Raw genomic sequence first — 72,089 nt, 5'->3', positions numbered from 1 at the left:
CCAGCGACGGCACCATCTACAATGAGCCCTTCCCCCTTTGGTCAATAATTGATAAAATACCTTACAGATGGATTGTGGGAAGCCATCCTGAGCTATTCGGACTTACGCTTGCTTACTCATGGCCCTAAGGTGGTGGCTGCTAAAATATGAGAACAATTAACTAGAGCCTTCCCCATGAGCTATCGGTGTGAGAAGATTCCCGAGAATACCACAAGATGTTCCTGCCCTAACCGCGGAATGTACCTGCTGGCGTTAACTCTGGGTGTCCTCTCCAGATGACCAGATGACCTCCTCGCTTGCTTCCTGCTTCGACTCCTAGGGGTGTCTCTGCCCTTCCCTCCTTTGTCTGGTGTGAAGGTTATTTCCTTCTCTGTAAGCCTTAAAACCCACTTACCTCCCCAACATTAAATGAAGCCATGACACAACCCAGACTGACTCTGACTTTGTTAGCGTGCTTGGCTTCCTTTCTCTCTTCCCCCCATTTTTGACCCTCAGTTAGTACCCCTTCGGGACCCGGGAATAACTGGACCTGCTGGACGGGTCATAGTGGCGGACAAAGATGGAGCAGAGTCTGAGGGAATGGCCAACCAATAAGACCCAACTTGAGACCCATGCCACGGGCAAGAACCTTGAGAATTTATGATACTCTGTTAAGCTTGCAGACAAGAGCCTGGCATGACTGTCCTCCGAGAGGCTCCACCTAGCAGCTGACCAAACAGATTTAGAGACTCATAGCCAAACATTAGACAGAGCTTGGGAAATCTTGTGGAAGAGTTGAGGGAAAGATTGAGGGACCCGGAAGGGATAGGGACTTCAGAAGAACAAGAGAGTCAACTAACCTGGACTCTAGAGAGATTCCAGAGCCAACCAAAAGAGCAAGCATGGGCTAGACCTAGGCTCCCTTCATATATGTAGCAGATATGCAGCTTGGTCTTCATGAGAGTCTCCCAACAACTGGAACAGGGACTGGCCTTGACTCTGATGTCTGCCTGTGGATCCTGTTCCTCTGACTCGACTGTCTTGTCTGGCCTCAGTGGAAAAGGATGTGCCTAGTCCTGCAGTGACTTGATGTGCCAGAGTGGATTGGTACCCAGGGGGGACCTCCCTCTTCTCAGAGGAGAAGGGGAGGGGGAGGGGGAAGGGACAATGTGAGAGGGGTACTGAGAAGAGAGGAGGGGTGCGAATTGGATGTAAAGTGAATAAATTAATTAATTAACGGAAAAAGTAGCAGGTGCTATGAGGGAACCATCGACATTATGTTTTCTGGAATTATAACAAAGTATTTGAGGCTAAGTACAAGAAAGACATAGAGTTATTTTTATTATAGTTAGGGAGATGAAAGTCCAAATAACAATAGTATTATCTGTGATAAGGACTGTTGTAGGTGACATTGTGATAGAAATTTGTGGAAAGAAATTTCCAGCGGCAGGGTAAGGAAGTCAGGGTCAGACCTATATGTGGACAGTAATGACCCTCTTATTTATATTTACCTCTTAAAGATTAAGGATCCCATTTTTTTAAAAAAAAACATTGTTGCCCCAGGACTGGGCTCCTGATACATGCACTCAGGGAGACACATTCAAATCAGTCCTATACGCAGTACCATTCTTTGGCCAGGATACTGGTAAAACCATCCAAATGTTAGAGCAGAGTAGCCGACAGTTCTGGCATCTGTATACAGCTGTGCCAGCCTAGAGTGTCCTACTGCCTTGAAGATGCCCTGTGATTTAATCGAAAATTCTTTCCAGATTGGTAACCTTTCAGCCCGGTCCTCTGTGCCTTATAGATCATAAGAACTATAGCATACAAAATTAACAACTCGCTTCTTGTTAGAGAGGCTGGGCTTATACGTAAGAAAGCCGCCAAGCACATCAGCCCACCGGAGCCTGGGATAAAGTGCACCCTAGCAGTTCCTTAGAGTTTCTGGCATAATTAATTATAGTTTTCCTGTGGATCCACGCGGAAGCCCGGGAAGCTATGTGTTTCTCCCCAGATCTCATAGCCTGCTCATGTCACTTCACTCTGGTGGGTTGCACAGCTCTGGGGAAGACTCCACTTCTCTGCCTCAGCAACACAGGCTCACGAACACCTGGCTTTGAGTCGTGAAGCTGACCGGAAGTGACGTGTAGAGCTGTCAGAAAGGAGTTCGAAGAACCATCATGCGACCATCCATGCCCTTTCCCCTTGGTTTTCTCGGTGATCAGGACAGAACCACAGGCCATTTGTTTTCATGGTGGAACTGAATCTGTCCTAAGAGCAACACTTCTTTTTATGAAGATAAGAAGTAACTGAGGCAGGTTTTCAATCCAGACGTGGGTATTGTAGGGTCTGCTATTTGCTAGCTTCACCCAGCTTAATCAAGAAGAGAAAACAACTGCCCAAGCTTGTTGGGGCATACATGTAAGCCCAGCACTTGGGAGGCGGAGGCAGGAGGATAAGGAGTTGAAGGTCAGTCTTAGGTGCATTTGTGTGTGTGCGTGTTAAAGACAAATAGAGAGGGGGAAGGGGGAGGGGACAGAGAGAGAGAGAGAGCATGCGCGCGCGCGCACACACACACACACACACACACACACGCGCGCACGCACGCGCGCACGCACGCACGCACGCACGGTCAGACTCCCCTGGGACCAGGCTCCCTCCTATCGCAAACACTGACAATTCTGAGGCTTTGCAAATTGTTTCAGAGGCCTGGGAAAGATAGGAAAGCTTCCTGCTTATTTTTAGAAAGCCAATGTAACATTGTACCAAAATCTTATAAAGATAGCATTGAAAACGAGAAAACCAACATCCGATCTCATTGAAGGAGTAGCAAATCCTAAATTATTAAAAATAACGGAATTCTGCAAAACATTAAAATACAGCCAAGTGAAATCTCCTTTTGACAAGCAACGACAGTGCCTCACCCCACACACATTGTGACTGTGTGCCACATTAAAACGAGACAAAGGGGAAAAGAGTGCATTTGCCTCAGAAAATGACCCAGCAACATGTATGTGCTGGTTATTTATTTATCTTCTTGCCTTGACAGAAACTAGCTAGCATCATTTGGAAGCAGGGAACCATGTCTGTCGAGAACTGAGAACGTGTCTCTATCAGACTGACCTGTCACAAGCTAAGTCTGTGAAGGCATTGTCTTGGTTTAATAATTGATGTGGTAGGTCCAGCCCGCTGTAGGTGGTACCACCCACCGACTCAGGGTGTGGTCCTGGGTCGCAGGGTTAAGGAACCTGAACACCAGCTTGGAGATCCAGCCAGGAAGCGGCACTCCTCCGTGGCCTCGGCTCCACTTCCTGCTTTGAGTTTCTAGCCTGAATTGTCTTCATAAAAAATTATTTGCTGTAAGGTAAAGAAACAAAAACCCCAAACACCCAAACACCCTTTCCTCCTCGCTTTTAGTCATGGTGTTTATCACAGGAGTCGAAAGCCACCTAGGAGTGGAGCTCAGCCACTAGTGTGACATAACACAGTCTGACGCTTAATAGACGACTACTTTGTTTGCCAAAGAACAACGAATACTGTATTTCAAACTCTGAGCCGGGGTGTGCTTGGAGTAAAAAGAACCTAGAAGTCAAGGTTCCCCAGGCTCGGTGCTGCTCTCATACACGGTGCCAGGCACAGCTGCAGACAGCACCAAAGTGTGACTAATAGAAGTCAAGGTCCCCAGGCTCCGCACTGCCCTGATACACGAGTGCCAAGCACAGCTGCGGACAGCGCGAAAGTATGACTTAAAAGATACATGCTTTAAGGACGAAAACTGAGAAAATAAATCATTAAAGTATTAAGATAGCAAGAAATCTCACGTATGTATCAAGGTTCAGAAACAAGGGACAGACACACAGACACACAGACACAGAGACAGGATTAGACATTAAACACTGAATTTGTTCCTCTTGCTGAAACACTATGTAGTCTCACGGTGTAGCCCAGGCTGTCTGTCGTTCAACTCGTGCTACACCTGACTCAGTTTCCCAAGTGCTGGGGTTTCGGGCACACTGCCACCTTGTCCCGCTGGAATAGTAGTTCCTGAGACAGTCGGTCGTTATTTAGTGAAGGACAGTGAGACTCCAGCGATGGCGATGAGGTGAGAGTGGCTCTCCTTCAGTCAGCTCCCAGCCTATGGCTCAGTATTATGCTGTGGAAAGTCTCTGGCTGGCTCTCGTGTTTGGTCTCCAGTTGGAGGCATGTGCAAGGCCTGGAATTCAGCTCTCATTACTACAGTAGAAATTATAATGATAATAATAACAATAGATATCCTTGTTAGTGGATTTATCCACTTAAATGTATTAGACAAAGTCTGACTGTTTTTTTAATTATTATTCTTTTAAGCATAGAGTTAATGATCCCCATTCCTATACTTTCCTATGGCTAAGGAAAAAATTTAAAATGGGAAAATTCACAATGTGAAATATATACGCAAAGATCTTAAAACCACTAGTCAGTGAGGAAACCAGTTTTAGGGACAGAGGAATAGGCACTAAATAAGAGAAAACCACATTTGTTAATAGATGGTCACTGCAGTCACAGGGAGACTGAATCAGCACTCAGCACAATTCCTTTACATATTTACAGAGGACACTCATTCATTTCTGTTATTACTGGGTATCTGCAACTTCCCAGGGCACACGCTGCTAAGAGCAGCCAATTAGTCTTAAATCTCAATTTATTGAAAAAAACCCCGATAGTATTGATGTTTGTCCTCAGAGCAACTCAGTGTTAGTGAGAGTATAGTTAAAGGAAAGAAAAACAGAGGTGTCTAAGCTTAGGCATAGACACTAGCTCTTTTTTTAAAAGTGTATGTGTGTGTGTGTGTGTGTGTGTCTGTGTGTGTGTGTCTGTGTATCTCTGTGTGTGTATCTCTCTCTGTGCATCTCTCTTTCTCTTTCACCCTGTGTGTGTGTGTGTGTGTCTATATGCATATGTGGGCATGCACATGCCATGCCACATATGTGGAAATCAGAGGACAACATGCAGGAGTTAGTTCTGTTCTTGAACCATGTGGGGTTCTGAGAATTCGAGTCAAGCCATTAGGCTTGGTGTCAAGTGCCTTTGCCCATGGAGCTATTTTAGCTGGTTCTTCTACCACAAACATTTACAAGATACAAAAGCTAAGGACACTGCTTAGCACATTTAAAATGATATAGAGCCCCAAACTTGGCTCACTGTGGGATTTTCTTCTACCACCTTATCCCTTTCATCTGGCCTTTGGGATCCTTTTCTGAAGATGTGAGGTTGGTAGACAAGCCTCCTGTGTGGACAGGAATGTCTTTTAAATGTGTCACCACCATTCTTGAGTAGTAGTGATTGAGAACAAAGGAAATTGTCGTAAGGTGTGGAGTTATTTGATAAGCTTTGGTTGTAACAAAGCACCAAAACTGGGCCTGGGAGACAGCTTATCAGGGAAAGCACTTGGTGTATCCTCCTGAGAGCTGGATCTCTGGAGTCCACAGAAAAAGCTGGATGCAGAAAGCCAGATGCAGTGACAGCAATCTGTAACTTGGGCATTCCTGGGTGAAATGGGAGAAGATAGAAGAATGGCCTGAAGCTTGGGGACTAGCTATGGGGTATGTGACACAGCAACAGAAACCAGGGAGACTGCCTCAAAGTGGGGTGGGAACTGAGCTACTCACGTGTTTGAGCAAGTACCACACACACACACACACACACACACACACAATTAAAGCTGATAACAGTTATTAGACTAAGTAGAAGGAAAAAGAGATGACTATAGTTAATAAAATCCAATGTCCAGTTTACTACCTAAATTCCCAATCTGCAGTGTGCTAACTTTAAGAGGGAAGAACGTCCTCCACCCAGAGTGTAAATAAAACATGTGTCTCTTCCTCCCAATAGTGGCTTCCTAAAAGGAACTAGACTTAAAAGATATTCTGTTTTCCTCCTCTGAAGTATTCATAAGACTACCTTTTACGTTATGTTTTAAGACTGGGTTTCATGTTTGAAACCTCCCAAATTGACCTCAAACTTCAGACCCTCGCTTCCTCTACTTCCTGGGTGCTACGGTGACAGATCTGCACTACCATGTCTGGTTTATATGGTGTTGGGGACAGAACCCAGGATTTTGTGATACTTAGCAAGTGTTCTACCAACTGAGGCCTATCCCCAGCCCCTCAGATAACAAGAGCTGTGCTACTCTTCCTTCTACTAAAGAGAGTTTATAGTGTAGAGTTCCAGATCAAGCTAAAAAAAAAGGGTTCTGGGAAGATGTCCCTTTGCTTCCTAGTGTGGATGTACATGTTGTAGGATGATAGGATGTAGTCAGAGGAAGGGACTCACCTTCTCTGAAGGGTTCACTATACATCAAACTCGCTGCTATGCTTCTTACCCTGTGGCATAAGGACATCCCATGCTGTCCAATTTTGCAAGCAAGACCCCAAGTTCTTGTAATGAGACTGTGCATGGCAACTAGCAGTTGACTCCTGAGTTGCTCTGGTTTTGTTACAGCTGAACTGCTTCTCATCTGTGAAACCCCCTTGTAAAAATGTATTTATTTATTTTATATGAGTACACTGTAGTTATCTTTAATACACCAGAAGAGGGCATCAGATCCCATTACTGATGGCTGTGAGCACCATGTGCTGCTGGGAATTCAACTCAGGACTTGTAGAAGAGCAGCCAGTGATCTTAACTGTTGAGGCACCTCTCCAGCCCTCTGTCAAACCCTTTGGCATCTATCTTTTTGTCTTCTAGTCTTGTGGTCCACATGCCCTAGCAAGCCACTTTTGGAGTTCTTTCTTAGCCCAATTCCCACACTCTTGCTTTGGGTTATCTTCGACATTCATTGCCCTCTGGGGGCAGCTGTGAACCTCCTTAAAAATTTTCCTCTCTAGTCTGATCTCCAATGATGTGTAGTCAGACTTACTAACCATCAGGGATTCTTGTCTTGCTCTCTTTCATGCAGTTCAATTCAAATTTAGCATCCTAAGTAAGTGACTACAGGGACGGGTTGTGAGCCCCTTTGGAAGTCTCTGCTGCAAGCAGAGATCTTGCAGAGCAGGTATTTAATCAACTCGTGTTAAATCCATGCATGAATGAAACTCTTCCCAAGTGTTTCCCAATCTTCTCTCTACACCATTGAAAGGGAAGTAACAGAATTTAAATTCTTCACAATTTCCTGCAAAGGGGGACTTCTACTAAATACGAAATTTCCAAGGCTTGAATTTGTAATCAATGTCTGATGTAACCCAACATTCCCAGAATCACCACTTGGGTTTTCCACAGGGGTATGAATTCCTCTTTTATACAAATGTATGGATGCAAGGGGTGGGGGGTGGGGTGGGAGGGTGGGAGGTTTACGGAATAGGCAGAGATGCAATGTATTTGTTAATTTTCTGTTACTGTGATGAAACACCATGATCAAGGCAACTGATTAGAGGAAAAGTTTATGTGGGATTATGATGACCAAGGATTGGCGTCCACAGTTTGGAATGGAGGTTACGGGCAACCAGAGCAGAAACAGAGGACTCACATCTCCATTTGCAAGCAGGAAACAGAGAAAGCATGTGGAGCGGTGTCAGGCATTAAACCTCAAAGGCCATCCCCCAAGCCACACCTCCCATAACTCCCCAAACAGCGCCACCTGCTGGGGACCAAAGACCTGAGTCTGCAGAGGACATACTCATTCAAACCACCATAGAGAACTAGTTTATTCTGTACGCTGTTCTTATGGGAGAGGCTGACGAGTACCACTGTTTTCACACAGTAGGGCTGCCACGAACAATATGCTCATACTCACTACCTGCTTTCCCCATTTGTGTCCTTTCCACACCTCATAGAACTTTCTTCTTCCTGCCTCCATATTTCACTGCTGTCCCTCGCTGTGGAGCGGAGCTCTGTGGGGCTGGATGTGTGTGAAGGTCTCACTGTGAAACAGGCTCAGTGCTGCGTGTCTCATCCTGAGTTACAGAGATCCTTTCTGGTCCCACTCTCCATCGGGAGTCACTGTATTGAGCTCAATCTGCTAACTCTGGTTTCTTCTTTCCAGAATATTCTGAGTCGTGCAACCTCAAGCTGCCTTTGCCTTTCCCCTACATGCCTATGATGACGAGTGCCTGGCTGCAGACGCTCCGGGTGTTTTCCCACACCAGTTTCTCCTGCAGTGACTCCATCAAACCCCGGTCAGCTTTGTAATTGAGACGATCCACTGTAATTAACTGTAACGAGGCTCCCATCATTTCCAATAAATTTCTTTCCAAAACACTACTTGAGAGGCACACAGCTTCCTATCAGCTAAAAACTTTTTTTTTTCCTATTTAGTTCCAGGAACTGAATTTACGCAGAGACGTCATTGCCCAACCTCATGTCTAAATGTTTTAAACTAAATATTTCAGTCTGGTGGGCTGCAGAACCCAGCCCCAGTTTCCCTTGTAGAGAACAGAAGGTGCCCAGACAAACAGCTTGTCTGGGCTCTACCAGAGTTACAAGAATTAGTGGCTGGATCTCATGGCTTCTTTTTCTGGGATCATCCCCTCCTCCCCCAACAGTTTTGTTCGTTAGACTGAACAACTTGCTCTTGAAGATCTCAAACCATTCATCGAAGCACGCCATCTTCTCTTTTTTAAAAACTCGCAAAGCTGCTCGAATAATTTGTCACTGAGACGATCTTTAGCTCTCTGACTTATAGAAGATGAAAAAGAAAACCACAAGTTTCTCATTGACCTTTTGGGGAGGATACATCTTTAAGAAATTATGAAAGAGGAAAGTTTCATTTAAGAAAGGAATTTAAGTGTTTTTTTCCCCTCTCAGACATGTCATGGTTTAATATCAGTTATCCAATTTTCTTTGTGCTACTCTCAGAATTCTTCCTGAGAAGTTAGCTTTAATCTTCTGCTTTGTTTCAAAGCCTGCACTAGATTAAACCTCTTCCTCTCTCTCTCTCTCCTCTCTCTTGTTTCATTCAGAAATGACTAATTAGCCAGCAGAAATTAAGTTTGCAAATTAAACCTCTCTGCATAGATTTTTCTCAAGACCCCAAACCTGTGGGTAATATCCATGGACTCTCCTACAAAGCCTTTGCCTCCCAGTGGCTTGTGTAGAGGGGTGAAATGTTCTTGACGCCACATCAACTTGAAGAGCAAGTTGGCGGACCTTAGAGGTTGTTCTTTGGTCTCTTCAGGGAAAACTGTAGTGTTCCGAAGTTCAGGGTCTTGGAAGGAGGGTGAGGAATGTTCCCAGCCAGAAAAGAAAGTGATGTGAGAGAGAGAAAGAACTGCTGAGAACGTTAGAGCTCAAGCCTCCACAACTCCAATTACATGCCCGAATGCCTTCTTTTCATTTTTGTTTATTATTTTTGTGTGTGTTTGTGTGGTGTATATAGAGTATGTGCATTTATGTGTGTGAGCATACACTTATGCATATAAATTCAAGTGCTCGTGTTTTACTCCACATATAAAGAGGTCAAAGGACAGCCTTGGGTATGGTTCATTGCCTTTCTCTCTCTCTCTCTTTCTCTCTCTCTCTCTCTCTCTCTCTCTCTCTCTCTCTCTCTCTCTTTCTTACACCACACTTGTTAGCTCAGGACCTTCTGGACATTCTCTTGTTCCTGCCTGCCCTATCATTGTAGGAGACTGGCAACACAAATACTCTATGACTGGCTTTGCAGGGATGTGAACCCAGGTCCAGATGTCTATGCAACAAGTGCTTTACCTACTTAACTATGACCCCAGCCAATTCACCTTACAAGTCTGATTCTGCTCCTCTGCTCTATTTTACCACGTGCCCTCCTCTTGATGTAATGTGTGACTAGGGGCTGTACAGTTTGTTCTACATGTCAGCTCATGGCCCCTTAGGAAGTATTCCGAGCCAATGTCTCTCAATGCAATGGTTCATTGTTTTCTGGCTTCCTTCCTTCTGGCTTTGTTTTCTGGCTTTCTGTTTCCTTCCTTCCTTTCTTCCTTCCTTCCTTCCTTCCTTCCTTCCTTCCTTCCTTTTTCTTTCTGACATCTTTTATGTATTCAAAATGTTGGGGTTTTGCTATGTGGGGATTAAGCACTTGCAGGATTTTTTCCCAACTCTTCTCTCTGGAGTTTATTCTTCAGATCTTTGCATTAAGTTAGGAAAGCTTCTTTAGGGATGAAGACCTACATCTTCTGAAAGGGAAGGCTGCAGTCTCATTAAAAGATGGTTAGTGAACATTCAAAGTTAGTGTTTCTCATTGTTTTCAGCTGCAAATCTTCAGAGAATCTTAGAAGAAGGCAGCCAAGACCATTGAATCCATCTGACCTAGGAAACCTGGAGTAAACTGGGCTTATTAGAATTTGAACCGAAGGCCTCAGAAGTCAGGGAATTGCTTTTGGAGATGACCTAGCCTCAGTTCCTGGCACCCACATAGGGCAGATCACAAGTGCAGATGTTTCAGGGGATCTGTCACTTTTTTCTGGCCCCCCCAGGTTGCTGCATGCACATTGTGCACATACAGACAAGTGCACACACACACACACACACAAATAAAAATGAATTAAAATTCTAGATGATTGCCGGGTGGTGGTGGCGCACGCCTGTAATCCCAGCACTCTGGGAGGCACAGGCAGGCGGATTTCTGAGTTCAAGGCCAGTCTGGTCTACAGAGTGAGTTCCAGGACAGCCAGGGCTATACAGAGAAACCCTGTCTCAAAAAAAAAAAAAAAAAAAAAAAAAAAAAAAAAAAAAAAAAAAACAAATCCAAAAAAAAAAAAGAGAGAGAGAGAGAGAGAAAATTCTAGATGATCATGTCCATTGGCTTTCCTCTTTGGACATTTTCTCTGTCACCTTTAACTCCATATGCTCACAAATATCCTTACCCCTCTATTATTTCCTATATGAATGTGTATAGGCCTCTTCCCTTGTTTGAGGAGAGCATGTCTGTGACTATCCCCAGTATTCTGCTTCCTTGCTGTAGATCTTCCTTCATTCTTTGATCTGCCTGTTGTGCTCACTGGTTTTTTATTTGCCAAGAGATCTGCCATTCAGGTACAGAGTCACCCACATCTTTCAGGGTCGGCCTGCTGTCTCTCTCAGTTATTCGTCTAAGAAAGCAAGGCCTTCCCACCCTTTTGATCAGCAGATATGAGTAAAAGAAATAAAAGTTGATGCTCTATGTTCTCTAGGGATTCAGATAAAATGGTTGCCTTACGCATCGAATATTTTTAAGAAGTAGGTTGGTTCTGCCCCCTAAAGCAAGGTTTATCTAAGAAGAATGTTTTTAAGGATGATCTCGATGCAGGCAGTACCTCACGTTCTTACTGTTCTTTCTGGCAAAGTCCTTTAACTTTTTCATCTCACTTTGCCATCTGGAAGACAAGTTAGCTCAATGTTATGTTTGCCATTTATATGTGAGTGAAGGCTCAGGTAAGACTATCGATATGCACAAGGATGCAATACCAGGAAAGGAGATGAAATCAGTACCCAAACTTTTCTTTCAGAATTCTGAGCCCTGGCCTCTATTGTCTAGAACACAGTTCAATCATAATCTGAGTCAAAACATCTCCCACTGCCTGGCAATAGAAGGCAATTAACCTATCACAAGGCCATGGGGTAAAGACACTATGGCAAAGGTCTGGGATAAACAAACATGGACAGGTTGATAGAGCGTGGGAATCAATCTCTAAAGGAGGTGCTGTAATCTCTCCTGAGTGGAAGGTTTACCTGAAGGAACAGGTTTGAAGTTATTCCTGAAAGCATACTAAAACCAGAAGGCAGTTTGGCAATCCGGATCAAAGACTTTAGCAAGACATGAGCCACAGTAATTTCCAGCAAAGCACTCAGTGGCTCTAAAGTTATTTTCCTCGTCTGTAAATAATAGGGTCCAGGGGAGGATTGAATGGTGCTTTGTAAAGTGCCAGGCACAGGGCACATTCAGTAAATATTACCAGTGGTTTCAGAAAAATGGTGATAATATTTTCCTTGTAAGAGGAAATAATGAGCACATAGATTTAGCAACAAAGATACCTTTTGTTGTGCTTTTAAAAGTCATAGTGAAAAGTTGGGACCAACTTGATGCCCAACAAGAGGGAATTGCAGAAGAGAGTTTCCTGGTATTGCTAGGTGCTAGATCATTAGATAGCCACATAAAAGAATAAAAGGAAATAAATGTTATTGCCCAGCAAGATGATTATGGATTTGTTGCTGTTGTCATTGTTAAGACAAGGTTTCTCAGCCAGGCAGTGGTGGTGCACGCCTGTAATCCCAGCACTCTGGGAGGCAGAGGCAGGCGGATTTCTGAGTTCGAGGCCAGCCTGGTCTACAGAGTGAGTTCCAGGACAGTCAGGGCTATACAGAGAAACCCTGTCTTGAAAAAAACAAATCCAAAAAAAAAAAAAAAAAAAAAAGACAAGGTTTCTCAAAGATTCATCTGCCTCTGTCTCCTGAGTGCTGGGATTAAAGGCTTCCACCATCACTGCCTGGCTATAAATTTTTAAATATATTTTCTATTAATTCTTCACAAATTCCATACATGTGTACAGTGTATTTTGACCATATTCTCTCCTTCTCCTCTTCCCAACCTCTTTCAGATCCTCTGTCACCATATTTCTATCCCTCGCCAATTTTGTGTGCTATTTAATTCATATATATGTATGATATATATAATGTGCTGAGTCCAGTTTGTACTGTCCATGTTCAGGTGTAAAGTCATATTTTGGAGACTGGTTGCCTTGCCAGGTGCCACTCTTAAGCGAAATGGCTTCTCCCTGATCCTGGACTGTTAACAGCTCCTCAGCTAGGGCTGGAGACTGGGGAGCCCTGTGCACCTCCAAGCTGGGGTGATGACTTGGTCTTGGGCAGCTGCTGTGAGCTCCTGAGTCAGTGTTGGGGGAGGGGTGTGATACAGAGTCCCCGTTGTGGCTGAGGGTTCCACAAGTGCCCATTCTCTGCACTTGGCCATAAGTTTGCGCTTTTTCATTGCTGTTAAATACAGACATCAGATGTACAGATATAGGATGCCTTTAAAATCCTGGAGATGAATTTGCAGCCCTGTGCCAGCACAACTGGCCTTTCAGAATTGGGAATGCTTTTTTTTTTTTTAAAAAAAAAATTATTTTCATTCTTTTCATTTAAACTATTCCAATATCAAAGGCGAGCATGGTGTAAAATAAAAGTGTGCTTTGTTTGTTTGTTTTTATTTATTTTTAAGTTTCTGGCTCTCTTGTCTCCTATCCTTTCCTTCGGTTTGTCAGCTCTGTGCTACAGGGCGCCATAAGCAGACACAATCCATTAAATAGCTGACGAGCAGCATTTGTTTGGGCGTTGACTGTGGCCAAGGCCCGGGTTCTATGCACTTGATGTACAGTTAAGCCCAGCGAACAACAATGCCCTTCAAAAGCTTGCATGTGGGGGCTGGAGAAATGACTTGGTTGTTAAGAGCACTGGCTGGTTCGACTCCCAGCACTCACATGGCAGCTTATAGCCATCTCTAGCTCCGGTCCTGGGAGGTCTGTCACCCTCATCTGGCCTCTGTAGGCATCAGGCACACATGTGGTATATATACATATATGCAAGCAAGACGTGTACACATAAAAGGTAGTCATTTTTTAAAGCTTAAGTTTGAATCTAGGCTTAGTGGTCTTGGGATTCCAGTGTCTGAAGCAGGAGGAAGATGAGATTGAGTTAGCCTGGGTTACGGAACAGGACTCTTTTTAAACAAAATTATTCGTTTAGTGCTGTGAACAGCACAACCACTGGTGAAGGACAGTAGACCCAGATTTCTAGAGGAACTACTCCCTCCTAATAGCATTCAGTTCCTCTTCTGAGAATCCCTGCTGACCGGCCTTCAGCGGCACCAATTTCCATAGAGGCTGCACAGCTGGCAAAGTTCACAGTCTGCTCAGAGATAACCTGCTGTGTCAATATTGGCAATTTGCGCGCTTCACGATGAGTCACTTCCACAGAGCGCCCTCGAAGAGAAAAGGGCTGGGAGTGAAAAAGCTGAAGAGGGCACAAGAGGAGGCATCAGGTTCCAACAGCTTCCTGCCTCCACAAAAGAAAGGGCAGGAATGTGTGCTGGCGTAGGCTGGAGCCCAGAACAACCTAGAACTCTCGAGTAGAAGGTAAACAGAAAGTGGCCTCAGCCTTCTCCTGTTTTTCCAGGTGGTTCTAGCTCATTCTTCTAGGTCTGGAAACAAGTGTTACCTTCCTTCCTCTCCATTTTCTCTCCTCCCCTGGCTTCCATTTCTATAGCTCAGAAGCAAACCCATCTTTTAAGAGTTTTTTCATGTGATCTCTGTCTAAAGCTGGATCCTTCCCACACCACACCCCACTTCACCCCTACCCCCAATCCCCGCTGCCAATTGGGGAAGTTCTCTGAATTCTGACACCTCCATAGCATGTGACGTTTCCCTATGTTATTCTTATGCAACGATTCATTTTTAAATTGTGCCGGAGAACCCCATCTGTCTTACAAGAGTAGGTGATCATTAAGGGCCTTGATATGGCTTAAAAACATGAAGAAGATATAAAAAAAAATCACTCTTTGGCTGGGGAGATTGTTCATCATTATGAACACTAACTGTTCTTCCAGAGGATTCTATCCTGGGTCCACACCTACAAGGCAGCTAATGATTGTCTATAACTCCATTTCCAGGTGATCCGCTGACATGTTCTGGCCTCTGTGAGCACTGAACACGTGCAGAACACAGACATGTGTATAGGCAAATCCCTGTAGAGATAAAATAATAAAGGACAAAATTTAAAAAGGTGCTGTTCATTGTTCATGGTGAAACTATTTGTCTAACTTTAAAGCGCACAAAGTGTTTGTTAGCTGAACTGAGTAGATGAATAATCAGCAGCAGGCTTCACCAAGTGATTTCCTTCAGCCATCCACAGAGATTGTCTGAACAGGCAAACCAGAGCTCCAGGCATTGTGCTGTCCCTTCCTCTGGGCCACAGGACTTGGACAAAGCTAATGTCCTGGATCTGAAAGAACTTGAGACATTGGAATGATGTTTAATTAAATAATAACAGAGGTTTAACTTGGTGATTGGACTGGCTGAGCCCGGCTGATGTGGTGATAATAGTCTAATCCTCTTGTAGATATCAAAAGATCCACTGAGGTCATTCTCTCCCCATGTGCAGGGCAACCCTAGCATGCTGGATTGAATATCAATCCTCTTGCGTTTTGCATTAATTCCCCATCTCCAAGTCACTCGGGGGTCTCTCTGAGGATGACAGCATAATGCAGGCAGAACTGTGAAGGTCAAAGGACTATCGGAAGTGCCTGGTGCAAAATCCTGGAGGCATGCCTCACCATGTCGACCCGGTGGTAGACACCAGTTCAGAGATCACCACCAAGGACTTGGAGGAGAAGAAAGTATAGGAGGACGCAGAGAACGGAAGAGATGCATCTGGTAATGAGGATGGGGAGCAGGGGCTGATTGTTGGCAGAAGAAGGGAAGAAGACAGGGAGGAAAAGGGTGGAGATGAAGATGAGGGTCCTACAGGTAAGCCGGTAGTTGAAGATGATGATGATGGACGATGGATGATGATGATGATGATGATACTGACACCAAGAAGCAGAAGACTGAGGAGTATGAGTAGAGACAAAAAGGAAAACCTAATCTTAAGGCCATTGGAATCTATTCACACTTCACTTCCCCCGCCCATAGCAGGCAGTGCCGCCCACAGATGACACGTGCCCTCCATCACCCCACCAAAACCCCAACAAGAATTTGCAACAAGCAAGGAAAAACAAATGTTCAAGGCCCTGCTTTTTTTCTTAAAAAATTAATTTAAAAGGAAAAATCTGTATTTTTTATTTTTGTACATTTTGTTAAGGGTCAGCCATTATTTTTTCTTAGATTATATATATATATATATATGAGTGCACTATCACTGTCTTCAGACACACCAGAAGAGGGCAGCAGATTCCATTGCTGATGGTTGTGAGCCACCATGTGGTTGCTGGGAATTGAACTGAGGACCTCTGGAAGAACAGTCAGTGCTCTTAACCACTGAGTCATCTCTCCAGTCCCAGACAGCCATTTCTAAAGATAACAGGTGACCAAATCACCATCAGAGCTACCCTACTTCTGACTTTACTTGTGTGTCCATGTTCATTATAATCTCAAAGGAGAAAAAAAAAAACCTTGTAAACAACAACAGCAAAATCAATCTTATTCCAAAAGTTCCAGTAACTTTTTTTTTTGTGTGTTTACTTAGCTGAATTATAAGTAGTTGATTTGTATGAGATGGTTAAACAGGCTAAAGAAAAAAAGATTCCTTTGGTTGTTGTTGTTGTTGTGTCTATGAAGTTGCTGGTTGTTGTTATTCTGTCATTATCATGTTGGCCTGTTTGATGTATATGTAAAACAATGTCCAACAATAAACCAGAATTTTATTTAAAAAAAAAAGATTTCCATTGATTTCCCAATGGAAGGGGACAACCAGGAGAAGGAGAGATATGCACGGATGATAAACAGTCCAGCTACTGGCTAAGTGCTTACCGGTAAATTGAAGTCCACGTTTCACAGAGTACTCCATGAAGTCATTTCTCCCAAGCAAAACTCAACAGTCTTTGAAGTCTTCTAAAGTCCAGCAGGGAGACAGCGTTGAGCCACTAGCACTTTTATTTATAGACTACCAGATTCCATGAGAGCTGCCATTATAATTGCTGGAGTAAATTCTTTCACTCCCTATCACCTAAATAAGCTTCACCCACTGTGTGGGTTCGCTAATCCCTTCCTCATCCTTGCTATATCCACCCCCTTTCATGTTTCCCTAGCAACTATACACAACTGACACAGGGAGGAAAGTAAACTGAATGAGTGGGTGGTGGCTTGGTGGACTGCAGAGGGGTTAGCTCTTGCCTCCTCGTTGTCTCTTCTAGTGCCCAGGGTTGTGGGGTCCTCACATCTGTCCACACTATCCAGACAGAGAGAATACATTTTTAAAAGCTAGCCCAAAGAGAGAGCAAAAAAAAAAAAAAATAGCTAAGACTAACTATTCCTAAACCAGGAGATCTGCCTTACATTATTTTTTAGGTAGTTTGCATTTGTTTGTGGTTATTATCATCATTTATTTCCTGTATTTTAGGAGTTTCAACAATACAAGGCCCCATTCAGAGAGAAAGTGGCAAATGCCATCTAAAAAGGCTGGGCTTAACATTTCCCATGGCAGTGTGTGGTTCCCCAGTCAGAGAGAGCAATTGCTGCCTTCTAACTGTTTTCTAACTCTGGAGATTTATTTTTCTTTTCTGGAGCCTTTATTGTTGTTTAGCTTCTCATCAAGAAAGAGTAAGTTATAGGCTGCACGTCTGTGGAGTGCTCTGTGGGGATGCATTTGTTTTGTTTTTTAAGTCAGGCTTTGGCTATTTAGAGAAGGCTAGCTTTGAACTCCCAGAGACCCATCTGCTTCTCTCAAGTGCCGGTACCAAAGGTATGTACCCACATACCTGGCCTCATGTACTGATTTTTTTTTTGATAATTACAAAAAAGGAAAAGAAAAAAAGAAATTTTTTTTTCTTTAAGCATTCATTCAGTAGTCTGTTGTGTACAGCACTGATCTAGGCTTTCTTTGGGGATACTTGAGCAGAGAGACAAGAAAACTGTGTACTTTCTAGCTGGGCTCTTCACAGGCAGATGCACTTTTCAATATTTATTTGGCCAGTTGCAAATCTCACTGTTGATTTTGTGATTAAAAAAAAAAGGCAAAACCCAGGAAGTTATTTGTAAAACGATTATTCCTGGTGTTTATCGGACTCGCCTTATCATCTGTGTTTAAAGATTGGTGGGGACACTCTGAGCTATTTGTACTTGGCCAGATCCCCAACTCTGAAAGCAGGGCTTTAGCTAGCCAGTTTTCCTCCTTCACCCTCTGCCAAGTGCTTGGGCCTCTAGAGAATAATTCGTACCTTTTGTCCCCACATATTAAATACAAATAAAGAGAAGAACATGTCATCTTGAGTCATGGAAGCTATTAAGGATATCTCAAGCAATCTGGACAACTCTACGCCTTGGTCACACAGTGGCTTCATAATATGTGGCATTGTTCACTCGAGAAAAATGGAGGCGTGACCCAATGGAGACTCTGAGATAGCTGCCAATATTTTGTAAAACTGCTTCCTAACATCCTAACATCCCCTACTACTTTCCATGTGGGTATATGTGTGCACATGCACACATACGGGTATAGAACCCTCATTGGCCAAAAGATGGCAGCAGATCTCCCTGGAGCCAGAATTACAGATGGTTGTGAGCTTCCCTATGTTGCTGCTGAGAGCCAAATCCAGTTCTCTGGAAGAGCAATACTCACTCTTAACTGCTCAGTCATCTCTACAAAACATCTCTCTCTCTCTCTCTCTCTCTCTCTCTCCCCTCTCTCTCTCTCTCCTTTCTCTCTCTCTCTCTCTCTCTCTCTCTCTCTCTCTCTCTCTCCTCTCTCTCTCTCTCTCTCTCTCTCTCTCTGTCTCTTTTTCTCTCTCTCTCCTGGGTAGTCTATTTGTCCAATAGGCCTCAAGAATGAAAGCCTTTACTTCACCATTTGATTTCCTCTTTCTCTTTCTCTCTCTCTTTCTCTTTCTTTCCTTCTTCCTTCCTTCCCTCCCTTCTTTCCTTCCTTCCCTCCTTCCCTCCTTCCTTCCTTCCTTCCTTTCTTTTGTTCTTTCTTTCTTTCTTTCTTTCTTTCTTCCTTCCTTCCTTCCTTCCTTCCTTCCTTCCTTCCTTCCTTCCTTCCTTCCTTCCTTCTTTCTTTCTTTCTTTCTTTCTTTCTTTCTTTCTTTCTTTCTTTTCTTTCTTTCTTTCTTTCTTTCGTTCTTTCTTTCTTTCTTACCATTGCAGGCATGAAGAAGTAGAGATGAGGATGGCCAGGGTCAGTTCCTGCTTTGTCCTGTGACAAGGCTTACCCCCAGTCAACCCTGCTTTGCTCACATAATTCTTATCCCACTGAAACGAATAGACATTTCCTTACATGAAAAGTTGTACAGTGGTGGTTGGTACCATTGCATGCACAGAGAGTGAGAAACTGGTAACCTATTATCCACCTCCTATGTAAAATAGTTCCAGTGATCTTCAAAGTGTTTGTCACTCACCCAGAGTGACTATAAATCCTTACTACCGAGCCTCGGAATGGAAGACAGAAATATCCAGAGAGGAATTCCAATCACCTGTCCCACTCAATAGCAATCCAGAGTGAAGCTTTTTCTTTCCTCAGCCATGAGCTAAACTTTGGGATTTCTACATCATGTTTAATTTTGTGTTCTACCTACTACATTTAAGTGTAAGCTTGAATGAGTCTCTCAGTTCACTTCCCACAAAAAAAGAATTTCCCAAACAAGGTGGGCACACCAAACTCATGATGGTAGTGCCTCTTCGGGTGTGTTGCCTATTCTTTAAATGTCCCCAAGCCTCCAGGTACCACTTTGTCAGTTCAGGTTGTTCAGGGAAGATCCGCCTAGTGCTGGTTCCCACTGAGCTCCTACTTGACCCTAGTCAGTCTTGTGCCATAGTTTACCCTTTTATTTTCTACACAGGTCATTTGTAATGAACTTCAGAAACCTCCCTTGCATGGCTGTGGAGTTCTATTCACATTTGTGCCTTTTGGAGAGATGCTTCGGCTTCTGGACCTGAGGCAAAAGTTTGTCTTCAGAATGCTGCCATTGCCTCTCTCAGTTGCCCCATCCCTACCCCTACTCCCACCCCCACCTGTGTAACCTTTTTGTTTTTTTCTTTTTCCCAAATCTCCTGGATCAATTTGCCCTCAACTTTTTTTTTAAATTTCCTCAGCTCTTTTTTTATTCGTTGTTCAATTTTCATTATTATTTTTTCTTATTAGTTAACAGAAACCAAAGAATTGACTCACCTATTTATTTGTTTTCTCTAATATTCCTCTAGGACTAAAGTAAACTAGGCTATGCCCATAAGAGAAAGATGGCTCTTAGGGCTCCTGTCATCTTCCTGTTGTCTTGACTGGTGTGCTCACAAAGTTTGAAGTATTACCCTAGGTTATGGTTGATTTCGGCTCCAGTGTTTACTCTTGAACCAGTTTGTTAGTTACTGGTCCAGCTTTCAGATTCCACAGCCCTTCTAGTTTTCTTAATATAAAAACATAAGCATTATATGTATTTGTGAAGTATAATGTTGTGTTCCAATAATATTTATGCTGTTTGACCTCAGTTGTGCCCTTAATCTCTTAGTACCATCTTAGGGTTTTACTGCTGTGAACAGACACCATGACCAAGGCAACTCTTATAAAAAACATTTAGTTGGAGCTGGCTTACAGGTTCAGAGGTTCAGTCTGTTATCATCAAGGTGAGAGCATGACAGCATCCAGGCAGATATGGTGCAAGAAGAACTGAGAGTTTACATCTTCATCTGAAGGCTGCTAGCAGAATAATTGTTGGGACAGGCAGGCAGCAATGGCTCCAGAAAGACCACACCAGGCCAAACAGTTTCACGTGAGGTTTATTGAGAGAGAAAAGGGCAAAAAGGTGGCAGCAGAAAGAGAAGAGGGGAAGAGAGAAAGTGAGAGGGAGAGTCATTCTTCTTATATATATGGATGGTGACATAGTCACAGGTAAAGATGAGCCCAATGGATTCTGGGAATATGGTGGCCTTTGTCTTGGCAACAGGTGTGGTCACATTGTCATCTATGTGTTGTCACAGGTTTCAGAGGTCCTGGTGCCAACAAAAATGACTTACAGGCAGCTAGGATGAGGGTTCTTAAAGCCCACACCCACAATGATACACCTACTCCAATAGGGCCACACCTTCTAATAGTGCCACTCCCTGGGCCAAGCATATACAAACCATCACAGTATCTTAATTAGAAAAGTGGGTGCTATCCCTCTTTCGGCTGTCTTGGTTGTCTTGACTGTTATAACAAAACATCTCAGACTCATTCATTCACAAAGAATAGAAATGGATGCAAAGGATTCCAAGATGCCCTCAGTGGTATCAGTGAAGGGGAAAGAAACTCATACACATTAAGTATATTGATGGGAAAATTTCACCCCCAAAGGCATTGCTGCCAGATTTCAGAGACTACAAATGGGTTATAAGTCCATCAGTATAACAAGAGGGTCCCCTGCTTGGCCTTAACATAGTGCTGGCATCCTACCCACCTTCCAGCTACTGCCATTCCTACGAGGAATCAAACGTGAGCAGCAGCAACACTGAAGAGGGACTGGTATGCTGCGGACTCTGCTTTCACTTAAGGCTCAATTTCTCCACACCCTGATGGAGGACTAGAACCCAGTAAAGGGCAACAGGTACATGTGAAAAGAGAGACAAGGAAGGAAGATCTTTGATAAGAAATAATTATATTGAGGGAATTATGCCAATCTGAGAAAAACAGAGGACATTTTTTCGCTTACTTGTAAGATTGTCTAGATTTTATAGAAACACATAAAATTGTGTATGTATATACAACACAAGAGTAAAACCCTAGAGGTATGATTCACAGAGGTGAGATGGAGAGTTGCAGAGCTGCAGAGGATCAGAGTTCGATTCCAAACACCTATATTTGGTGGCCGCAATGTCCTGGAATTCAGCTCTAAGAACTGATGATGATGTTTCTGGCCTCCAAGCTTACCTGAACACATACACATACACACACACACACACACACACACACACACACACACTCAACTAAAAACTATTCACAGACCTGTAGAGAAACCTTATGATCCTGTGTGTCTCCTAGAGTCAACTCCTGAAGCTGTCAACACAACCTCCAGCAACTCACCAACTGAACTTCAGGTTCACCCTTCTCCAAACTCAGTGACAACTTGTTAAGACCACAGGGTTACCCAGCTGCTTATTTCTTTGCTATGGAGGCTTCTGTCCCAGTAGATTGTGATTGTCTACTCCTACCTATCTAACGTTCCCCTCCCTTGTGCATGTGCATGTTTGTGAGATGTGGGTATAGACACAAATGCATGTGTGGGGGCACACATATCCATGGATGTATGTGTATAGACATAAGAATTTTTATGTGTTCTTTACTTGAGCTCCACTTAATTTATTGAGTCAGGGTCTCTCACTGAACATGGAAGAGGGAATCTCAGTTGAAGAGTTGCCTCCATCAGACTGGCCTGTGAGAATGTCCATAGGTATATTTTCCTGATTGATAACTGATAGAGGAATTATCTGTGGGTGATGCAGCCCTTAAGCATGTGGGCTTGAGCTGTGTAAGAAAAATAGCTAAGCGAGGCAAAGACAGCAAGTCAGTAAGCAAAATGTCTCAGTGGCCTTAAGTTCCTGCCTTGGGTTCCTGCTTAGGATTCTCTCCATGATGGACTATGAGCTGTTAAGATGAAATAAACCTTTTCCTCCTGTGGTAGTTTAAATATGCTTGGTCCAGGGAGTGGCACTATTAGGAGATGTGGCCTCATTGGAATAAGTGTGGCCTTGTCAGAGGAAGTGTATCACTGTGGGGATGGGCTTTGAGTCCTTCCTCCTAGTTGCCTGGGAGACAGTCTTTCCTAGCTGCCTTCAGATCAAGATGCAGTGTTCTCAGCTCCTGCTCCAGTACCATGTCTGCCTGGATGCTGCCAAGCTCCCACTTTGATGTTAATGGACAGAACCTCTGAACCTGTAAACCAGCTCCAATTAAATGTTGTCCTTTATAAGAGTTGCCTTGGTCATATGGCTGTTCAAAGCAGTAAAACCTTAAAGACATCTACCAAGTTGATTTGGGTCACAGTCTTTTTCCTTGTGGAGAACTTTTGGTGCCACTTACAGAAATTTGACAAGTACTTGGAGGATGAAGTAGGATTAGATAAGAGTATTTGCCTTTGGGCTAATGCAAGGATCAAGCTAAACACAGCCAGACTTCTCTTTTATCTTGATCATCCTGATAAGCCCCTAAAAGCATTGACCAGGGGGCTTTGTTTATTCCCTTGTTTTATCTCTTGGTTTATTACCTTGTTTGATGACTTTGCCTTTGATCTAAGAACTGACCCTATTGTCTGCAAGTATCTAGAATGGTATAAAAGCTGACTGGGAAAACATAATTCTGCTTTGGCCTCAGCACTGGCTGGAATCATGTTATAATGTTGTCTAATTGTCTTTTTCTCTTCAATCCTCACTCCTTCCCTTTGAGACCCTGTTGACTGATTGAGCTGGCTTGGTCAGATGGCACCTCAATGTTGGAGCTCAAGTAAGTGGGATACAGTGAAGGACACCGTGGGAAGAAAAGCTTGAGCAAATGCAGCAAAGGCAAAGGAAAATAAAAAAGATTTGGGCCAGCGGTAAATAAACCTTGTGAAAAGGGATAAAGTAATGGTAGAATGTCTTTTGTGTATGTGTTTAGAGTTATGCTAAAATCTAGAGAAGCAAAGACAATTCACATAGATGGTTTTAGTTTTTGAACCCTAATTATTGATAGTTTAACCCTAGACATCAGAGAGAGAATGGGTTTCAGAGAAGCAGTCCTCTCCCCTGTCTGGGATGGTTTGGCAAAAGGGAAAGAACATGAACATAAGCTGTTCCAGAGCTCACCTAGGGACAGAAGGAAGTTGGGAGATGTCCTGCCACCTCTTTAGCTCCTACAGAAGAAATGCTTAGTTCTGGTTCTGGGTCTTTTAGGCAGGATATCTGGGTCTCTTTGGCACATCTAATTCTCTTGCCTCTCAGTCTATAGTCTGTCCTTGGCATGCCAATCTGTCCATGTCTGTCAGTTTATATCTGTGTTTCTGTTTCACTGTTTGATTGTTGCTCCGTGTTTCATTTTGAAAAGAAAAAAAATGGTTAAAACTTTGCTGCTAAGTCATTCACCCCTTGTTTAGTTTTAACTCATTAAAAAAAAAACCAAAATACAAAATAACAACAACAACAAAGGCAGTCTCAATTTGCACAATAAAAGCTGATAAGTTGCCCTGTACCTGTAGCTAGGAGTCAAGCACAGCTGGAAAAGCCCTGCAAGGGGCTAATTATTTGCTCAAACTGATCTTAAAGGGGCCAGCAGCTTCTCAGCTTCTATGGTAAGGGAGCGGATGGTTGTTTCTTCTAGAAAAATGTGGCTGTGATTATTGGGTCCAGTAGATGACAAGGTGCTCCTCCCTTGAAATTACAGCTAGAAAAAGTAAGAAAATTTTGTCTAGTCTAAATATATAAGATATGTGTGGCCACTCATTTTATGTTTGTTTCTGACTGGTCTTCAGTGTATACATATGTCTTGTATGTCTTGGTTTTAGAATATTGGTTTATAAGTCATTGGGTATAATTAAAAATTTGTAACATTGATAACAGAAATTGGGATATATTATGTAACTCCTGTCCTAGAAACAGGCTTATAAAAGATAGGATTTAAAGTCATGAGGTATTAAAAGCTGCACCATCATGCATTTATATACAAAAACTGGCAGCCAAACTTTGTAACATGAAAGCAATGCACTTGGTATTGATTTTAGAGAGAATGGGTTAATTACACTGTTAAAAATTGGGTTTTGCTTTCAAAATTATGGTTATGTACTGATATTGCAATGAAACTTAAAAAAATATAGTTAAACTGCCAATGTTCCATTAGTGGCAGTCTACGGTTCAATCACAAGCTCAAGATTTTAATTCACCCATATTTGTAATTAAGAGGAAATAAGGCAAGTGGAGATTATTGCAATATTTACAAAAGGTTAATGAAACCATGGAACTTATGGGAGCATTATAACCTGGCCTGTCTACTCCAGTTGCCATTCCAAAAAATACACATAAAATTATTATAGATTTAAAAAATAGTTTTTATACTATTTCTTTGCATCTTGGTGATTCTAAAAGGTTATATTTAGTGTGCTTGCCTATAATTTTAAAGAACCCATGAAGCAATAGATATCACAGCGGAAGTTTTGCCTCAAAGAATGGCTATAACCCTACATTATATAAAAAAAAAAGTTTCTGCTTCAATACAAGAAGTTAGGACTTTGAATCCTTCAGTTTGTATTATTCTTTATATGGATATTTTATTAGCTGATCCCTCTGAAGGGGTTTTACTACAAGCCTTTGGTCTTATTCAACAAGTTTTAAAATTTTAGGGAGTAGTTGTTGCTGCAGAAAAGCTCCAAAGACAATATCCTTTTCAATATTTGGGACATCAGTTATACTCTAAACAAATTGTGGCACAGAAAAATCTAATAAGAAAACATAGCTTTCAAAAGCTTCTAAGAGATGTTAATTGGCTAAGACCTCACCTTAAGCTCACCAAGGGAGGACTTAAGCCTCTGATATTCTCAAGGGGGATGCAAATCCTAATTCACCTCAACAATTAACTGATGAGGAAACAATAGCTTTGCAGAAAGTAGAGGAAGCTATTAGTTAACAACAGATATATTATGTAGACTATGATCATCTTTCTTTATCTCCAAGTAAAGTCTTAACACCCTGTTCTGAATATGTTGATGTATTTACACAGAATTGTAGGTTAGAATCACAAAAGTATTTTGGGAAAGAATCTGATGAAATATTTATTCCTATTTCAAACAGCAATTAAATTGGTTATTCAGAATACTGATATTTGGCCTACTGCATGTGCAAATTTTCAGGCAGAATAGATAATCATTATCCAAAAGAGAAGTTGTTACAATTTGTCTCTATGCATGTTTTTTTATTTCCTGTAAATTCACATATATAGTCAATAGAGAATGTATTTACTGTATTTATAGACAGCTCATCTAATGGGAAAGCAGTATAAGTAATTAGATCACATGTTTATTCTCTTGAGTTTCCCCTGCTTCAGCACAGATAATTGAATTGTGTGCTGTTGTCATTGTTAATGAAATGTTGAAAAATCAACATTTCAAAACATTTTAATTTTTATACTGATAGCCAATATATAGCTCATGGTTTACAATTTCTTGAAATTGTTCCTTTTTTATATACTGCTAGCTCTCAAATTTTGCAATTAGTTGTGCAAATACAACTTAATTTAAAACAGCGTACCATTCCTTACTTTATAACATATTTAAGAGCTCATACTGGATTGCCCAGACACCCTTAGTGAGGACAATGCCACAGGAGGTTTGCATACCAGGCAGATTATAGGTCTTACACAGGAACAATTAACCAAACAATCTCATTCTTTACATTATCAAAATAGTAATAGTTTGAGATAACAATTTGGTATTTCTAGAGAATATGCATGTCAAATTGTAAAGACTTGTCCTGAATGTCCTCAGTTTCTTCCTGTACACATAATGGTGTTAGTCCCCTAGGACTCACACCTATTCAATTGTGGCAAATGGATGTTCATCATATTTCTGATTTTCAAAAATTAAAATATGTACATGTGACTATTGATACTTTCTCAGGCTTTCTAGTTGCAGCTGCTTTAACAGGAGAAGCAACTGAAAGTGTATTTAGGTAATTGCTTACATTGTTTCTCTATTGGTTACATTTTTTTCTCAATAGACTATTGAAGTCAAGCATTTGAGAAGTTTTGTCAACAATTTAATATTACTGTGATTCCTTATACTCCTCAAGGACAAGGTATTGGGAACTTTAAAACAATATCTTCATAAAACAAAAAGGGGGAATTATATTCCCGTTCACCACATATTTAGTCAAATCATGTTCTTTTTATTTTAAATTTTAAAATTTGGATGCTAAGGAACTCTCTGCTGAGTGTCTATGTCACCCTACAGCTAGGAATACTTATACCTAAGTGAAATGAAAGGATCCACTTACTGGCATATGGCACGGTCCCAAGTGGGTATTAATATGGGGAGGAGGACATGTTTGTGTTTTTTCTGCAGGATGCTGAAGGAGTGGTAGCTGCCAGAGTGATTGGTGAGACATGCTGATGCTGGGACAGAGTATGATGCCGACCTGTGAGCCTGCTGAGTGCCCTGACAATGGTGACTGGGAAGCTGTATTGGACATATGTTCCTGACCCACCTTTGCTGCCTTGCTTCAAGCTTTTAGACCTTGTGGGACAGAGAACATTGAGACTGTGGAAATTGCCTTTAAAAATCTAATCAAAAAGAGAAGTTATAATGACCGCTTTCTTTCCTTTAATGTGGCCAGTTATTCTCATTCAATCATGGACTGGTCTAGAAATCAATCCAGTATTGGAAAAAAAGGAAATGACACTCTTCATTTGGAAAGCTGGTTCTGAACATTTTCTGACATATTTGAAAGTTGACAGCTGCCTTGTATGACATTATGTTTGCAGTGGGGAAAAAAAATGAAAACAGGATCTGAATCTTGAACAAATGTTAGCACATGTATTAAGGCTTCTAATGGTTTATTACTTGGTCAGGGTAAAATTCCTTTTGTTTCTTCTACAATATTTAATGTAAGTTGTATTGAATGTACACTTTCTAATTGTGTTATTGTATTGAAGTCTGGCATGTCTGTTATGGTGGATTATCAACCAGCTTTTGTTTTATTGCCCGTGAGTATTACAGAACCCTGGTATTCTGAAAAATGCTTGCAGATACTAGAAGTGAGTTAGGCTTTAAGTAGAAGTAAGAGATTATTGCTGGTATAGGAGCTTTAATTACATTAATAGCTAGCACCAGCACTTCTGCAATTGCTTTGTCACAAGAAGTTAAGACAGCTACTTTTGTTAAACATTTAACAAAAAAAGTTACTAATGCTGAAAGTATTCAAGAAGATTTAGATAGGCATTTGTAACAATGGATTGATGCTCTTTATAATACAATTCAAATTATTGGAGAGAAAGTTCAGAGTTTAAAAATAGAAAGCCATCTCCAGTGTGATGCTAAATACCAATGGATTTGTGTTACTTCTAGAATTTACAATGATAGTCACTATAATTGGGAAAAAGTTCAAAGACACTTGCAGGGTATTTGGTATAATTCTAACACCTCTCTAGATATTTTAACTTTGCATACCAAGATTATGAATTTAAAGAATGCTGCTCCACTGAGTTTTGATGCTGCAGATGTTGCTGATAAAACTATTCATGGCTTAAGGTTAGTATTTCCATTTTGGTCATACTTTAAGAATGGCTTATACAGCTTGACCATATTAGCCCTTTTTGTCCTAGGAATACTTTTATTCCTGCCCATTGTGATAAAACTTGCCTTTAACAACATCACTATGTTGACAAACAAAATACATCACTTGAAACTAAAATGGATCCCCAAACAGAGTTATTAATTTAACAGAAAATTTGTCAGTCAATGACAGGTAAGCTTCTGTACACTGTCTTACCAACCTAAGACAGAGAACACTACTTTTGAAAATGCACATTCTAAGACTAGTAAGGAAGGCATTTTTGTCAGAATAACCTAAGACAGATCTAGTCTTGCTTATGAAGTAAAAAAGGAGAAATGTGGAGAGCTTTTGGTGCCACTTATAGAAATTCAGCAAGTACTTGTCACTGGGCTCAGAGGAGGAAGTAGGATAAGTATTTGCATTTGTGCTAATGCAAGGATCAAGGTAAACACAACCAAGGAATGTGTGACTTTTCTTTTATCTTGGTCATCCTGATAAGGTCCTAGAAACACTGACCAGGGGGCTTTGTCTATTGCTTTATTTGCTCTCTTTGTTTATTACCTTGGTTGATTACTTTTTCTTTGATCTAATAACTAACCCTATTCTCTGCAAGTACCTAGAATGGTATAAAAGCTGACTGGGAAAAAATAAACCCGGTTTAGGCTCAGCACTGGCTGGAGTCATGATATAATGTTGTCTAATTGTCCTTTTCTCTTCAGTCCTCACTCCCTCCCTTGAGACCCTGTTGACTGAGCTGGCTTGCTCAATCTCTGAAACAGGAAGCATGTTAGAGCAACACTAAGGGTCACTTCCTCATAAATGGTACCTTCTTTGATTTTCGGTAGAAGGAAATCAGCAGCTAGGGCTGGGTTTCTTTTCTTTTCTTTTTTTTTTTCTCATTACATTATTTTTTTTTATTTCGATATATTTTTTATTTACATTTCAAATGATTTCCCCTTCTTTAGGGAATTTGTGTCACTCATAAGAGTACAGACCTCATGGCCTAAGCCTCCAAATGCCCCCTTGGTGATTAGGTTCCATCACAAGAATTTTGGAGAAACATTGATATTGACACCCACAAATGATGTTTGGCAAATAGGCATGCAGTGAGACATGTTACTCTGCAGATCAGATTCTGGCTATTTTTTTGTTATTAATAGCAGGAACTTACATCAACAACATGAACATACACAGCTTCTTCCACACTAATCTTACATTTATTTGTAATTCTTGTAATCATAAAAAGAGGAAGAGGTATGAGAATATGTTCTGCAGAGGTGTGGGGGAAGAGGGTGCTTCAGTGGGCCCATGCCAAGGCATCCTTTTCCCTAGAGAGACCACACACCGGCATATTATAGAATAGAGTTTATTCAGGGTATGGGATGGGAGTTAAGGGGGATAGTAGAGGCATAGAAAGGCAGAGGGGGCAAGAGAGAAGCTGAGAGTGAGAGAAGAGATGTAAGAGTGGTAAGAGGGCTAAGAGAGGTAAGAGAGAGAGGAGGAGCTGAGCAGCCCTTTTTATAGTAGGCCAGGCCTACCTGGCTATTGCCAGGTAATGGTGGGGAAGGGCATACCTGGCTGTTGCCAGGTAATTGTGGGGTGGAGCTTAGACAGAATCCTAACAATACTGTGTAGCATAACTATTCTGAGCTTCAACTAATTGTACCTTGGGCTGGCAAGAGCCCTACAGAATCTAACTGGAGTCAGGCTTGCCTTTAGCCTACATGAAGTCAGATGAACCACTTACCTTGGTCTTGCAACATGCAGGCATTACAACTGGGACACCATAGAGTACAATTAATGATCTAGCTAGGGTTTTCATCTTTTAAAAACATTTATTTTTATATATTTTTAAAATTATGTGCTGAAATGGTCATACATTTTTAATGGATAAGTCCTCAAAGTAGTAACTAAGACTACTGGCTCTTACACCCAAATGTTTGGGCACCAAGCCTACTTGAACCATTTGGGTGTCTCAGGGGAATTACCTCTGAAAAATTGAGATAATAATGGCAAATAATCGGCAAGGTGTTAGACGGGATTTAGTAATGGTCAGTATCTCTTGAGTAAATGCTGCTGCAATATTCTGTTTTTCAGCACTTACCTTTAACAATAACCGCAGGAGAGTTTTTAATATATTTTAGTCCATTCATACCCAGAAGTCTTTAAGATGTGCTTGGCCCTATTGCCACTTAGTGAAGTCTACCTATAGTATTGGTTCTGTAAAGATTTAGGGGACATGGTGAAAATAGCATGCTTTGGCTTGAAATAAATAGTTCATAGGAGGGAGGGTATTTCAATAGAAGGCATTTGGCCACAAATCTTAGTTAAGAATTGAGTTCATTTGAATTTGTTAGCAAGCTCCTGCTAAGTGAAGTCAGCTGGAGAACTGTAGCTTAAGGCTGTAATTAAAGAACAACAGGAGATTAGTTGCAACAAAGACCCCATGAGACTGCTGTAGAGTAACTCATGTCCCAAGTCTCTCAATGAGACCTGAGAGTGCATAGGGTTCAGATGGAGAAGAGGCAGGGAGCATTGCATTTGTGGCCATGGGATGAACCTTGCAAGATAAAACTCCAAGTGAGAAGGCGATTTGCATCAAGCAAGCAAAGAGACAGGTCAGCTAGGGAATCAAGAAAAGGTAGGGGAGGGCAACTCTGAAAAGTCCATAATTTTTCTTGCTTATGCATGAGAAGCAAAGTTATAGGGCAAAGTGTTGCCCTTTAAAGTTAGGATCTCTAGAACAATAGAAACTCCCAGCGGGTGGGTGTGGAGACCACCTGTAATCCCAACACTGGGGATGCAGAGACAGGAGGCTTCCAGGGCTAGTTGGTTAGCTGTTCAGCCAGAACTGGTAGACTTCCAAGTTCAGTGAGAGACCCTAACTCAATAAATAAAGTGAAGCTCAAGTAAATAACACATTAAAATTCTTGTCTCTGTACACATACATCCACCAATATCTGTACCCCCACACATGCATTCATGTCTATCTCACATCTCACACATGAACGAATACACAAAGGGAGGGGGAAGATAGATAGGTAGGAGTAGACAATCAAAATCTACTGGGATGGAAGCCTCCATGGCACAGAAATAGGCAGCTGGGTAACTGTAGGTACCCAAGGCCTGCAAAGCTTTTGACACCATACAAGCGACAATCAAGACAATGTATAGGTCTGTTGCCAAGACAACAGCTGGCGTTTACCCAGAATTCCATAGCCTACCTTTACCTGTAATTACATCACCACCGGTATATAACCGGGCAGCGCTTCTTCCCGTTCTCTTTTCTCTTTTCTCTTCTCTCTTTCTCTCCTTCCTTCCCGCCCGCTACCCCTTTCCCATCTTAAATAAAGCCCCATGTGGAACTGTTTGGCCTGGCGTGTCTCATTGCAGCCCACAGCTCCACCACATCCCCACACGTGGTGCGCCTGAGTGAGCGCAGCGAGCAGACAGGACAATTGAACAGAAACCAACAGTAACCAAGCAGTCTTAACAAGTTGTCATTGAGCTCAGAGAAGGGTGAACCCGAAGTTCAGTTGCTGAATTGCTGGAGGTTGTGTAGACAGCTTCAGGAGTTGACTCTAGACTCTAGGAGACATGTTCATAAGGGTTCTCCACAGCTCTGTGAAGTTTTTTTTTTCAGGTGTGTGTGTGTGTGTGTGTGTGTATGTGTGTGTGCTTAAGTATGTGAGCAGATGACCTTGGAGGCCAGAAACATCAACATTCCTCAGAGCTGAGCTACATGAGAGATTAGTGATCACAAATTCGGGTACTTGGAATCAAACTCTGGCCCTGTGCTAGAGCACTGTGTGCCCTTAACCACTGAGCCATCTCTCTAGCTCACTTTTATGAATCATATCTCTAGGATTTTAAAGAGGATCCCAGTGAATTTTGGAGGAGTATCACCACATGTTTCTGCCAGAGTGAAGAGAAAAGTCATCAACTAGAAACATATCAGAAAATTAGGATGTTAATAAGGACAGTTGTCGGGGAAACCACATAAGCAGAGGCTAGCCCACGGTGATTTTACCAGCATCTAGTAGATTTGCCAACATCTACCAACCATCTGTAGACATCCTGTCTCTACTTATTCAATTTACCCTCCATATCCTATATCATTTTCTAATGATATAGGATATATCAATTACAACTTATTTCATCCAGTTGTATTCTTTTTACTAGCTCCTTTTCTGTTGCTATCTAAAACATCACGCCCTAGACCACTTACAAGAGAGAGTTTATTTCCTCCTCCGGTTCCAGAGGGAGAGTCTGTAATGGCAGTGAGGCGTGGTAGCAGGCAGGCGTGGTAGTTGCAGAAAGGAGATGAGAGCTCACATCTCGAACCTTGAACTTGAAGCACAGAGAGCAAACTGGAAGTGCTGGAGGCTTTTAGATCTCGAAACCCACCCTTAGTGATACCTCCAGTAAGGCCATGCCCCTGAAACCTTCCCAGACAGTACCAACAGAGGACCAAATGTTCAAGTGACCAAGGCCCTGGGGGGGGGGGCATTTCTCATTCAAACCACCACAGAAGTTTATCGGTGCCCTCTCTGATTTCACCTGCCATTCTCTCATTAGAAGCCATCTTTGTGGAGATCGTAGTTTTTGGAGCAATCATGTTGCCTTGGTTTTTTTTTTTTTTTTTTTGGTTTTTTTGTTTGTTTACGTTCCTTGCTTCTGTATCATGACTTCTGCATCTGGGATTAAGCTATTGGTCGGGGGTTTTTTTTTCATTGCTCTTCCTTCAGTTGAAGTATTTGCAAAGATCTAGTAGAACTAAGGTGTAGTAGAGTTGAGGTGTAGCTCCTCTCTACTCAACTAGGGATTATATAGACAAGCAGCTAAGCCCTCAGCACATGTGATAAAGGTACATGACTCAATCTTCAGCAGCAGTCTTTCCAAACACTGTAATTCACAGATGAAAAAGACTTTGTTCAGGTTAGTGCAGGCAAAACAGCTTTATTTTGTAGATATAAATAGCCCGAACTCAATCTATGTAATTTCTCTCTCTCGCAGGTTCATGGGATATATCTTATGTTATCCACAATGCTTTGCCATCTCTGTTCTTTTCCCAGGCTTCTTGATTCCTCTTGGCTTCCAACTTACTTATTCTAGCTTCTCTAGCCTCTGGTTCAACCTTGTAACATTTTAACCTACGTGCCCAGAGCCAACTGCATGTCATCTTGATGTCTTCAAGTTAAAGTTTATAAGGGAAGCATTTTAATAGTCAGCTCACAGTTATGCACTGGATACAACTTCTGTGTTCATGGGTAACACTGTGATTGGCTGACTTTGGACCAGTGCTTCCCCTAAATCCACTGACTAGGGGCAGTGGAGTGAGTTGCCTGGTACATAGTGTACTTCTTCAGTGTTATTGTTAGCACTGATTCAACATGAACTTTCTTCTGAAACGAGAAAGCATTGGTAGGGATTCTCCCCATGACTGAAGCCTACTGGGAAGTATAGGGTAATAATTATCCAGGAAGAGACCGAATCCTTTCTCAGTCCCTTGCCATCCATACTGTCTTGGATAAATTACTTAACTTCTTAGACCTAATATGGAAGCTGAGGGTGGTCAGAGTACTTGCTCCTAGGAACACAGTGTGATTAAGTGATCCATGCAAAGTGCTTAGCATGTGGTAGTCCCTGGGCCAGCTCAGTCTTGTCTGTGTGGCTTTGCTTTATCTAATCCACCTTGTCCCAAGGCCACTGAGTCCTCAGCCCCTACATTTGTTTATTTGGTCACACCTACCTACAAGATGTCTGTAGTGCTTCCATGGTCCATGAGAACAGTTATCCTATCTCCTTAATGTTAGCCTTCTTTCTCAGATCTTACACATCCTTGTTTACCCATTCTGTTCTTCTGCATCCTCTTCCTCTTCCAGCTTTAGGCCTTTTCTTGCTCTTTCTTTCTTTTAGCTGGAACACAGGATAAATTACCATGGTAAAGAGAGCACTATATGCCATGGCTTTAAAAAGAGAGGTGTTTATTCTCTTTACTGCCTTAAAATAATGTAAGCAGCTACCCAAGGCTGGTGGACTCTGATGCCCATGGAAACAGAGATCCAAGGCTGCTTTAGTCTGTCCCCAAAAGGCATTCTCGGACTCAGCTCTCTTCGTTCATGTTATTGTGCTCTCTCCAGGGTAATTATAATTATCCATGGCCATTGTGTTAAACCCCGGTCCACAAATTGGAGCCCATTGGGTGGGGAGAGGTGAAGAGCAAATAAATCCCTTTAAAATTGTGATCCGGGAGTTGGATAGTGACCAAAACTCAGTTGCAAAGCCATACTTTAAGGCATATATGGATATGTGCCCAGCCCAGTCCAAGACCCAGAAGAGACCTAGATGCAACTGAAAAAGAAAGATGTGCAAAGTTTGGTTTTTACCAAACCCTGGGTCTGTCTGTTGCATTTTCAGGATGTTATAGAAAGGTTTCAGCATCATGGTAACAGCTCTTAGTTCCCTGTACATGTAATGTCCCCTATAGGTCTCCTCTCTAACCCCCCCCCTCCAACAAAGCTTCTTCACATCACCTTCCTATCTTTAAAGGTAGAGTTGCAAGGCCTCTTCTTGTGGCAACTGTAAGTCCTCAGCTGTCCATGTGTTTCTTATGTCACTGTGTCACTGCAGAGGTTAGGCTACTTTGTTAGCTCACTCTGCTGGGGGGGGGGCGGTCTTCAGAACAAGAGCTTAGTCTTGTCAATGCATTCTTAGCACCTAGCTAAGGAGGAATGCTGAGATAAAATCTGACTATAGATAGATACCCAGCAAAGATCTGCTGGTTCCTAAAGGCAGAGATGGTAGTCGTGCATATATAGTATATAGCCAGCTCTTTATAGCATAAAATCTAATTCTCATGTCAAGCTTACAAGTAGATCTTTCTTTCATTTTTTATTTAAAGCATTTTTACATCTATCTATCTATCTATCTATCTATCTATCTATCTATCTGTCTGTCTGTCTGTCTGTCTGTCTGTCTGTCTGTCTGTCTGCCTGTCCGTCCGGCCACCCACCCACCCATTCATCTATCTATCTATCTATCTATCTTTCTATCTTGTATGGGAGTATGGAGAAATGGAGGTAGAGTTCAGAAGGCAAATTGCTGGAGTTGGTTCTCTCCTTTTACCACCTGGGTTCTGGAGACTGAACTCATGTCCTGAAGGTTTGCAGCAGACACCTTTTTCTCCTGAGCCAACTTGTCAGCCTTCTCCACTCATTCTTATTTTTTTAAATGAGAAGACTGAACCACAAGAAGTTAAAAAAATTTCTCTAGATCACCAGGCACTGGGACTAGGCAACTGGAACCAGAGAAGATCGATACTCACTGCACTAACCAACTTCTTCAGTGATGGCTCAAACTAAACTGGCTAAATACTGAACACTTTCCAAGTAGTCACTGTTGACAATGGGCTCTGATTTCTGTGTTTCCAGTTTTCTTACTAATGGCAAAGCAAGTGGCCTCAGACACCCTGCCAGGGAAGAGGACCTTAAATAAGGTCACTATCCTGGGAAGGAAGATCCTGGCAGGAATGAGACACACATCAGTGTCAGCAAGCCAAAGCCAATGGCTGTATGCCACCTATTTGACCCTTATGCATAAACATAGGCAGTAAGGTTGTGTTAGGTTGGAAAGGGTATACCTGGAGAACTGTTATTGTCTTTTAGGAATGATTCTGTAGTCGGGAATAAAGTCAATTTAATTTTATATGTTTAAAATATGTTAACATTGCTTATGGATTTTCATTGCTAACCCTAGCCAGTCGTTATAATCTCTAGCTCAGAAAAGCGTAACTTTTCCTTTTGCTATTTTCACTTGGACACCAAAATCGTGAATGTGTTGCTCTGACACTTTGGGCTTTCTCACTGCCTTCTGGGAGGTTCCCTTTCTGCTCCTTCATAACTGCTTGCCAGCCCCAGCAGTTGAACCTGTCTGCTTTCTTGGATCCTAAGTAGAAAGGCTTGTGTGATGGTTTATATATGCTTGGCCTAGGGCGTGGCACCATTAGGAGGTGTGGTTTTGTTGGAGTAGGTGTGGGCTTTAAAACCCTTGTCCTGGGTGCCTAGGAGCCAGTCTTCTCCTAGCAAATGAAGATGTAGAACTCTCAGCTCTGCCTGCACCATGACTGCCTAGATGCTGCCATGCTCCTGCCTTGATGATAATGGACTGAACCTGTGAACCTGTAAGCCAGCCTCAATTAAATGTTGCCCTTTATAAGACTTGCCTTGGTCATGGTGTCTGCTCACAGCAGTAAAACCCTAACTAGGTCAGCTTAGCTTTTTCATTTCCTCTCATTCAACCCTTTCCTCCCAATGGCTGTCAAGATTTACAGCTTCTCTATCTACCCTTCCTCCCTCCCAAACAATAATAAAACAGTCTTTAAGCGTACCTTTGAGTTAGTTTATACAATCTTTTATCAGTGAAACCAAGAACTCAACAAAGGGAATTCCAATTCTCCAGTACTTTTAGGAAAGCCTTTAAAATAGTAGAAATAAGATGCACACAGTGTCTTTGACTTATAAAATCAGCTCTTGGGAGGAGAAGGAAGGAGGAGCTGACATTCAAAGTCATCCTTAGTTAATAATGAGTTCAAGGATAAACTGGGAGGTATGACACCCTGTCTCAAAAAACCAACACAAGCTAATAAACAAAGGTCAAAATTGTTAGTCACCAATTGAACAAGGTCTACATCAATGTTGCATTTAAATGTCTTTTCATTCATACATTTCTGTCATACTTTCAGTAGTTTTAGGGCAACTTAACATCACAATCATGCAAAGCTAAGAACAAAACCCACCCGTTTCTTTTAACATGCATAGCATGAAAGAATATAACTCTTGCAATATAAACTTGTAATAAATAGATAATATATTGGACACACACTGATATGCTTGCAAAGGTTTTCCCTCTGTCTCCTTAAAAAAATACACACTAAAATAAATGTCTCAGTTACTTTAATTTCCTAGTTTTATGTTCAGTGAGAAAAACATTTGTAAGTAGGAATTGTTACTTTACATGCCACTTTTAGTACTCTGTGTTAAGACCCAGAATTATCTAAGCAAATACAAACACAGTGCCACGTACCTGCCATCCCTGAACTCAGAGGCTGAAGCAGGCAGCTTTTCAGGAATTCGAGGCTTCCTGGCCTACTTACTTCGTATAAGACCAGGGTGGCCCACACAGAGTCTGTGCCCTAAAAAATCTTCCCACCATAGTTTTAAATGCCTGTGATGTTTGATTAGTAGCCTGCTAGCCCATGGTCGACACCAATGCTTTGGAGCCTAATCTCTTCCTTGAGGTTGAAACTTTGATCTAGATTAGAAAATTATGCCATTAAATCAAATGAGAACCTTAAATAAAATACATTGTATTCCTTTAATAGCATAGAATAACTGTTAATAATGAAGTGTCTCATATATTTGTTTGTTTTGTAAACAAAGTTCATTAAATGGGCATTGTGATACTTGCTTTTAGTAAGTTTTATAACACGGTGGCCTATTTTGTACGTAACAACTTGAGCCTGGTGGTTTGAATGTCAAATGTCCCTCACAGGCTCAGGCATTAGAAGACTTGGTCTCCAGTTGGTGATGCTGTTTGAGGGGGTAGTGCAACATGAATGGATGAAATGTGTTCCTGGGGTAAACTAAGCACAAAATTAAGGAATCAAAGTAACTGAGACATTTATTTTAGAGTGATTTTTAAGGGGACAGAGGGAAAACCTTCGCAAGCATATCGATGTTCAGAGAACATATTATCTATTTGTTATGTGTTTATGTTGGAAGAGTTATATTCTTCCATGCTACGCATGTTAAAGTAAATGGGTGGGCTTGTTCTAAGTTTCACCCTCCTTCCAGCTCACTCTCCGCTTCCTAATTACATTTGAAGTTAAGACCTTTCTGCTTTCTCCTCCTGATACCGTGTCTGTGTAGGAATTAATGTAAGCAATATCAAAGAAACTACAAATGTAACCCAGCCCGGAGTGTGTGAGTGTGAAATGTGATAAGGAAAACGCCCTGACTAGGTGAATGCCTCAGTTTTAATTGACTAAAAAGATACCATGAAGATCAAGCCTGGAGTGTGTGTGTGTGTGTGTGTGTGTGTGTGTGTGTGTGTTGATAAAGCCTAGTGTCAGGTAACGTGGTGCTGAAGCCTGAGTTGAAAGAGACTTAAAAACCCTGGTCTGACAGCTAAGGTTTGTTCTCTTGTTCCCGAGAGCTCCAATGGAGACACTTGGTGCTGAGACTGATTCATTCCTGGAGTCAGCCCACTGATTCTAGACACCCCAACTCTGTACCGAGGCTCCAGCGGGGATCCAAAGCACAGTGAGGAAAGGCCATGGGCCTTACCATCAGAACTAGGCTACCAGACTTACCAGACCAGAGGTGAGAGTGTGTGTGAATGAATGAATGTGATACCTTTTTGCTTTACATTTGTTTATTGTTGCTTATGAATAAATACCAGTATAACTTAATCTTCAGAGTCACAGGCACTTTCTTTCTCTCACTCTCTGCTCCATCCTAAACCTGACTTGAGGCAGTCTGCCACTTGTTGCCACCCCTAACCAGCATAGTGGACTTACCCCTCTGGTGTCATAAGCCCTAAAGTTGTCTTGGTTATGTTATTTTATTCCAGGAACAGAAAAGAAACTAACACAGAAGTTGGTATCAGAAAGTAGTCTGATGCTGTGAAGAACATTACCCCTTGGTTTTTCAAGGACTGTGAAAACTTTGGAACTTTGGACTAGAAAAGCAATTGAGTGCTGTAGGGAGAGCTTAACATACTATCTGAGTAGGGACATAGATGACAGCTGTACTTCAAGCAATAGGGATGACAGAGGACAATATTAGCATCTGGGTTGGAGCCCATTTATGTGCTATGTTGACAAAGAACCTGGCTGCTTTCTGCCCATATCCTGAGAACTTGCCTGAAGTTAAATTAAAAAGTAGTTAAAAAAGTAGTGGACTAATTTCTTTGGCAGAGCAAATTTCAAGACAGAATATTGTTGACTCCCATGGCAGGGTTATTGATAAGACTTATACAGATCTGAAAGGGGGAAAAAAGGAGCGTGTAGAGCAGAAATAAACATCACATGTAGAATTCAGAGAGAAAAAGATCACTAGGAAGCTTTCACTGTCAAGGAAAGCACTGGAAGAGACCTGTAGCTGGTAAAGAGATGGAGCTTCTGGATTTGTTTTTTTGTTTGTTTGTTTGTTTGTTTTTTTTGTTTTTTTGTTTGTTTGTTTTGGTTTGGTTTGGTTTTTTGTTTTTGTTTTTTTGAGACAGGGTTTCTCTGTATAGCCCTGGCTGTCCTGGAACTCACTCTGTAGACCAGGCTGGCCTAGGAACTCAGTAATCTGCCTGCCTCTGCCTCCTACAGTGCTGGGATTACAGGTGTGTGCCACCACAGCCCAACAAGGTCGAGCTTCTTAGGAAGGATCTCAGCCTTTGAACTGGACTGAAGGGAAGGTTGCCTGAGGGTAAGGCCGACCCAGCCAAATTTACAACTTGTTGAAGAGCCTGAGGCATTTTCTGCTCCTAGAAAGTAACAGAGTAAAATCCCTGCTGTTACTGTGATCCAGGGGGCTAGGGTCGATCCTAAGCTGGCAGCTGAACTTGTCAGTGTCACCTACACGGTTTTGTAGATGGCTCTCCACCTGTGGGTTGTGACCCCCAAATGACCCTTTTACAGCGGTAGCATAAGACCGTCTGTGTATCAGATATTTACATTATGATTCCTAACAATAGCAAAATTACAGTTAAGAGGTAGCAACAAAATTAATTTTATGGTTGGGGGTCACCAAAACATGAGGAATTATATGAAAGGATTGAAGCACTGGGAGAGTTGAGAACGACTGGTTTAGAGGCACAGAGGAGGCAAGACTGAAGAGATTATGACTTCTTCCTCTTCCGTTTCAAAGAGCCACAGAGGCCAGGCAGCATGCGGCAGCAGAGCCACTGCATGACGTTGTGAGAGGTAGGTGGAGCCTCCGATTAGGTGGTGACCCCAAGATGTTGGAGATGATGGAGTCAAGGAGAGCTGTGCACAGGGAGGACAAGCAGCTAAGGAAGAGTCTGTGCTGTGCTACAGGTAGCAAAATTGGAGGAATGATGATGCAAGATATATCCTATTCATTTGCACTGATGCCGCAGTGGCTCCAGTAGCTTTTTTTGAGACAAAGTTTTATAGACTGAGCTGAGAAATGTCTCCTGGAGCCCTTCGGAACACCTCTATTCAGAAGCTGAAAATCTCACTTGGCAATTTGCTTTGCTCCTAAATTCTCCCCCTTTCTTAGTAGCCTGGACTAAGAAAAACCAAGCAAATTGAGATGTAAAAGAATCCATTTTGAAGTAAGTCACTAGACAGAAAATTCTGCAACCCTTTGCTCCAGTTGTTTACATAATTACATTTACCTCCCAACAGTATATAAATGAAGTGTGGCTCTGACACTATGGTATGAAAAGCATTAATTAGCACAGTGGTATAAATATATTTCATGTGTCTTGACTGTATATTAGCTTATAAGTCATTGGACATAATTTAAAAGATATAATGTTATTAAGAAGAGGCTAGTTTAACCAGCAACACATGAAAAGTACAAGTTCCTTTTGTTTTTTGACCCTCATAGTCACCCTTGCAGGACAAGGGTGGCTTTGAAACAATAGGCCCAGACTAGAATATATTTACATCTGAGGAACCTTAAACAATGTCCTTGTGGAACAGGTGGGTGTTGGGCAAATTAGAAAGAATTTATATTTGAGTTGGTGCAAAGCTCAGAGCTGCCTCAATGGAAGCTTGTGAGGAACTGCTTTTGTCTTGCAGACCCCACCTAAGTGGTCTTTGTCCAAAACAACATTCTTAACTTATCCAGGTGTGATTAAGGATGCAGTTCATACTTATTACTCACAGAGACTAATTTGACAAAACTTCCTTTAAAGTCTCTTCAAAAGTTTATATCAAGAAGATTGATGTTGTCCGTGTTTGAGCTTTTAAATTTGTTACATGGGAAAACGTTTTACCTGGTTGATTTTATACTCCTTGTGCCAAATGGTTATGCTAATTGTTCCTTATGCCTGCTTTACTGGATATATCTTTTGATATGTAAATGTCAATCCCTCATGCTTAAAGGCTCATGCCTCAAAACAGAAAAATACACTCAGATCCCAAAACCACCTCTGTGTCTGGTGTCTGTGTGCCATTTTGCCAAATACATGCCTTCCTGGACCAAAAGAATCCTGGTTATCCCACGGCTGAGTTTGGTCTGCGGCACATTTGAGGCAGTGAGAGGCACTGATTGGAGGGGAGAGAGGAGGAGGAGCTAAGAGAAGGAGGGGCGGAGCTACACGAGGGAGCCGAGGAGAGACACAGATCCAGATGGTGTCAGATATGCCTCTGGTGTGTTGAGAGGTTAGAAATATTGGGATAAAACTTTATCATTGTAATTTGGCATTATGTAATTGGGAGTTTCATACACATAAATATATTTATGGAGCTACTCAAGTTTAAGAATCATGCTTTACTGGATACTTGGAAGTAGTGGGTGCTGGGCAGGAGAGAGAGAGACCCGCTGGGACTTGGAGCAGAGGCCTGGCAAGGTGGTACTATATTTTAGCAATTTCCCACTACAGAATGAAGTCATCTAAGCCCTTTGACACAAGACATGAAGCTACAGGATTTGGTGTAGAATAATTATGAATTATGGTTATCCACATCCAATTTCAAATGAGTGAGGCTCAAAGCGTGATATTTGTTATGCTCTGTGCAATCACTGGGGGATTACCCCTAGTCTAAATCTCTAATGTTAATCTGGCTACCACCTCAACTGTGCTCCCCACATACTTGTTGTTTGAAATGATCTGGGTTGGTTTTGCTCCAGCAGTCTGGTTTCCTGAGGAGACATTTTACTCTGGCACATGCTGCTGGTCCGTCATGACTCATGAAGGCCTCCTCTTCTCTCTATCTTCTTCACGTTTCTCTCTCTCTCTCTCTCTCTCTCTCTCTCTCTCTCTCTCTCTCTCTCTCTCTCTCTCTCTCTCCTTTTTTCCTTCCTCCCTCTCTCTTCCTCATTCCTCCTTTTCAGTCACTCCTATAATTTCCTTTATGACTTTATCATATGTATATTATCCTAGTTTGTTTTCCATTGTTGTGACAAGCACAACAACCACAAGCAGCTAAGAGAGGAAAGAATTTGCTGAGGTATGGCTTGTTGTCTCTATATTGTAATGCCTTAAGATCTGGAGTCTGCAAGTGACCCCACCCCACACCCCTACCCCCACCTCCACCGCCACCCCATTTATTTCTGGTTGGTAAATAAAGATGCTGATAGTCAATAGCTGGGCAGAAAAGACATAGGTGGAGTGTAGGTTTCCTGGGTTTGGGTTGGAGAAGAACCACGATAGAGGGAAGGTGGAGAAGGAAGGAAAAGCCACCATGGGTTAGGTGAGCCCTGAGGGCCGGCCAGATGGAGTTAAGAGCAGCCCAGATGAAGCAGAGTAAGTAGTGAGTAATAATTCAGGGTTGTTGATAGGAAATAGATTCTGATAGCATAGAGGGTAGATATCTGCCCAGCTCTTTGCTGTTTAAGATTTATTATAAATATAAGGTCATGTGTGTCTTTTATCCAGAAACTAAATGAACGAGGTGAAGTAGAAGCCCAGGCCAGGATTAAAAATTTCTACAAGCATTTATTTGACTTACATTCTCCGGTAGCAGTCCACCACTGAGGGAACTCAGGACACTATGCCAAAGCAGGAACAGAAGTGGAGACCAAGAAGGAAAAATCCTTCTTGTCTCTCCTCCTCTGGCTTACTCAGCTGCTTTCCTTTTTTCTTTCTTTTTTCTTTTTTTTTTAATTTATTGATATATTTATTTACATTTCAAATGATTTCCCCTTTTTTGGACCCCCACTCCCCGAAAGTCCCATCAGTCCCCCTCCCTCCCCCTGTTTTCCCACCCAACCCTTCCCACTTCCCTGTTCTGATTTTGCTCTATACTGCTTCACTGAGTCTTTTCAGAACAAGGGGCCACTCCTCCGTTCTTCTTGTACCTCATTTGATGTGTGGATTATGTTTTGGGTATTCCAGTTTTCTAGGTTAATATCCACTTATTAGTGAGTGCATACCATGATTCACCTTTTGAGTCTGGGTTACCTCACTTAGTATGATGTTCTCTAGCTCCATCCATTTGCCTAAGAATTTCATGAATTCATTGTTTCTAATGGCTGAATAGTACTCCATTGTGTAGATATACCACATTTTTTGCATCCACTCTTCTGTTGAGGGATACCTGGGTTCTTTCCAGCATCTGGCAATTATAAATAGGGCTGCTATGAACATAGTAGAGCATGTATCCTTATTACATGGTGGGGAATCCTCTGGGTATATGCCCAGGAGTGGTATAGCAAGATCTTCTGGAAGTGAGGTGCCCAGTTTTCGGAGGAACCGCCAGACTGATTTCCAGAATGGTAGTACCAATTTGCAACCCCACCAGCAGTGGAGGAGTGTTCCTCTTTCTCCACATCCTCGCCAACACCTGCTGTCTCCTGAATTTTTAATCTTAGCCATTCTGACTGGTGTAAGGTGAAATCTCAGGGTTGTTTTGATTTGCATTTCCCAAATGACTAATGAAGTTGAGCATTTTTTAAGGTGTTTCTCTGCCATCCGAAGTTCTTCAGGTGAGAAATCTTTGTTTAACTCTGTACCCCATTTTTTAATAGGGTTGTTTGGTTTTCTGGAATCTAACTTCTTGAGTTCTTTATATATATTGGATATTAGCCCTCTATCTGATGTAGGATTGGTGAAGATCTTTTCCCAATTTGTTGGTTGCCGATTTGTCCTTTTGATGGTGTCCTTTGCCGTACAGAATCTTTGTAATTTTATGGGGCCCCATTTGTCAATTCTTGATCTTAGAGAATATGCTATTGGTGTTCTGTTCAGAAACTTTCTCCCTATACCGATGTCCTCAAGGGTCTTCCCCAGTTTCTTTTCTATTAGCTTCAGAGTGTCTGGCTTTATGTGGAGGTCCTTGATCCATTTGGATTTGCGCTTAGTACAAGGAGACAAGGATGGATCAATTCACATTCTTCTGCATGCTGACTTCCAGTTGAACCAGCACCATTTGTTGAAAAGGCTATCTTTTTTCCATTGGATGTTTTCAGCCCCTTTGTCGAGGATCAAGTGGCCATAAAATTCAGCATCCTTTCATGCTTAAAGTCTTGGAAAGAACAGGAATTCAAGGCCCATACCTAAACATCGTTAAAGCAATATACAGCAAACCGGCAGCCAGCATCAAACTAAATGGAGAGAAACTTGAAGCAATCCCACTAAAATCAGGGACTAGACAGGGCTGCCCCCTTTCTCCTTATTTTTCCAATATTGTACTTGAGGTACTAGCTCAGGCAATTAGACAACATAAGGAGGTCAAAGGGATACAAATTGGAAAGGAAGAAGTCAAACTATCATTATTTGCAGATGATATGATAGTCTACCTAAGTGACCCAAAAAACTCCACTAGAGAACTCCTACAGCTGATAAACAACTTCAGCAAAGTAGCAGGTTATAAAATCAACTCAAGCAAATCAGTGGCCTTCCTATACTCAAAGGATAAGCAGGCTGAGAAAGAAATTAGGGAAATGACCCCCTTCACAATAGCCACAAACAGTATAAAGTACCTTGGGGTGACTCTTACCAAACATGTGAAAGATCTGTATGACAAGAACTTCAAGACTCCGAAGAAGGAAATGGAAGAAGACCTCAAAAAATGGGAAAATCTCCCATGCTCATGGATCGGCAGGATCAATATAGTTAAAATGGCCATTTTGCCAAAAGCAATATACAGATTCAACGCAATACCCATCAAAATCCCAACTCAGTTCTTCACAGAGTTAGAAAGAGCAATTATCAAATTCATCTGGAATAACAAAAAACCCAGGATAGCTAAAACTATTCTCATCAACAAAAGAAATTCTGGGGGAATCACTATCCCTGACCTCAAGCAATACTACAGAGCAATAGTGTTAAAAACTGCATGGTATTGGTACAGTGACCGGCAGGCAGATCAATGGAACAGGATTGAAGATCCAGAAATGAACCCTCAGCTGCTTTTCTTACACAGCCTAAGACACCAGGGGCGGTGACACTCACAGTGGATAGGCCCTCCCACATAGGCCTGCCCCAAGAAGAAGTCCCACAGACACGCCCACAGGCAAGTCTAATACATACAATTCCTCAATTCAGGTATCCTCCAGCCAGATCAGGTCAAGTTGACAAAAACTACCCAGTATACATATATCTAATATTTTTTAGTGTCATATTGCTGGATATCCATTCTTCTAGCTGCTTCTGGTGACAAGTTGCAGCTTTCCAAGCAAGGTCTTCTACCTTAAGTCTTTATAATTTCTAAAATATTTTTATAATTTTTATAAAATTATATATTTATAAATTTTATTTTTAAAATTAATTCTCTATTTGAGGTTCATCCTTCCTATGCTAAATTAAATGCTAAATAAATGGTTTCTGCAATGACTCCATGCAGAATGAGGAACCTGTGAGCCCATTTTCTTGTCATTTCCACATCCACAGTAGTCTTCTACTCCCTTGCTTGATTATTCTGTTAGAGTTCACAAGCAGGCAGGCAAGGTCCAAAGCACAACACTACCTTATCCTTCTTCCCTATGCTGAAGAATTTCTAAGCTCTGAATTGCAATCAGATTTTATACATTACACAGTGGCCTGCTCAACTGAAGGGCATTGAGTAGAAACTCTCACTTTCATTAGAAGCAAAGCAGAGATTGTACACATAACAGAGGGTCTGGGCCTAATCCGAGGAAGAGCAATTCCTACCTTCTGACTGCATTAGAATATTCAATCCTTTAATTATTGAAAGCTCCTTCCTGGAAAAGGATCTGAAACATGTTTAAAGACTATTAAGTTTAAAATAACTGGGATCAAGTATACTGACAGGCAGATGAAAATATCACCATTAACTTCATATGTTAACGAAAACATTACTGATAAAAAGAATATAAATTTTTCAAAACCTTGAATGAATCTCATATGTTGGATTTAGTTCTTAAGAGACAGGAAGATGACCTAGATCAAACCTTCAAATTGTCCTTAGTCTAAGGGATGTGCCTGGAGGAGAGCTGTGTATCTCACATGAACTTGTAGGCAGTGGGAATTAAAAATGAGGCCAAATGTTTTGCTGTTCTCAGCCCCCTGGGTTTTCGATCTGGGCAAAGCTGGAAGACTGAGAAATGAAATGGAATGTTTATCCACACTAATGCTTAATCAGTTCCTAACATCTATATTGTGAAAACATCTAGACAAAACATAGGGGATGAGGGGGTAGCCAGAGCTCACTGTTTGTCTCACTGCTCCATGCTTAGGTGCATCAAAGAACACTGGACAGAAGCAGAGGGCTAGCCTCTGACAATCAGTGTCTAAACCTCTCTGTTTCAGGTGATCTACCTTGAACATTCCATCCAGTAGGTCATGTTTGAACAGACCCAGCGACTTTGGAAGCTTGCCCTGTGGTACCTCTTCGATGGTGTACAAGAAGTTCCTTGGCAGGCTTTCCTCTGGGAACTGAAGACATGTGTGACCAACTAATTACTCCAAGTTTCTGATTTCAGGACACAGGGTCAAAGTTGCGGAGTCTGGGGATCTGGGTAGTGTTGTGAAACATGAGCTTGTCCCATTCTCTTGCCATTGCCGCAGACTATCTACTGCCAGGGGTCACATGGTAGGCCTTATGGAGGCCTCTCCCTGCCTGTGTTTGTTGCAGGAGTGTCTTAGAAGCTATGTTTTGGATGTGGGATTCCTTGTGCCCAGAGTCTGGAGCTGGAGGTCAGTTGCAATCAGAGATTTTGAGGAACTGTTACAGGATGTTCCTGGGCTGGGTCTTCATGTTGGAGGGCTTTCTCATAACTCTCAGTCCTAAGACAGGCTGTTAATTGGGGGGATCTTGGCAGGACAGGATGTAAATATTTGCCTGTTACATTGGTGGAGTCCTGATTCTATCCAGAGTTGGGGCTTTGGAAGTGGACACTTATGACAACAAAAACTATAAAAAATACTAATGAAATAAGGAAAATGTTTGGAGCGTGCTTTCCCAGGGTCCTGGTGTATACTAGCTGCCTGCCATATTTATGTTATAAAATTCTTTGCAAAGATACTATAGTCAGCTCTACTCTAGAGTGTTATTATTACCTTCATTTTTCTAATACAAAAACTGATGGTTAGTCATGGGGATTCATTCTAGGGTCACACAGATACACAATGTCAAAGGGACAAATGATAGGATCCTTTGTTATCTTTCTTTAAATGACTGCTGTACATAAAAGGTCTCTTGATATTTTCCTGGACCCTCTGTTGTGAACTGACCAGCTGGGAGTTAGGCACAAGATGCTTGAGATTTTTCTCATGTAATCAAAAAGGAGAAGTTCAGAGTGGGTTGGGGAGAGGGAACAAGGTGGAGGACAAATTATGTAAATACAGACTCAAGAGTGAAATTCTTCTCATCCAAAAATCAAGTTATAAGGAAGGGAATCTCTCTCACCTCATAATTCATGGGAGGACATGTGAGAAAATTAGAAAGAAAGAAAATTAGGGATGGTAGCTCCTGTCTGTAATGCCCAGCTCTCAGGGTACTAAGGCAAGGCAATTATGAGCCGAAGGCCTCCCTAACTATGCTGAGCATGTATAACTGTGGTGGTTTGAATATACTTGGCCCAGGGAGTGTCACCGTTAGGAGGTGTGGCCTTGTTGGAGGAGGTGTGGCCTTGTTGAAGGAAGTGTGTCACTGTGGGGGTAGGCTTTGAGACCCTCCTTCTAGCTGCCTGGGGGCAGTCTGCTTCTGGTTTCCTTTGGTTGAAGATGTAGAACTCTCAGATCCTTCTTCAGCAACATGCTCCTGCCTGGATGCTGCCATGCTTCCTACCATGATGATAATGGAAATGGGATTAGCTACCTGTAAGCTAGCCCCAGTTAGATATTGTCCCTTATAAGAGTTGTCTTGGCCATGGTTCCTTTTCACAGCAATGGAAACCTAAGATAATAACCTATGTAGACATTCCAGTAGGGACAGTGAGCTGTAAGTTCAAGTCTGAAATGTAAATATGTGCAAAAATAGGTAGATAAAGAAGGTCTCAGGACTCTGAAGACTGAGCTCAACTGGTCCAGGGCTACCAACAGTTTACTGGGCTAGAAGAAGCTCTCTGACCCTGGAAAGCAGACTTGGAGATAGCATTCATATGTGTAGTGTCTTTTTCTCTTTTCTTTTCTTTTTTCTTTTTTTCTTTTCTTTTCTTTTCTCTTTTCTTTTCTTTTCTCTTCTCTTCTCTTCTCTTCTCTTCTCTCTTTTTTTTTCTTTAAGACAGGGTTTAAGACAGTAGCCCTATCTGGCCTAGAAAGCTACTTAAGGGAAAATGGCCTTGGACTCCTGACCCTTTCCACTCCCAAGCACTAGAATTCCAGGCATGTTCCATGTCTCCTGTTCTTGAGTTGGAATCTTCTTGGGATCCTCACAGTTTTACGCCTCTGACATGGTCACAGGACAGAAACAGAGGGTATTGGTTGTGTTTCTGTCTGGGAGAGAATTCCCAGTTGGAAAGAGCATAGTTTGGGAAAGCAAAGGTAGGAAGGCCAACTCAGTGAGCAAGAACTCCTGAAAAGAAGCTGTGTCCACAGAGACTGGCACTGATTAGGACTTCAGCACTGTGAAGAGATGGACAGCTGGGACTCCGAAGGCTAGTTACCTCATCGTGGGTACCTTTCCTTGGCTGCTTCTGGCTCAGAACTGACATTTTGTAACTACTAGACAGAAACCTTTTTTAGAATCTGCTAACTCAGCAGACTAGTAGCTTCCACCAACTTTAAAGCTATGAATATTATAAGTTACCATCTTTGGCCTATAGGAAAGCTTCCCTATTTTGTTGTAACTGTCTCATAAATATCCCCAGCAAGATATTTAAACTTGCCTTGATTTATCACTTTTTTGTTCTATAAAACTACGAAACTACTTCTGTCGTGGTAACCTAAATCCTGTGTTCTCCCAACCATGTTAACTCAAAATGGCTCAAAGATAAATTTTCTTTCATTCCTTGTAATGTGTCAAGACATAACAGAAACTGGGGCTGGGGCTGGAGAGATGGCTCAGCGGTTAAGAGCACTGACTGCTCTTCCAAAGGTCCTGAGTTAAATCACAGCAACCACATGGTACCTCACAAACATCCCTAATAAGATATAGCGCTCTCTTCTGGTGTGTCTAAAGACAGCTACAGTGTACCTAAATATATTAATAATAGAAGTCTTTGGGCCAGATCGAGCAGAGGTCTTGAGTTCAATTCCCAGCAATCACATGATGGCTCACAACCATCTTTACAGCTACAGTGTACTCATATACATAAAATAAATAAATAAATCTTGTAAAAAAAAAAAGTAACTGGGGCTAAAGAGGTGGCTCAGTTTGTAAAGTGCTTGCCTTGCAAACATGAGGACCTGAATTTTGTCCTTAGAACCTTCAAATATTAAAAAGTTAGGACACGTTTGTCATGTCAGTACTAGTGGAGCAGAGACAGGAGGACCCTAGTGGACAGCCCCTGTTTCAAAGGGGATTGAGAGGACATAAGAAATAAATCTGAAGCTGCTCGTGGTGAGGTATGTATTTAATCCAAGTGGTTGTGAGGCAGACACAGGCAAATCTCTGAGTTCAGGGCCAGCCTATAGCAAGTTCAGGGCAGTCAGGGGTATATACTGAGACCTATGTCTTAATTTGCTTCCTATTGCTGTGGTCCTGAGCAACCTGGGGACAGGAGGAGTTTATTTCATCTCACAGATTACAGTTTACCTCTGGGAGTACACAGGGCAGGAACTCAAGGTAGGAACATGGAGGCAGAAACTGAAGCAGAAATCATGAGAGAATACTTCTTATTGGCTTTTCTCCTTCTGGATTACTTAGTTTGTTTCCTTACACAAACCAGAACCACCTGCTTAGCAGGTAGTACCACCCTCAGTGGGCTGAGTCCTCCTACACCAATTATTAATCAAGATAATGCCCTAATGGCTTGCCTACAACCCTATATTATGCTGGCATTTATTTAAGTTGATGTTCCCTCCTCTCAGATAGCTATGCCAAGCTGACAGAAAACTAATCAACTCACCTTGTCAAATAAATAAATAAATAAAGAAAGAAAGAAAGAAAGAAAGAAAGCACTTGAGGTTGCCCTTTGACTTTCATGTGTACTTGCACACACACAACACACAAAAAACACACAGTACACATAATACATATACACAACACCAACACATAAAACAAATACAACACATAAAGTGCACACAACACACACAGCACACAAAACACACACAGCAAACACAATAAACATATACAACACACACATCATATTAAACATACACAACACACAAAGCACCCACAACACACATATGCATGCGTGTGCATATTCACACACAGGCACAACAAAACCATAAAGGACTTGATGTCCATCCCCCTACTGCATTTGCCTTTAGCATCCCTCTGTAGGGACAAGTAGAGATAGAAACCCAAAGGGGTGGCTGCTCTTCTCCTTCTTCTAAGTATCTATTTTGCTTCATGCTTCATTCTGAGCAATTTTACATCAGAGTCTAGACTTCAATAGGAAGATAATTTTGGCACTTGATTGCCTTTTGTAGTTTGGGTTGTGAAATTTCCTGTGACAGACAGAGCAATCTACCTTCTTCAATTTTATACAGATGTAAACTCAATTTCACTTAAAAACAATTTTTTTGAGAGCTCTTTCGTTTCTTCCATGGTAGGAAATTGTGTAGAAAAGTTTTTGAGTTAACAATAAAACTTTACTTTGACTTCGGAAGATACAGTTAAGGGCATAAGGCACAGAATTCTCATAAGCTTTGTCGACTGGACTTAGCTTGGGTGAGCCAAGAGGAGAGCCTCGGCTGAGGAACTGCCTAGGCCAGAATGGCCTGTGAACATGTCGTTGTTTTGGTTGCTATTTGATATAGGATGGTTCAGCCCACTTGGGTGGCTCTACTCCCCGGGCAGGTGGTGCAGAGCCCTATGGAAAGCCAGTGGGTATAAGTCACCATGCAAAACAGCTACCCAGGAATATTCTCTGGCTCCTGCTGTACTTCTTTGTCTGGGGTAAGACTTTATGGAGTAGAGAGCAGGCTGCCTTCATGTCTCTGTCTTAACTCCATTAATGAGGAACTGTGACCTGTAGTTACAAGCCAAAAAAAAAAAAAAAAAAAACAACCAAACCAAACAAAAACCCCAAATAAACAAACAAAAAACCCAACGAACCTTTTTTTATTTCATAACATAGTTTTGGACAAAGTGTTTTATCACAGCAACAGAAATAAAACTAGAATGCACAGTAACATAAAATAAGTAAAAAGGGAAGATGTAATATGTCTCAAAATGGGAAAAAAAAGGTTTAATTAGAATAAGTGTCATAGGAGGATGGATGGGACAAGGGGGTTGTAGAGGGGAAACCAGGAAGGGTGTTAACATTTGAAATGTAAATAAATAAAATAACCAATAAAAAAATAAGAGTAAGAGTTATGAGGTCAGAGCCTTCAGGTTGATGACCCGTGAGTACATGTTTCTCACATTCTACTTCAAAACTATAGTAGGAAATATAAATGATGAATTATATTGTATATTATTCCATGGACTTTTCTTTCAGTTTTTCATGGGCACTGTATGTACACACACACACACACACACACACACACAAACACACACACACACACATATACACACACACACCTGATGGGCTTGATTATCAAATATAAAGTTATTGTCAAGGATTACATTGTAAAAGTTTCAAAGATGCTCCATTGGCCATAATAGTGTACAAACTACATCTCTCTTATATCATTCAGTAAACATCAGCAGGCACACAAACAACACTTCAAAACTTTCTTAAGGAAATATGGCCACAACATTTATGGTGCATGAACAACACACGGGCATGACCACTGGCCTCCATGTTTGCACACATGTGCAAACACTAAAAAAAGATATTTTTAGTCCAACCAGAAAATAATCTTCATAATAATAATAAAAACAACAACATGCAAGTTGAGTGTTCATAATTCCAGATCTCAAAGCAGAAAGATCTGGGATCAAGGTTATTCTTGGCCTCATAGAGAATGCAGTATGGCCATGTGAGCTCCTATATCAAAAAGACAAACACAGCCCCAACTGGCAGATCTTTACAACCCAACCCCTATACTGCAGGGAACATTACAGAAGATTGTAAGAGCCATAAGACCAGGATGTCTGCTGGGAGATACATGACAGGGAAGCTGTCAACAATATGGCTGCCTAAAAACCTAAACACTGTCATCTCCAGTTGGCATGACAACATGGATAAGTGAAATCTTATAAGGCTCCACCCCTAGATGAAGAATTATAGGACATTAATGACTGCTGAGAAAAGAATGTGGCATCTCCAAGGACAAGCCCCTGATAATTTATGCAGTTCCAGATGGTCAGCTCTAGACACATAACACATATGAGAAACACTAAATGACTTCAGCAGACTGAATTATATATACATATACATGTACACACAAACACACACATACACACACATCAATAATTAAAGAAAAAGAGGTCATGATTTTGAGAGGAAGTTGGGAGAGAGAAGATTGTGGGGGAAAATGGGGCAGGGAAGTAGAAACAATGTAAATGCACTACTCAAAACAACACCACTAACTTTAAATCAAAACCCAAAGTAAACAGTGATAATGTTAGTGGTGGTTAATTGACCTAAATTCCTTGGGTGCACTGAGAAGGTCTAGCCTGGAGAGTTGACTTCATTGATAACACCAGTAGGCTGTTAGGTTCTGGAAGCTTCTGAGAAGGCCAACATATGTCTTTGAGTGGTATCTGTTACTTGGAGGCAGTAATCTTCCATCCCCAAAGTACTCCCTTAAAGTTTTATGTCATTTAGTAAAACATCATCAGACATAAAATAACATTTCAAAAGTCTCTTAAGGAAATTAAAATCACATTTCTAATACATGAACAACATACAACATTGACCTCTGGCCTCCACATGTGCATATACCAAAAATATTTGTAGCTCAGCCAGAAAACGATCTTCATCATAATAATATTAGCAATGGGGTGGAGGTGAATGTGTGTAACTCTCAAGGTAGAATGATCAGGAGTTCAAGGTTATCCTTGGTCTCATAGATAAATCAGAGCCGGTATGTGCTATGTGAGTTCTTATGTCAAAAGGCCATCTACAACCCCAACAGATAGATTTACAACTTAATCCCTATACTGAAGGCTCCTGTGCCATGTCAAATGAACACAGTCTCTACTTCCAGAGAGACTGCAGCCTTTGGTTGTTTTGAAGCAGAAGAACAATTCTGTTTCTTCAGATGCCTATCTGTGGGGTTGGAGATGTGGCTCAGTAGTTAAGAGTACTAAGTGTTCTTCCAGAGGTCCTGAGTTCAATTCCTAGCAACCATATGGTGGCTCACAATCATCTGTAATGGGATCTGATGCCCTCTTCTGGTGTGCATAAAGAGAGCTATAGTGGATTTACATATATAAAGTACATTTAAAAAATGTTAAATAAGAAAGAAGCAGAGGCCTATTTAATTTCCAAGTCATCTTCATGAGTCCTGATCTAACAGCATCTATTGATCAATTGTGATTGCCACAACCATGGATATTCAACATGTACTGTTATGTCTACTGGCCAACACAACTTTATACAGAGTCCACTATTATTCCTCATTACCTGAAGAAATTATATACATTTGCAGAGGTTTCCCAGATCATAGAACACCACCACCTGCCTGCCTGGCCACAGAGCTAAAGAATTTCACTGCAAGGCTTTGCAATATATCCAAGGACACATGCTTCTTGGAGAGCTTTGTACCATGTAAAACCAGCATCCCTTGGTGTTTAACTTTTTTGAAATATATAATTTAGGGCTGGAGAGATGACTCAGCGGTTAAGAGCACTGACTGCTCTTCTGAAGGTCCTGAGTTCAAATCTGTAATGAGATATGACACCCTCTTCTGGAGGGGCTGAAGACAGACAGCTACAGTGTGTTTACATGTAATAAATAAATCTTTAAAAAAGGAAATATATAATTTAGAGTTAGCGTGACTTACCCCACTATGGCCATGCTGGAAAGTGATGGATAGAGGGTATGGGAGGTGAGGGTGATGGTGGAGGTCATTGAGGCCTAGTCTGTACCTAGGGAGCCTAACCCCCTGCCTCCTATTGCCTCCATCCCCAATCTTAAATTCTGAGGTGACCCTCTATGCATTCAGCAGAGTTGTGGGGACTCTCCTCTGCCCTCTTGTCTCCTGGGTATGTTGTCTCCTAATCAGCCAAAATGAACAACAAGCCCAAACAGAAACCTTGTACTTGGGAGTCCCTGGTAACTGCAAAGATTTTCTCTGGGTCAGAGATCAGCAATTTCCTTTTCTCTCTCGATGAAAGAACAGGCTGCAAATATTTTCATCTATGTGAACCACATGGTCCCCAGAACAAGCATGTGGTCTTGCTGTGGAAGGCAGGAACTGATGTGGGTGTTTCTCTGACATAGCATGGCTGGATTGGGCCTGTGGGTTGTGGCTTCCCAATCCTTTCTTCAAAGTCAGCAACTGAGTCTTTGGTACCAGCAGCAACAGAACACCCATCACCTTGAATACATTTCCCCCTCTACAATGTGTTCACATGCTTTAAAGGCTATGAAAAGTTCTTGCCCATCTCATCCAAATTGTTAAACACCGTTGAGTGCATTATTGGGTTGGGATTTTATTTTATGGATATGTAAAGAAGTGAGTTTGCACAGTGCTAATGGCCAGGCCCCTCACCACATTGTGTGTTCCCTTTCTTTCATGCACAGCTAGGCAGGACAGACATCTATGGAAAACTTTATTTTGTGTAGATACGTAATTTCTTTCTTTCTTTCTTTCTTTCTTTCTTCTTCTTCTTCTTCTTTTTTTTTTTTTTTTTTTTTTTTTTTTTTTTTTTTTTTTTTTTTTGGTTTTTCGAGACAGGGTTTTTCTGTGTAGCTCTGGCTGTCCTGGAACTCACTTTGTAGACCAGGCCTCTGCCTCCCAAGTGCTGGGATTAAAGACTTGTGCCACCACTGCCTGGCCATAATTTCTAATAAAGCTATAAAACATCAACAACTGATTAGTCACAGTACTATTACCAGTTGTTCTTTCTTTGCTTTTGAAGATGAGGTTTCTCTGTGTAGCTTTGACTGTTCCAGGACATGCTCTGCACACCAGGCTGGCCTCAAACTAAGAGATCCACCAGCCTTTGCCTCCTGAGTGTTGGGATTAAAAGCAAGTGCCACTATGGCCCCACCCAGTTGTTTTTGTTTTTTTTTGTTTTTGTTTTTGTTTTGTTTTTTTGAGACAGGGTTTCTCAGTATAGCCCAGGCTGCCCAGGCTGTCCTGGAACTCACTCTGTAGACAAGGCTGGCCTCTAACTCAGAAATCAGCCTGCCTCTGCCTGCCAAGTCCTGGGATTAAAGGCGTGCACCACCACTGCCTAGCCCAATTATTCTTTTTAATGCTCTTTTTGGTGTGTGCATGAATATGGAGGTCAAAGGCCAGTCTCTCATGTTGTACCTCTCAACACAGTCTTCCTTATTTATTTATTTTTTTGAGAAAGGGACACACATGACCCAGAAATCACTGACTGGATGAGGCTGCTTTGGTGTGATTCCCCAGGGAGGGAGCTGCCTGTCTCCCTCTAGTGTGCTGGTCTCGGAAGCATACACATCTGGCTCATGGGTTCTGGTGATGTAACTAGGGTCTTTCTAGCCCTCAAGAACATTAAAAAATTTTTTTTCTGAATTGTGAGGTGAGAGTATGCATTGGTTTTATCCTTAGGACAAATGAAAATAATAAAGTCCCCTCCAGTATATTCCATACTAGGAAGAGAAAGAATTTTGAAGAGACTTGGGGTTCGGGAAGAAGTGCTGGAAGAAAAGCAGGCCCGGAATCTTCCCATACTCCATTTTCTGAGGGAAGGTTGGGTGTAAATACTGGGAACACTTAAAGATAGCATTGGGCTTCCTTTTTGGAATTCCTCAAGGGAAAACACAGGGACAGGGAGCAGAAGTGTCAGGCTGACAAGCAACCTTCCCACGTCCTGTGTTCAGAAGAGGAAAGATTGCTCTAAATATTTGAACGAAGGAAAATGAGATTTCAAATGAACTCCTGGCTGCATGTTTGTTTTAAAGAACTACTAACATACTCCCTTTTTCTTAGCTCAGAATGATTTCAGCCTAATGCACTAAAACCCCCAAATCTGTGCTTTCCAAAAGGTTGTGGGAAATAGAAGGGACAGAAGACCTCGACTTTTTCCTGCAGTTCACCCAATTCCTGTTCACTGCTTCTTCACAACTGATCTCTGTTCATGACAAAGACCAATAATAAACTAACTCAGAAATTCCTTCCTTTGGAGCACTGTCTACTCTTTGGGAACACTACCTACACCTTGGGAAGACTCTGTGCTATGGGAGCACTACCTACCTTTTGGGAGCACTACCTACCTTTTGGGAGTATTAACTACCTTTTGGGAGCATGGCCTATCTCTTCTGAGTACAGCCCAAACCATGGGAACATGATCTGTCCTTCAGGGTCACTTGTATTCTCGGGGAGCACTTTGTATCCTGGGAGCACTGCTTAACTATTGGACAACTGTCTAACCTTTGTGAGCTTTGCCTCTCACACAGCGGTCCTCATCCTTGGCTGCACATGAGCCACTCTGGGGTATCTACTGGCTACAGATCTCAGAGTTAGACGCTGTGCATGATAGTTATCTTTAAAATCATCCGGGTGGTGCAATTATGAAGCAGGGGTCAAGAATGGTCCAAAGGCAGAGGATCTACTAGTCCTAACAATTCCACATGCTATGACAGGAATGCTAGTCATAAAGCAGGAGGAAGAGCTCAGTTGTGCCTTTGGGAGGGATGTCCCCTGTAAGAGTCACACTAGAAGGGGTGCCCTTGCTGAATCCCAAAGAAAGATGGGTAATTGTTTACCAAGCTAGACAAAGGAGGGTGTGGTAGGGTCCATTCCACAAAAGGAGTGAGCCAAGATAAGGCAAGGTAGCGTGACGTGTCAGGGCGGACCCTGAAGCTGTGCTGGGAGGGATGGGCAGTTTGTCTCCTTGGGTGACAAAACTCCACAATAAGGTGACTCACGTATCAGAAATTCATTGTGTCACAGTTCTGGAGCCGGGGATTTCCGTCTTAAGGTGTCAGAAAAGTTGGTCCTCTTTTCCAGTGGTGTTTTTGTTAAGTTTTCAGCCCTCCATCCTGTGTGAAGCTTCAGAGAGCTTCTGTGTCTCAGTGGCCTGCTGGCATTTACCCACAATGACCCTTATCCACCTTACTTGCTGCCCTAGTTTGATTTCCGTTGTTTTGATAACTACCATAACCAAAAGCAATTTAGGGAGGAAAGGGTTTATTCCATCTTACTGTCCATCATCAGGGGAAGTCAGGGCATAAACTCAAGACAGGAGCTTGGAGGAGAAACCATGGAGAAATGCTGTTTACTGTTGCAGAATAATTAATATCTTACGTATTTTTCTGACTCAGCTAGTTCCCAAGGAATTGCGAGAGATCTAAGGATTGATTCAAAAAGCTTAAAAACACAATAACTGGGTAGGTACCTTTAAACTAATTTTCTAAGCTAGTCTGGCTACCTCCCCCCAAGTTATCTGTCAGTATTTGTCATTTGTCCTGACTGGGCTGAATCTGCTCCATCAGGCTATATTCTTGATAGGTTATTTCTCCATCACAGATGAAAAGAGCCAGTTCAAACCAGATTAGATTATATATTAAAGGCAGGTTTATTGGGAAGCTGCTCTCGGATGAGTTCACTGGCCCCAAGGACTTGCTTGGTGAGGTCCTTGATTTCCAAGGGAAATTACTATGGGGAGGGGGGAAGAGGAAGAGAAATAAAGGGCACCGGAGTGCAGAGAGGGAAGAGAGAGAAGAAAAAGGAGAGAGGGAGAGAGGAGAGACCAAAATGTCTGGATTATATAGGGAAAAGCCCCTAGGGGAAGGGCAGCCCAGCCCTTGGGCTGGAAAGTTCAGGCTAAGGGGCAGGGTGTGCCAGGTAGGGACTGAGGGATTCTGGGAGAACCTTGAGGCTAGGCCTGCTTTGATGTGTAAAATATGTACCTCAGTCCCTTGCCCAGGGTTCCAAAACCAAACTGTTTTTTCCAAGCATCCCCTTTTTCTCCCATTTCTTCTCCTCTCTTCCTATTTTTTTTCTCTTTCATGGTTCCACCTCTGACTCCAAGCTTGGGAACCCCAATCCCACCTACTTATCTTCTGTCCAGTTATTGGCTGGTTTTTTGTTTGCTTTGTTTTTGTTTTTTACTGTTAACCAATCAACTCTAAATTGGGGAGCAAGGTTTATACAACAAAGGCCAGTGTATGTGAGAATGCACTCCTCTGGACAGCAACCAGCTCTTGAGGTTCAGAATTTCAGATCTGTATATATAGCTCCAGACTAATGGCTTACTGGCTTACTCCCTGGTACATGCTCAGCTAGCCTTCACCTATAGCTTAGGCCCACCTTCCCACAATGGGCTGTGCCCTCCCACGTCAGTCATCAATCCAGATAGTTTTCACACGCATGGTGTCTTAATTGCTACTGTTCCACTGCTGTGAAGAGACACTATGACCAAATCGACTTTTATACAAGACACGATTTAATTGTAGGCCTGTTTACAATTTCAGACGTTAGCCCATTATCACTGTGGCCTCATGGATGCGTAGGCATGGTGCCGGAGCAGTAGCTGATAATTTCCCATCCTGATCCATAAACAGCAAAAGGGAACCTGGGCCTAGCCTGGGATTGTGAAACCCCAAAGCCCACCCGCAGTGACACACTTCCTCCAACAAAGACACACCTACTCCAACAAGGCCATACCTCCTAATCCTTCTAATCCATTCAAATAATACTACATCCTGGTGACTAATAGCTTTCAAATATATGGCCCAATGGGGATCATTCTTATCCAAACCACCACACATGGTTACCGACAAATCTGATCAAGGCAACTTTTCAGTTATGTCCCCCTCTTCTAAGGTGAGTCTAATATGTTGGCTAGTTTTATGTCAACTTGACACAAACTAGAGTTTTTGTCTTTTTTTTCTTTTTTTCTTTACTTTACTTTTCTTTTTTTTTTTAATAACAGACCTCAATTGAGAAAATGTCCCTACTGTCTTGGCCTGAGGGCAAGTCTATAGTACATTTTCTTAATTGATAATTAATGGGTTTGTAGTCTTGGTTTGCGTAAGAAATCAGGCTGAGCAAGGTTTGGAGAGCAAGCCAGTAAGCTGCCCTCCTCAACAGCTTTTGCTTTAGCTCCTGACTCCAGGTTCCTGCCCTGTTTGAGTTCCTACCTTGACTTCCTGCGATGTGGAACTATAACCCGGAAGTAAACATTTTCTTCCCAAAGTTGGGCTATTTTGGTCATTATATTTTACTACAGCTCTAAAAACTAACTAAGATATTCTATGTAGTGTCAAGTACACAATCAAACTAGCTCGAAAGGCTCCCCACGCCCAAAATAAATTCCTCTGGACTTTAGATGTCTCCATTTGTATTTTAAACATTACTATTCTCGGCAAATTCCCCTCCTTCCTGTCAGTGCACAGGGGCTAATTTTGGAGGCCATGATCCATAGTATTTTTGGCTGCTTCTCCCGCACCAGTGAAATGGTCATGGCACTGGCTTAAAGGCTACTGGGTAAAAATGTCAGAAGTCAGAGTGTGAGAGACAGCAAGTGTATTGTCTTTGGGAAATCAGTGGTCTGGGTTTTCATCAAGAGAACAGTTAGGTTGTAGCTAGAGATGGCTCAGTGGTTAAGAATGCTTGCTGCTCTTACAGAAGAGCCAGGCTCGGTTTCTCGTGCCCAGATCAGGTGGTTCATAACTTCTTATAACTCTAATTTCAGGGGACCTGACATCCTCATCTGACCCTCACATGTTCTTGCATGCATATGGTACACTTACATATATGCAGGTTCACATATATACAAATAAAATAAGATAAAATAAAATATACAAAGAGAACTGCTATATAATTTGCCTTTAAACATTTAAACATTCTCCAGGAGGTCTCCAGGAGAGGACAGCCTGAGCACTGGAGACAGTGGGGACCGTTTTGAGTACAGCATGTCTTTGTGAACACTTCGATAGGGTCCTGTAAAAAGCTAGTGTTCTTCGACTTCCTCCTTTCCAGGACTGGGCCTGGCTGAAAGCCCATGTTCCGCAGGTCAATAGGCCAGGGAAGCCCCTTGAGAACCCTGTGGGAGAGGGTTGGAGTCAAGTGCTTCAAGAGAGGATTCTGACTCAGCTCCTAACTCCCCCCTAGAAACAGGTGGAGTGATGACTAAGTTAAGAAAGGAGCTCTTAGAGTCAACCAGCCCTTCTGTTGGTCCCAAGAAGACAAAAGGTTTGTTTCCTCAGTAACAAGTACCTTGTTTGACCAGGTAGCCAAGGAGTGTTCACTCCCCACTTCACTGCTAGAAATGTAGAATCCAGTTTTTGCATAAAAATATGTTTTATAAAGGGAAGCACATCACTGAGAAATCAAATAATGTGTTCAGCACATCTTAGAGTGGGCCAGGGGGGTAACTCAACCTTCCTTGGAAGCATGAAGACCCGGGTTTGCGGCCCAGCATCACTTGAAAATGAGAGATGGTAGTGTGCACTTGTCATTCCAAGTCAGAGACAAGGGTCTCCTAAGGGCTCACTGGTCAGCCAGTCTAGTCTAATTGGTGAGCTCCAGGTCAGTGACAGACCCAGTCTCAAAGGAAGAGGACAGTGTTTCTGCAGATGACATCTGAGGTCTGAGGTTGTCCTCTGCTTCATAGGTGCATGTGCTTATACACACAGACACAGACACACGGACAAACAGAAACACACACATAGACACGTGCGCGCGCACACACACACACACATACACACACACACAAGAAAGGACACTGGCCCAGCCCCTACCACCTGGAGAGGATCCTGAGTACCCTCAACAGGTAGCATCATCACCTCTCCTGCTAGCTGAGGACCAGGGATCTGCAGTGGCAGAGCTGGCTCTACAGCTCTCATTCTTGTTCTCTGAAGCTTCCCCTGGCTCTAGCTGAGCCTCTGAGATCTCATTCCCACATCAGCACCAAGTGGCCCCAAGACTGGACCTCAAGCATTCTCAGCCAGTCCAAACCCAACATATTGGGATAATGGCAGAGATCCAAATATCCACTTAACAAAGATGGGGCAGACATCCATACCAAAAGATACTATGAAGATGATGATCTTGGAATTCTTGTTTGAGGATAAATTAGAACTTTGGGGTTCCATTTCAGCATGAGATGTTTCATGTGCAGACCCATATACTTGCTATCTTGCAGAAAATTCTGGGAATTCTAAACCTTACTTTTCAGTTTGTTGTCCCCCTGATGTTCCATGCTTCTTTGCAGTACAAGGCAAAGGAGAGTCTCAGGTGCCACTAAGAGACCCAGACCCAGGAACTGAGTCTTGTTTCAGGGTGTTTCAGGGTACACCTTGCTTGCAGAGGCCCCAAGGCTTTATGAAAATTCTGAAGTTTCTTCTCGAATCTCTGCTTTCCTTTCAGAGGGTAGACAGCTTCACTGCTCTACGACTTTCCAAAAAGAACCAAGCTTTGAAAGAGGCCACACCTAATGCACACCTATGGGCTACCCTCAGCTGCCTGTGAAGGGGAATTAGGAGTAACAGCGCTTCCGTTTCCGAGTCCTAAAATGATCAGGAAACTTGAGAACCCTCGTGGTCATCTCCGTGGCCTGGGGCAGGAGTGCAAATACATTTAGTCAGTCAGGCTAATTTTAGAGATTGCAAGATCTGGCAATTCTGCGACTCCCTCAGAAGGGCACCACAAGCCACCTTTGCAAGCTATTCTTTATGTCTTCGTCCAGTCTAGGTGTCCTTGCCTGGGAGCGGTAAATCCTTTGCCTACTCTTCAATAGTTCTGATCAGTCCTCAGATTCACTTTCGGAGTTGACTAGCTGACACATCCTAATCTTTTCTTCAAATCCCTGAAAACTTTTTTTAGACATCTAACAGATTGGTTTATTGCAGACTCCCAGGATTTTCTTGTTTCACGCCATTTCTCTGAAGGAGATGAGTTCTCTCACATAAGCTCGCCCACTGGGCTTTCAGGCACATGCTTGTAACCCCAGTATTTGTGAGACAAATGACAGGGATTAAGAATTGGAGGCCATTCCATCCTGGGTTACAGAGCAAGGTCCTGTCTTAAAAATAACCACCCCACCACAAACTAGGGGCTATGGAGATGAGTCAGTACTTAAGAGTTGCTATCCCAGCACCCTGCATACACCCTGCATAGCAAGCTGGGTGTCTCCTGTACTCGTAACCCCAGTTCACAGAGCAACAGGGAAAGGGAGTAGATGACAATAAAATAAAATAAATAAGAAGGAAGCACATGGCTGCCCCTAAGTAGGATAGAGCAGTTTATTGTAGATAAAGGGAGAACACACACACACACACACACACACACACACACACGCACACACACGCACATTCACAAACACACATACACACACACGCACATTCACAAACACACATATACACACGCACACATTCACAAACACACATACACACACACACACATTCACAAACACATACACACATACACACACATATTCACAAACACACATACACACATACACACACACATTCACAAACACACATACACACACACACACATGCACACATTCACGAACACACATACACACACACACGCACATTCACAAACACATACACACATACACACACACATTCACAAACACACATACACACACACATTCACAAACACACATACACACATACACACATTCACAAACAGACATACACACACACGCACACACACACGCACATTCACAAACACACATATACACACACGCACATTCACAAACACACACACACATTCACAAACACACATACACACATACACACACATTCACAAACACACATATACACACACAAGCACATTCACAAACACACATACACACACATTCACAAACACACACACACATTCACAAACACATACACACACATTCACAAACACACATACACACATACACACACATTCACAAACACACATACACACACACACGTACATTCACAAACACATTCACACACACACATTCACAAACACACATTCACACACACACACACACCTTCACAGACACACAGACACACACAGACACAGACACACACACACACACACACACACACACACACACACCTCTTTGGTTTGCATCTCAGGGAGCAATCATCCTGACTGCAGTGAGCTATGTCAGTAGCGCAGAGGAACCAGGCCAGGGCCAGTCACGGGAGAAGAAAGCCATCCCAACCACCTCCTTAGCCTTTAGGCAGTCAATGGGTTTAAAACACCACCAATCAATCACTGATTTCCATAATGACAGCCATAAGTCACACAGAAAATGAATCAGTAACAAAGGGTTTGGCCACGTGGATTGTTGAAAGAGCCGGGCTAGCAAGCTTCTAACTCTGGAACTCCGCCCTGGCAGACGAATTCAAGTCACTTTAGTTTTGGCTTGGAAGGAGGTCAATTAGAAATATTTTACTGATTACATTGTCATGGAAAGGTGAGCGAGAGCTGCACTCCTTAGCAGGCAGACCAGGGAGTGTGGAATGGCAGAGACAAGAGCCTCCCTCCCTGGGCAGTTAGGAATAGCTGAGGGCTAGGGAGGGGTAGCTCAGCCAGGAGCTTTTAATTTCCACAGAAATGGCACTCAGCTTGAAAATGTACAAGAAGCCCCGGGGTGAACCTAGTGCATTATGTACTTCAAGCCGTGTTCCTCCTATGGACCAAGGAAATGAGAACTCAAACTTCAGTTTAACAAAAAGTACTTCACAGGGGCTGGAGGATGGCAGGGGCCAAGCGCATGCAGAGGTCCCAAGTATCTGGTAACAGTTCACAACTTCCTGCAACTCCAGCTCTAGGTGCATGCACGCATGCATACGCACATGCTCAAGTGCCCATGTGCAGGCACACGCGCACGCAAACACACACACACACACACAAACACACACTTACACTTAAAATAGTAAAAAATAATCTTTAAAAAGAACCAAAGAGTTCCTGACCATTGCCGTAATGACATCTACAATAGCATCTTGACTTTCAGCATGGGCTTTGAAGGACTGGTTTTTGAAGGACAGAGAGAGGACACATTCAGAACCTCTAGGCCAAAATTGTGCAAGAGTTCAACCTCGGTGAATTCATCTTCCTCACTAAGAGCTCTTCAGTTTGCCTCTTAATCAAATAGTGAGCTTAGCGATGCCGCTTGATCTCATCTAAGCCCTGCACACTACTGTCATTGTGTCTAACAAGTTATTCATTCGCTATACTCTTCAGAAATGTTTACTGAGTGCCAACAGCATGCCAGGGACATTTTAGACCTGAAGTAAACAACCCAGGAAGGTTATCTTTCTGGGAACATATATAGTGCTTGGGTGAATTGATTTGTTTTATTTCAAAATGAAACCAAGGCCCAACAAGAATGGAAGCAAGAACTGAAAACTGCAGAGGCAGAAGGGTTTCATGGTAACTAACATGGGAGCACTTCCTAGACTGCATATATTTCTGTGCATTCTGAGACCCAGCCGGCCATCCCCCCTCCCCCCGGAATCATGTTTGTATTTCTCAACACCTCTCTCAATGGTTCTGACATGGCCTGTTTAGAGCCAGTCTCCAAATGCTTGTCCTAGGACCACTGACCCAGAAACTCTCTTCTCTATGTCTGTTAAAGTTCTGACAAGACCCAAAAGGCACTTTCAGTTCAATAGCTGGAAGAGACTTTTAGAAGGAACTTGTAAATGTGTGCTAGGGTCTCTGAAGAATGGCAAAGAACCCCAAGGTTAGTCATGCAACCCATAGCAACTGTTGGTATTTTAAACTCAGGAGGTCAGAGGGTGCTCCCCAGAGTCAAGAGACTAGAGAGAACACCCTGAAAGACCATTAGTTGAAAAATGTAGCCAAATCCAACTAGAATCTGGGAGGCCAAACAGCTATTGTCCATGACCATGTAGACCAGTCTTACAGGGGTAGCAAAGAGGATGGACAGAGTTGTAGGAGCACTCACATGAAGGGCATCTAAATGATGCATTCTTCAAATCTCATGCACAATTGTTTCCCAGAGTGCTTCATGGCTCCTTACTGTCTCTGTTGCCAGAGGCAACCCAGGCAACAATGCCGAGTTGTTTGCCTCTTCTTCCTCTTCCTCTTCTTCTTTTCATAACCACTAACATCTTTGAGTACTCTGTATATTATATGTGCTGTGGTGGATTTTCTTTGTCTCCATCTCTTTCTAACTGTGTGTGTGTGTGTGTGTGTGTGTGTGTGTGTGAGAGAGAGAGAGAGAGAGAGAGAGAGAGAGAGTTTTGATGTTTGATGTCTTGCTTTTCCACAGTCTGTACCTCATTTTAAAAAGCTATGTTCATCATCACTTGCATGTGTGTATGTGATGCATATGTGTGCTATGCATATGCATATGATAGGATGCTATAGCATATGTGTGGAGGTTGGAGCACAACTTTGTGGAGTTGGCTTTCTCTGCTCACATTTCTTTCCACGCCTCCCCTTTATTTATCCAGACGGGGATCGTCCGCTGAACTTGGAGCTCTCCGCTTCAGCTCGAATAGAGGCTAAGTAAGCACCGGGGACCCTGTGTCTCTGCCGTGCCAACACTGAGATTACAGGTACCCGTCACTCTATCTGGCTTTTACATGGATGCTGAGAATCTGCATCAGGTCCCCATGCTTGCGCTGACAAGGACTTTACCAGCCGAGCCATCTCCCCAGCACCTTAGCGAACACTGCAAAGCGATAAGTCAGAATCAGAGGCCATATATCTTACACGAGAGCCCATGTTATCAGCCTCTATGCGTTTTCCCAGGAAAACACCCATCCTAGTCCCTCTGCATAACTTCAGTGCGTGCTGTGGGTAGGCTTGTTTTCTTGTACATCACTTTGCCATCATTCATAAGGGTGTTTGTGCATATTAACTATTACATGTTTCCTCTTCATATCCAGGAAGCAGCTTGGGCCTTGTGGAGCAACTGTTTCTGCACCTGTGCTTTGAGGATTGAGAACTGGATTTGGCCTCTTCTCCCCTATGCCCTGCATGATGAAGAATGCAGCTCAGAACCATGGTGGCAGTTTGTTCTGGAATGAGGGTTTTCCCAGGACTTGGTTATTTTAACATTAAGCCTGGGACACATCGTGACATGGCTGGGATGGTTGGCAGTTGACATGTTTTTAAAGCAGTCTAAATTTTATAATGAGAAGGCCAGATAACTCTTGAACCACATTTAAAAAAAAATCAATAAAAATTAAAAACACGTTTGGAAAAGATACACAAAATGATGAATAACGAATTAAATATATCGTTCTCACACCTTCTGAGCCTGGGATCTGGCGAGGGCTCATCTCATGGCATCTTGAAGCATCATTTGTGACTCTTCCTTAGGACCATCTGAAAAGCAGAAGTCACGTGATATGACAGGGATTAGGAACTGGAAGGCGGTCTGTTCCAGACAAGTCAGCTTGGCAGCTAGAGATGTCCAGCGATGAAGGATACAGGCTGCTGGGACAAAGCCCAGAGCCCCACCTCCTTTAATCTAGTCCTAAGCATGTGGCACCTGTCTCAAACACGCATGGTGTTTATTTCACTGTGTTGTAACCGCTTGTTTATTGTTTGTGTCCCTTGCTAGACAGAAAGATCATGGAGGACAGCATGCAGGGGTCTGGAGATTTAGAGCTGTCCCTGGTCCCTGGTCCTAGCTCAGTGACTGTTGAAAGCATCTGGGCTACAAAGGAGGTGTGTTTTCTCAAGGTTTGTGTTTGGCCTTTCTCCATTCAGAACTAAAATGTGACTTTCGAAGCCATGTCTAAGGACATCAGGTATTCAAGTGGGCACGGGAGAGGCATAACTCCCCACACTATAGAAGGGTTTCCTGCTAAGCAATTTCCAACCTTCTCTGCCTCTGGGGTCTCTCTGGACTCTTCCTCTCCACTCTGATGCCTGCCTTGCTTTTGGATTATCTTGCTTTTGGATCGCAAATAGCTTAAATTCATCCTTATTATTTGACAGAATGCCGGACAAATTAAAAAACAAATTATTATTTTTTTTTTGGTGGTGGGGGGGAGTAATCTAATTCACGTAAGTGGCAAGGCTTGGCTTCTGTAGGAGACCATCCAAGAATCGGTGTCAATACAGATGCCATGAAAAGGACCACGGGACAAAACTCACTTTGTAATGCATTCCTGTTGTACCACGTGAAGGACTAGCGTGTTACGTGTGTCCACATGAATTTGTTCTATGGCTAGAAGGGACAAGATTAATGATCGTTTCCTGGCACAGGTAAGGCTGAGGTATAGCTCTACCGTATACCCAAAGTCTGGTTGGGAGGCAAGATCTCTGAAACCCTAAAACCGGTGTCCTTTGCTACCTTGCAGTCCTGAAGCCTTACAGCCTACAAATGCCTGTCTCCTGCGATGTCTGGCTTCTCCCATTTTTCTGATCCTAACCTCGCGCTAAGAGAGTAGTATGGACTTAGCTTCTGGAGGAAGTCTCCCAGTGCCCGGAAACAGTGACAGAGAGAAAAGAAGGAATGGCAAGCCAGATAAAGCATGGCTTGGGACTTCTTTATCATTGGGGGAGAAGATTCCCACTTACAAGTGGTATTAAAGCCTGTGGTTAGATTTCACCAGTGTAAATTATTCACGGAGAACTGCCAAGGTTTCCCTCCCTGCAGGGTGAACAGCTGCCATTCTGCGCTCCCCTGCCTTGCTAGACTGGTGGGTTTTTTTGAAGACCAGCGCCCTCTGGGGGTTGAAGTGAGAAAAACCAATCCAGGAAGAAAAGAGCAGCCCTTGCTGCTCTTACTTAGCGATGAAAGCTGAGGGGCTTCGGAGAGAAACACTTTCTAGTGCCACCCTGAGTGTGAAGTGTCATGGGACCATGGGGTTAGTGGCTTAACTGTCTTAGGCTAATGTGGCTTCGGCAGTAACGCTTCGCATCCCGTGGAAGAGCCAGGTTCTCTTTCTGTGTTTTCTGTAGGGAGGTACGAGGTATACCAAGACTCAAGACTAACCTGGGTGTGGCTGCGTGAACCTGAAACTTCTAATACTTGGGAGGCTGAGGCAGGTGGATCACTGATAGTTTGAGGCCAGCCTGGACCGCATACGAAATTCTGGAACAGTCTAAGTTTCAGAGTGAGGTGCTGCCTCAAAATGAAAGACTTAAGCCTTGTCAAAAAGACAGAGTGGGCGTGGTAGCAGTGTACACCTTTAATCCCAGCACTTGGGAGGCAGAGGCAGGAGGATCTCTTGTCACTTTGAGGCAAATCAGATTTCTATATCAGGTTCCAGGCCAGGCAGGACTACAAACTGAAACCCTGTCCTGAAGGATGGTGAAGGTGATGATGATGATGATGACGACGACGACGATGACATCGATGACGGTGGTGAGGAGGAGGAGAAGGAGGAAAAGGAGGAAGAGGAGGAGGAGACCGCATGACAGAATATGACAGAATGGCTATAAGACTCCTGCCAAGCATCTCCACAGGTGTTAGGGAGAAAGCAGCCTAGTGTTTGTAAAGCACTCACTCCATGCAGGAGTCAAACTTACCTCACTGATTTCCTGAAGATGAGTTCTGTCCCCTGCTTACTTTCAAACCCTTGCTTGAACTTACTGGTAAATTATTAAAGTGTTCCTCGGACTGTCATAGGACGGGTCACTTTGGGGAAGAACCAGCAGGAGGGAGATGGAGTGCTTGCACAGCTGTGGCAGAGGAAGCCTGAGAAATCTGCCCGTGGTTAGTGCTGAGGAGCAGAGGACTTATACCTCCGCATCTTCCAAACGCGTGCACGCGCGCGCGCGCTGCGCGCGCGCGCGCGCACACACACACACACACACACACACACACACACACACACACATGTGACTAGATCTCCGCCCTCTTCTGCAGCTGAGGTCTTGACCTGGAAACTGAAGCAGACCGCCAGCAGTGGGCAGACCACCCGGATTCTCTCCTCCCATACTATTTCCGAGCTTCTTGGTTCAACCTCCAGCTGACTGCGTGGGTGTGTGTTTGCTGCCTTCCTCTGGAGGCATGAATTCTCTGGGGTCCTGGGAACTGCAAGTTAGTGCTGTGGGGATAACAGAGCACTCCTTACCAGTCTTCAACTAGTGGCTCATATTTAAACCCACAACAGCTATGGATGGTAAGGACAACATCACATCCGGGGCATTAGTGAGGCCACACTTAAAGCCAAGTGTTATGTTAAGACTGTTAGTTAGCGTGCTCTTGAATTTCATAAAGGTAAAATAGGACGTCAAAAAGCCAAGGCTAATTGCAGGAAAGAATTCTCCAAAAATGCCACTGCCTCGAGCAATAGGATCTAACATTCATTGTATGAACTCTGTGTCAAGAATTTAAACTTCTCCTTTTCAGGAGACTTTTATCTCTTCTACTAGATTCTGAAGCCTCAGAAGTGGGTTTGTGTTTACTTCTGTCTCTCTGGATCTAAAATGGCTACCAGATTTATTTAGTGTATCTCACAATGACCATGGTCCAGAAATTCAGGGGTGACCTCTCTAGGTGGGAGCTTAGTCCTATACAATTGTTATCATGTCATGGTCATTGAAAGGTCTGACAGAGGAATGGCTTCCAGGACTGCTTCACGGAATGCTTAGTGACAGGAGCAATGTCACAGTGGGACTCTTCATGGAGCTGCTGAGGGTCCCTGTGGCCTGGCAACCTAAGCCCCTGATCTTTGGTTGATCAGGTGAATGATCTTAGGGACCCAGTCAGCAGTTGCATGCGGTACTTTTCTGACCTGACTTCAGGAACCAGGTTCTATCATGTGTACTGTGTGCTATGGACACACATGTCAGCCCCGATTCAGCATGAGGAGACCACACGAGCTATGGACACCAGAAGGGAAGCGACTGAGGACCACCATCCTCTTGTCCCGGGCTATTCTGGGTTCTGTGGCCACTCCTCAAGAGGTTTGGGGTCAGGGTCCTGAGATGGCCCAGTGACCAAGAAAGTTTGCCATGTGAGCTTGAGTACTTGAATTCAGTCGCTGGATCCCTGAAAAAAATAAGAGACACCCCCAAAACCAGCCTGAAGAAAAGAACAGATTTCTGATATCCTCTGATCTTCATACAGACACACACACACACACACACACACACACACACACACACACACTAGCCAAAAAATGTGAAAAAAGAGGTTTTAGGAAGAAAATATATAGAGCAACAGGACATTCAATTATACCAAGATGGGCTATTGACTCCCAGGCTAAAAAAATATTTAAAACAATTTTTTTTATTGTCTAATCCCCCATCATGTTATTTACCCCAGCAGGCAGTGACCTATATACTCTTTAGGTCAAACAATTTATAGCTTCAGTATGCTTTGCTCTGATAGAAACCCCTTAGCCACAAGTTCGGCAAATTGCAATTATAAAAACATCTCAGCTGGCTTTCCTCTGAGAGTCAGACCAGAGCTTGGTCAGAGCATTGCGACAGGCAGGTGTTTTCTGGGGCAGGATGTGGTTACACAGTGGTGCTCTTTGTTATAGTCTGGGCAGAGGGATTTCACTGGCCTGACTGCTGCATGCTTGCTTCCTGGGCAGGAAGACCCTACTGCTTGATGGACTGGTGTGTCCAAAACAAACCTGATTGTTGTACCCCAAGCTCCTATCCTTGTACTGAACCCCAAATTCTATGGAACAAAGGTGACCCACAGTCTCGATCATCAGCTACCACTGCTCCTATGGAGTGTTTACATTCATTACATGCTGACTAACAAGGTCAAGTTCTTTCCCTGCAGAAATGAAATCATAGACAGAAACACAGAGAGAGCAGCACTGAATGACAGCAGAGAAAATGTATTGTGGCCTGGCGTATAGAGTCTTAGCAAGCAGCTAAAGACATGACCTAGGACCTCCAAGGTTATCTCGTAGAAAGAAAAATGTTTCTTCTTCTTCTTCTTCTTCTTCTTCTTCTTCTTCTTCTTCTTCTTCTTCTTCTTCTTCTTCTTTCCTCTTCCTCCTTTTCCTCCTCCTCTTTTCCTTCTTGTCTTCCTCCTCCTCCTTTCTCTCCTTTTCTTTCTTTGTTTTTTCTTGTTATTTGGAACCAAATATATATACAGAAATATGGTATTCTATTTCTTTAGTGGGCAACAGGTTAAAATGTATTACTATTACTTTTAAGCTCTCTTGAAAGACCTCTCTGTAGCTAACATTATCTGCCTCTGCACTCTGCAAATGCATCATGGTACACCCTTTTCCTCCCATTTTACAAACAGGTTTTCAGAGACGATCTACTCCTTGGCATTATGTCTATTTTCATGTATTGGCCTGTTTGGTTATTGATGGTTGATCTACCTGAACGATGGTGGATCATTGTTTAGGTAGGCCTGAAGATTCACATCCATAATCATAGACCCAGGAGGCTGAGAGAAAGGGGTTTCTTCAAGCTTGGGGCCATCCATGGCTACATGGTGAGGTCCAGGCCAACATAGGCTGCAGAGTGAGATTCTGTCTCAAAACAACAAAATAAAACAAAAATAGCCAAATGAATTAATCATGACATCCATGAGAACATGCATTCTGCCTACTTTGCTGTCTGTTACCCACCCCATCCTCCACCCAAATCCAGAAAATAAATGGCATTATGTTTACTTCATAAATAATTATTTTTTAAAAAAGTTCTGCAGCAAGTCAGCTGTAGGGTATTAAATCACTTCCCCAGTCTTTTGAGTCTAGATTTGACACACCTTTCACCATGCTATCTTGTTTCTAATTTACACCAGATGCTATGCTGTTCTAGAGTCTGAGGCAGGAGGGCCACAAGTTCAATTCCAGCTGATGCTTCAGAGGAAGTTCAAACCCAGCCCATGGCACTTAGCAAAATGCTGCCTCAGAATCAAAAGTGAAGACAGAGTTAAGAATAGATCTTGGTGGTGAAGACCTTGGCTAGCATGCATGAGGCTCTAGGTTCAAATCTCAGTACCAACAAAGAGGAGCCAGATGCCTAGACCTTAGGAAGATGAGGCTTCTGTGCTGCACAGGAAGATAATGAAAGAAG

The 72,089-nt window shown here is 42.6% G+C and overlaps 1 long non-coding RNA gene across 1 annotated transcript; it reads left to right on the top strand.

Annotated features, from left to right (window-relative positions):
* Positions 1-39,220: 39,220 nt before the first annotated feature.
* Positions 39,221-68,712, top strand: LOC127692899 (uncharacterized). The gene is made up of 4 exons (XR_007979534.1): positions 39,221-39,846; positions 65,579-65,927; positions 66,017-67,346; positions 67,442-68,712. It is a non-coding gene; the product is annotated as an uncharacterized LOC127692899 (long non-coding RNA).
* Positions 68,713-72,089: the final 3,377 nt, after the last annotated feature.

This window comes from Apodemus sylvaticus, chromosome 9 (assembly GCF_947179515.1).
Source record: "Apodemus sylvaticus chromosome 9, mApoSyl1.1, whole genome shotgun sequence".
NCBI classification, from domain to species: domain Eukaryota; kingdom Metazoa; phylum Chordata; class Mammalia; order Rodentia; family Muridae; genus Apodemus; species Apodemus sylvaticus.
This window is presented reverse-complemented; position numbering and strand designations above follow the sequence as displayed.